The sequence below is a fragment of the Furipterus horrens genome, unplaced genomic scaffold (genome assembly GCF_987537825.1).
Source record: "Furipterus horrens unplaced genomic scaffold, mFurHor1.1.pri manual_scaffold_3, whole genome shotgun sequence".
Classification (NCBI taxonomy): domain Eukaryota; kingdom Metazoa; phylum Chordata; class Mammalia; order Chiroptera; family Furipteridae; genus Furipterus; species Furipterus horrens.
Window position 1 is genome coordinate 55,287,655 of NW_028327173.1, and position 60,948 is coordinate 55,348,602.

The 60,948-nt window shown below is 39.4% G+C and overlaps 1 protein-coding gene and 1 long non-coding RNA gene across 3 annotated transcripts; one reads left to right on the forward strand and one right to left on the reverse strand.

Annotated features, from left to right (window-relative positions):
* The first annotated feature begins 20,647 nt into the window (after positions 1–20,647).
* LHX8 (LIM homeobox 8) lies at positions 20,648–45,620 on the forward strand. 2 transcript variants are annotated; one of them, XM_090271683.1, is made up of 9 exons: positions 20,648–20,871; positions 22,823–22,909; positions 23,321–23,482; positions 27,170–27,291; positions 29,312–29,532; positions 30,058–30,161; positions 34,993–35,088; positions 41,014–41,197; positions 44,959–45,620. In XM_090271683.1, the coding sequence occupies exons 1-9, from the start codon at positions 20,791–20,793 to the stop codon at positions 45,033–45,035; spliced, it is 1,134 nt and encodes a 377-aa protein (XP_090127809.1). In that variant the 5' UTR covers positions 20,648–20,790; the 3' UTR covers positions 45,036–45,620. The 2 variants fall into 2 exon arrangements, with proteins under 2 accessions (XP_090127809.1, XP_090127808.1); XM_090271682.1 differs by lacking the exon at positions 20,648–20,871 and adding an exon at positions 21,099–21,145.
* A 3,022-nt stretch (positions 45,621–48,642) lies between these two features.
* LOC150015111 (uncharacterized) lies at positions 48,643–60,561 on the reverse strand. Its single transcript, XR_016509962.1, has 3 exons — positions 60,447–60,561; positions 60,234–60,325; positions 48,643–48,837 (listed from the first exon to the last, which is right to left on the reverse strand). It is a non-coding gene; the product is annotated as an uncharacterized LOC150015111 (long non-coding RNA).
* Between the last annotated feature and the right edge of the window lie 387 nt (positions 60,562–60,948).

Here is a 60,948-nt window from a genome sequence, read left to right on the forward strand (position 1 = left end):
TTACCTACACCTCCATCTTGACCAGAGGTTCTATTTTTATTTTTTATAAAGATTTTATTTACTTTTATAGAGAAAGGAAGGGAGGGAGAAAGAAAGGGAGAGAAACATTAATGTATGAGGGATACATCAATCATATCAATCAGTTTCCAATGCCACACCCACAACTGGGGACCTGGCCCACAACCTAGGCAGATGCCTTTACTAGGAATTGAACTGGTGACCTTTCAGTTCACAGGTCAGTGCTCAATCCACTAAGCCACACCAGCCAGGGCAAAGGTATTTTTATTTTAGCTTCCCGCCCCAAGTTTCTTAGAAGTCCTTTCCAAAGACAGAATGCTGGTTAAACTATAATACCCTAGGTGGATCTAACAGTACCATTGGCTGAATGTCACTTTACCCATTGCATTTCCATTGACTCTAAAAGATATGAACTAATTAGTTAATTGTGAACAATAAAATGTGTCAAATATAGTATTTAATGTGAACTGCTAGATTTGTAATAAAGCATTTTCCTATATTTAAGTTTTACTAGAAGGAAAAAAGAAAAGATACTAAAGATCTAACCTAAAAAAATTAGCAATGACCATGTTTAACATTGCATGTGCTTTACGTATATTAACAGTTTTCTTTAAAAGCAATCAGTATTCTGAAAAGTCTCTAGAATTACTAACATATATTGTTTTGGTCAGTTACCTATTGCCAGAAACAATGGCTGATCATCACAGAGCCTAAGAGGTTGCCAACTGGTGAGACTTATGTGAGCAAATTGTGAAAAGAAACTGAGCACCCCCCGAGAAAAAGTGCCATGTAAGTCCAGAAAAGCCCTCCACCCTAATTTGTGTGCTGTAGAACTCAGTCCCCATGCCAAAGAAGTACAGACTTTCCCACTTAACCTCACCATTACAAACTTTAAATTTAATGTATTAGGGTGACATTGGTTAATAAAATTATATAGGTTTCAGGGGTACAATTCTACAATACATCATCTATATATTATATTGTGTGTTTACCACCCCAAGCCAAGTCTCCTTCCATAACCATTTATCCCTCTACCCTCTCCTACCACGCCCACCCCCATCCCTTTTCCCTCTGGTAATCACCATACTATCTGTCTCTGAACTTAAAAGCTTTTTAAAACCTGAATGTAAGTCAAAGAGAGGCAAACACTTGAAGACAGACATTTATTGTAAAGTTTTAAAGATGCGCCCTCCCACAATTACCAAAACGGTGAGAAAGGTCTAAATGAATGGAATTTGTGTATATAATAGAAAGTATCAACTAGCAGAGCTAAAGCATGACTTTTCTAAATTTCTGGCTATTAACAATATATATTTACCCTGGATTTCATCATTTTTAAAAGCTCTCAGGTTGAAGTTTTTAATTCCTTCTTGGTTCTAGTTAGGACAGATATACATTTTAAGAAAGAGTAACAAAAATAAGAGATTACTATGCTCTACTTTAAATCACAAATTTCTATAATTTTTCTCTTTATAACATCAAACTTTATTAACAAATCAAAATTTATTTTAATATAGTCTTCAATTCTTAAGAGCCAGAAAAAAGTAATCTATGAGAAATATTTGCCCCATGTAAACCCCACAAATTGGAAAATATAAGTAAAACAAGTGAACAATAACTCAATATAGAGAGAAACGGCAACACTCCAAAGCAAATTTTCAAAAACATGTAGAACACAGTTTAAAGTTTAGCAAAAAAAGAGAGCCTAATGCTTCATACCCTAAATTAATCACTGAATTACCTACCCAATAGCTTTAAAATATTTTGTAAAGCTAAAGGTGGTAAACTGACAATTTGATTGTTACTTACAAGTACAGAATACTTTCCTAAAGTTGGAAGCTTCAGCTACATCATGATGAGCAAAGCAGATTAATTATTTATTTTTCTCTGATCTAAACTACCAGATTAGTTAGTAGCTAGAAATAATTGACAGATGCGGAATACTCTTTGCAAAACACTTTTGTAAACAGCATGTTAGTACTGAAAGTGAAACAGGTAGTTAATACTTAAGGTGAAGCTGTCTGAGATTTACAACTGACTCTGAAGCCAGCAACTTTTAAATAGTGTTTATTTATCTCTGAGGTTTTTAAAAATTCTTCCTGCCCTGTGGACTATCAGGTTTTTTATATTGTTGTTTGTTTCTTAAATTAAAACTATAGTCATCAGCTCCACAGGGTATAGCTTGTAGGAGAAAAGTAAAAATCTCACCCCCCCCCATTTATTTCTACATCGTTCAGAATCTGACCATGAATTTATTCATTTGTGCAACAAATCTTTATGGAGTACCTACTGTGAATGAGATAAATAAGAAAATATTTATGTATGGAAATATTTTTTAATGAACATTTTACCTTTAAAAACTCACTAAGATTTATTTAAATTAAAAAGTTTGTGACCCTGGTCAGGTAGCTCAATTGGTTAAAACATCATCCATTTACACCAAGGTCACAGGTTAGACCCCTGGTCAGGACACATATAAGAAGCAACCAATGAATGCATAAATAAGTGGAACAACAAATTGATGTTTCTCTCTCTTCCTTCCTCTCTCCCTCTAAAACCATTCAATCAGTCAATAATTTGTTAAAAGTTTGCTAGAGTGTTTATAGTTAAATGATCGTAACTTAGTTTTGTTCATAATTCTTTTGCTTTTTTAAAGTTGTATTTTACTTTTTTTTTTTAAGAGAGAGAGGGGAAGGGAGGGAGAAAGAGAGGAAGAGAAATATTGGTTGGTTGCCTTTTGTACATACCCTAGGAAGGGACCAAACCTGCAACCTAGGCATGTGTCCTGACCAGGAATCAAACTGGCAACCTTTTGCTTTTCAGGACAATGCCCAACCAACTGAGCCACAGCAGCCAGGGTTCTTTTGCTGTTTAATAACCTGCTTTATTTACTTCAAGATTTTGAAAAATTCGCATATGTCCACTTTCAGGGTTGAATTTAGTTCTACATCCTTACATATCAAACTTAGTAACCTTGAAGAAAAGAAACAAGGAAATACTTTAAATTTTATTTTTAAAGTAAAAAAATTAGTTTGGAGAGAAAAGATGAAAGAGTTCTATTATTCCACATTAGAGTTAATATTTTATTTCATATAAATATCTATTCCCACCAATGAGAAAAATTATTTGTAGAGTAAGTTTTTTAATGTCTATGTCAGCCACCTGCCTGTAAGAATCAAGAGATCAGGAAAGGCTGTGTCTCTTCTGTCCATCAGTGTGTCCCCAGTGCCTATCACCACACTTGGCACACACAAGGTGCTCAATAAGTACCTCTTGTGTGAAAATCCATAGGGCATCTTTTCCGTTCTCTTGCTGTCAGAATGAAGGGTCCACTGCTGCTCTGTTCATCACTTAGGTTATCTGCATTCTATGTATTAAAAAAAAAAACAAACAGTTCTATCTACTGACTCTCCCTCTTGGGAAAAGAAGAACCTTAGTGCCACAGCTTTTTCCTTCCCCATGGAAGGGTTTCAGACTTTACCTTCCTAAAGACCTGGCATCAAGGGGAGACCAACAGTCAGGACAAATTCAGGGAGAGAAATGTAACATCTGCAGGTATGTAATTCAGTTCAGGCAGTGTCTGTCCCATTTGTTATTCCACCAGGACTTTCCAATATGTTTTCTCTTATGAAGTCTTTTTAGAGCTCATATTGTATACTCTTTAGAAAGTATCAAGCAGTTCTGAATCCCTAGTCAAGTCACTTGACTTTAGATTTGAATTATGATAGAAACCACTATGCGACTTCTTTTTGAGGTCCCTAAGTGCTAATGAGCCCTTATCACTGTGGCTTTTTGTTTGTTTGTTTGTTTAAATATTCATTAGTTTTCATTAAGAATGTTCCCTACAATTTTTGCTTTAGGAATTCATCAGGTTATCTAAGATTCTTTTATTGCTTTACATTTTAAAAGCATCATTGATGCATTATCTCATTTGATCATCATGATGACACTCTAAGTTAATCAAAGAAAGTATTTCCTTCATTTTCTAAATTTTAAAAAAGCAAGCATAAAAGAGTCACAAGGCCAGTAAGTAGCAGTCTTTTAACTTTAAGCTCAAGAAGAAGGCAATGCAGGGATCTCAAACTAGCCAGCTTCCTAAGTCTGTTGACACTCAAGATTTTAAAACCAAAATTAATTTGTGCATAAGTAAGGTATGTCACAAGACTACCACTCCCTATTGTATTTTGTTGGGCCCCTTCCTACATTCATATTACTACCTGGTCACTATAGTGATTTTCATTGAGATCCCATCAAAAAACAACAGCAATCCATGTATTCATTCATCCATTCATTTGTTCATTAAACGCAGTCCGGCCTTTGTTTGAGACACTAGAAATTTCAAGCTCCATAAGAAATGGTCACTCTCCTCAAAAAAGTTTTAAGCTAGTGAGAAAGTCAGATAAGCCCATCAGGACAACAGGGTAGCAGACAGAAGCTGTACAAGTGCCAGCCAAATACTAAGCTCAAGTATTTAAATCAGGATGAGGGATCATAACATGGAGGTAATTATTGTTTGGCTATTATGTCTATATTACCTTTCTCACTTTGGTTTGCAAATGGCATTGCAGAGTGCAGCTTTCAGGATTTAAATTATGAGTTCCTACTGACATTCTATAATATAGAATAAAAACTATAACTGGGCTTCAGGGTAAGCTCAAATTATTACAAATTTGTGTTAAAACTGGTATTCATGATTTGGAGGAGAGCCTAAGGCTACAGTTCTACCACAGATTTAACAATTTTTCAAATAGATCTTCAATATATAATGAAAAAATAGAGAGATACCAATTTCTGATCAATAAAGAAAATTATATCCTGTATTATAACTAGATTCAAGCCACTTCAAATGTTTTATTTAGCACTATGTATACCATACATGATAAATAAACATGCTCTTATCATATCAAATTCAGGGAAGGTAAAAAGCTACATAACCAAAATTTACCTAAAAGGAACATATTTAGTTTTCTACATATTATCTAATACTTACTAAGCCTCTGGGTCTAGAAAAACATAATTATATTTTTAAACTACTTGTTGATTTGTTAAAGGGACTCTGGCTCAATCGAAACATGAAAAGTGTTTAGATGTCACAAATCTTAACCTTTTTACCAAAAACCTTAATTCAGTCGAAGGTTGTCATGTGATAGTTTTGTATTTGAGTCTTTAAATCATTAACTTCAAGAATCAATATGTACAGGAAAAGAGCTAACAAATGTGCAAATTGGTTTTTGTTATACACCTTGACCCATTCTCACAATATAATTTAGGGTGCTCTTGGTTGAATCAAAAAATCTAATTCAAGATATTTTAAACCAAAGAGGTAATGCAGAGGTACAGGTTAACACAGAGGCTGTTTCTCAGCTTCACCCTCCCCCATCCTCCATGTTTTTGTCTCACCCTTGGCATTTTCTTCATGGCCACAAGCTGGATACATTTGCTACATGCTTCCTACGTTATATCTAGAGAAATAGAGACTCTCCAACATTCTGAGGATCAAACAAGATTCCCAAAAGTAATATTAAACAATCTTGCCCCATTCATTTTTTCAACTAATATTTATTGATCACCTACTATATTTCATGTACTATTCTTGGCACTGGAAACAGAGCCATGAACAAAACAGATTTCTCGTATTTGTGGAACTTAAGTTCCTGTAACCATCCCTAAATCAATCACAGTGAGGACTGGTTTACCACCATTAGTTTGCCACTCCTGGGGTAAGAGTTAGGGTCAATCCTAATCAAGCAGCATTGCTACTACACAATGATGTAAGGAACAGAATAGATGTTGATAAGGTAACTGCATTGTTTATCCCTCTCACCAAATAATATCTTGGCAATGGACATTGATAATCAATTAGAGCAATTCATGTGTAATTCTATAGGAGTTGAAAAAACATATATATACAGTATTATTTCATACAGAAATAATCTATACCTTGCAGAGAATAGAAGTAATTCCTTGCAGATGTCAAATGGGCTACAGATCCTAGCCAGACAGGATGACAAAAGTTCTGTTCTGCTCAGCTGCTATTGAGAGGTTGACCACCTAAAAAACAAACAATTAAACATAAAATGCCATGCCAATGTTTTTACCACCATAATTAATGTCAGCAAATATGTTGAATTACTTTTTTAAAAAACATGTATTTATGGAAAGTAAAGTATCATCATCCTCCAGATGAAGCTACAGTCTTAGTTTCCTTTCATCTCTTCCATACCCACAGTCTTCATCCTTGTCATTAGTCCACTGCCCTGCAAATATCCACTAAGGAGGCTTTATTAGAGAGGATGACCATTTCAGTCCAAATTCCTATGACTAGCAGGGGAAAAAATGTCATACTCATGATGGATGACACGTCTTCTTGAACTAAAGTATCCATAAAATATGTTGAGTTTATTAACAAATGACCTATTTGATAATGTTAGCAGTTTCTAGCATTGCCCCATTGGCATCATTAGTAAGGTTTATTTAACACCAAACTCTAAGTCTGAATAATCGAAAATAAGATGCCAGAGCTACAGCATTAGGAGGCTCACTTTCAGGTGTGCCTGCAGTAGGTGCTAACCAGTTGACCTAGCAACTGCCCAACTCAGTGAATATAGTTTCTCAAAGAAAAGAAGAATCACCTCCAGCCTGAATGAAAATGCTCAAGGAAGCCCTGGCTGCTGTGGCTCAGTGGATTGAGCGCCGGCCTGTGAGCCAAGTGTCGCTGGTTCGATTCCCAGTCAGGGCACATTACTAGGTTGCAGTCAGGTCCCCAGTTGTGGGCACAAGTGAGAGGCAGCCACACAGTTTAAAAAAAAAAAAAAAAAAGAAAGAAAGAAAATGCTCAAGGACAAGGCAGCATTTAAGCTAGCTTTAAATGTTGACGGAGGAGAAGTGAAAGAACCAGAAAGCCTATTTGGGAATTTCTCATTTTGTTAGAGTTGGATTCATAATGTGGACTGGAGTCAGAGTTCACTTCTCTTAAGACAATTTTGTCGAGCTTTGGAGAAGGAACTGCTGCTGAATAGAGATCAGAGTTAAGCCTCAACTTGATTTAAGTAAATAAACTATGACATGGAAGTACTCTTAAACACAGATATAACCTAAAGAAAAACCTCCTTTTGAAGGACTGTCACTACTAAGATTTCAAAACTGGTTTGAGAAAAGCTCTTGAAAATCTGTGATCAGTGATTTACCATTTAAAAGCTAGATAGACCTTTAATTATAACTTACTCTAATGGCCTCGATCTCCCCCCACCAAAATGGAGAAACTGGGACTTAAAAAGTTATGTGATTTCCCCAAGAGCACCATGCAGGTAAAAATTAAATGGGCTGAAACTGAAATACAGGTCAACAGACTTCAACCACAAGAACTTTCACTTCAACATTCTGCTTTTCTAAAAAGCAAAGGGTTAAGGAAAATGAAGAATATCAAAACTGAAACGTGTGACAAGAGCCAGTAGGAATCAATTGACCACATAAACTAATCTGTGATTATGCATAATATAGACTTACTTCAAAAACCATAATTAAACAGAAGAAATTAAAATGCAGTGTTTCCTCAAGGGTAAAAGGCATTCAATTAATTCAATCAAATGATTGCTCCTTTTTCTCCTTATATTTTTATCAAGGTATCTAAAAGAAGAAAAGTATACTTTAACCTCTAAAAGTATTAGAAACAATAATTAAATTTAAATGGGCTGTAATTCTTGATAGTGCTAAAGAAACTTTACATCTACTTTTTTTTTCTTTAAATTCCCAACAAAACATTCCATAAACAAAAACATTCAACTTTTTAAAAAGAGTCTGCTAAACAATCCCCAATTTGTTTGTATGAAAAATAAACTCAGCCTTGTAGTTCAGGGATGATTAATTCTGAAAGCTAGCAAATATATTTTGGGAAAACAGCAAGTACTGACTTCATTCATCCATTGTCTTCAATAGACAATAGTCTTTGTAGAATCCTCCTCTTTCTCTATCATCTATAAAAGTTTTCAGTCATAAAAATATAAAATTATTTTGTAGAAGACAGGGAGAAGGCAAAAGAAAAAGATTAGTTTAAGATTTTAGAATTAAATAAACTTTAAAAGTTTTCTAGCTCTACTACAGCAACTCACCACTACTCTTTCAACAAATTCTACAACAGACCAAAGGAATAATTATGATGCAAGACTCAAAATAAGTGAGCAGATGTTTCAGAAACTGCATGTTAATGCTTTCCCCTTCTCACAATTAAAAAAGTACAGAAAGTGTAGTTTACCTCAGAAGTCTTACAGCCTTCTAGGGATAATTTGTTTTTGATCCATACAAATGGCAGCCTTTAAAATTTTTAAAACATATAGAAAGTATTATGATGTGTTTATCTGATAATTTACTAATTCAAAGCCCAGGGAGTAGAACAAAATCATTATAGAATTGCAGTGATCAGCTAGTTGCATTTTTGCCTGTCTCCTTATTGGATTGAGAATTTTCAGAGAGCAAGGACCATCCATATCTTACTCTTCTTTGTATCCTCAGCACCTGGGACACTGCAGGTGCTTCATGAACTGAACTCACAAAGATATGTATATAGTTTTCTTTCAGTTATCACTAACACTCATTTGGAGACCATCTCCCTTTTATATTTATATAAACTAAAAAATGTTTTTTAAGAAAATGCATCTTGTTAATTATTCTTTTAATCCCAGGTTTTACATGAATATAACTATGAACTAAACATGTGTCGGGAAGGGCATTAAACCTTAAAAGGGCACATAGAAAATCAATGCAGAACTCCAGATTGTCTAAATCAGATTTGTTATTTTATCCATTAAATAGTCTAAGCAGATTAATTGGAACCAGATATGAAAAGATTCATAAGGTTTGATTTTTTTGTAACATCAGTTATTAAAAGAGAAATTTATAAGTTATATTTAAGCACATCTAAATTAACAGTTTGAGGAAAATGTAGATCTTGATAAATAATTTTTTAAAGGCATATGTAAGCAGGAATGTTAGGAGGCTAGTTTCCTTTCTATAACCAGATTTATCTCCCAGTAAAAAGGTACTGTACTAAATTCCAATAGTCTTGAGTAAATAATAAATTACCCATATTACCATGCATACATGTTATTTACAAACTTAATATACCAAAACAAAGATTTGTTTCCCTAAAGAAACAAAGAGAAAGAGACTACACACCCCTAAGTAGTTATCTAGTGGGCACACCTTTAATCACAGCATCTACAATAAAAGCAATCTGTCTATATAGGTAATAACAAAAAGAATGTGACAACCTGTTTTTGGCAGAACTCATTTAAAGGAAACTACTTTGACAGTTGAAGAATACTGATTTTCAGAAATGAATGTCAGAAGGTTATTAACCCAAGTGTCAAGGTTTATATTACTGGTCTTATATCTAAAATATTATGCAAAAGTATTATTTTACGGTTTTACACGAGTACACACGTTAGATATAAACAAAATATGTCACTATATCAACAGTGGTGTTGTGCTGTAGAAAAGATATTTTAAAACATACACCCAGTATCCACATTTTCAAGCCAATTCCAGTCTGTGGTCATGCCACTATTAGAAATATATGCTTAGATAACAAATATAGATACTTGAATTTTTTTGAATTGTCATAAATAACTCTACTTCCAAAGAGTTCAGAAGTAGGAAACATTGCCTGAAGTTAGCTTTTGATAATACAGTGGAAAACCTTTATGAATGGCCACAAGGAAAAATATATATATATACCACCCTAGTTAGGTACAATAATTAGTTCATCTGTATGTTTTACATTTTATATATATTTGATAGTTAAGTTATAATGTTATTCTACTTTTTAATTTTTTATAACCAGTTGTTACACCTTTGGGAATAATGTCAAAAATATAACTTCCTAAGTTTAATATATATAATGAAGAAATTCATAAATCATCAGAACTATACATCAACTCCCAATAGCCACATCCAAATGAGGAGGGGCAGGGGAAGGGGGAGTGTTTGTAGCAGTTGTTTATTTGGGTAATTATTTGATTTTAACTTAACAGTTTGGTTTCCAAATATTTTTCTTTTTCAACATCTTTACTATTTTATTATTGTTCTTCCTATCCAGCATTTAGCTAATCTGCTGTTGACCTGGGCAAATGTGTTTCTGCTGTCTGTCAGCAAGTATAAAGGCATAATTTCATTAAAGTGTATTATATATGTTCAGGACTGAGAGAACATTATAAAATGAAGAAGTTTGGCTAAAGTTCAACTGGGCATCAAATAGCACTGGCAAGAATTTTCTTAAACAGATGGTGTAAAATCTCGCTAACACAATAGTGTGTGCTTAACACGGGAACAATATCAGAAGCAGATGTCCTACAAATGACCAAAGTACCAAAAAGAAACACTAAACATGGGATATACATTAAAAATTATGCCCGTGCCACCCGAAGAGAGAGAGAGAGAGAGAGAGAGAGAGAGAGAGAGAGAGAGAGAAGGAAGAAAGAAAAAGACTGAACAAATAGATAACCTTGTCAAATAAATGCTACTGATATTTTTTCAGGCCAAGGTTGGCATCCAAGTTTTTTCCCTGTGGCTTTCTCTTATACATTGGTATTAAAACTTTATCAAGGAGACCAAAATTAAGAATATAATTTTATGCACATTATAAACTACTTATCATATAAAAGGAAAAAAAGTCCTCGATTTAGAAATTTAAGAGATCTAAGGGCTCCTATGCAATATTTGGAACTGAGAGCATTCTCATTAGCCCAGAAAAATATCTCCCCCTGCCTCCGCCTCTCTCTCTCTCTCTCATCTCTCTCTCTCTCTCTCTCTCTCTCTCTCTCTCTCTCTCTCTCTCTCTCTCTCTCTCTCTCTCTCTCTCTCGCCCGCCAGCGCACACACGCACAGACACACACACACACCATGTGCCTCGTCAGTTACAAGCATTTTCCCAAGTATTGAACAAAGTATTATAAGTACCAAGGGCCAAACGACTATTCCTGGCAGAGAAGTTAAAGCCAAGTAGAAGAAACTGGAATCCTTGGAGAGGCCCACGCTGCCCTGCAGAGTAGACGCTGTGCACCGGAAGGGGGCCTCAGTCCGCATGTGTCCCGCGCCAGCCTTCATTCCCGATTCTGGCACCCTGAGCCTGTCCACTTAACTGAACAGGTCAGGCACAAGTTGTTCCTGCACAGTCTTGTTTGTTGTTGGCTTGGGCTTGTGGTTGTTAACGTTGGGACTTTTGAAAGGTTGAACAAGTTTAACCTACCTAGATACGGCTGAGGGAAAGAAGGGCCTGGGCCTTGGGTCTCCTTTAGGCGCTTACTTTCTCTGGAAAGAAAGGTCTTGACAAGCTCTGGAAACAGATCTGATTCCAGAAGGTGAAGGGTTCGCATTTGAAACCCCAGCCTCCTCCGTAGAGTCGCCCACGGAAAAGAGCGTGAGCAGGGCGGTGGTGAAATCCACCTGGGCGACAGCCGGACTGAGAGCCTGGCCTGGGTGTTCGGGCGCTGGGATCGTCTGCCACCCTCCTCCCGCCTTCTCCCCGAGTTTGGATTAGTGATGTGGGGGGTCGCGCAGGGTCTCCCGCCTGCTTTTGGGCTACAGCACGTTTCCGGGGCGTTCGCATTCGTCCCCCCTTTGGTATCCGCGGCGACTTGCAGAAGTGCACGCTGGGGACTCTCCGGGCCTGCGCAGGGGCTGCAGCCGGTGCGACCCGCAGAACAGGGGCACAAGCGCTGCCAGGACCGCCAAAGGCGGGCGCGCTCCGAGCCAGCCCAGGACAATGCCAGACAGGAAGGGTCTCAGCCCCCATAGGAAGCAGCCTGCCCAACTCCGCCTAGGGCTTGGGGGTTACCAAGGAAATGCAACAATATTTATGACCAGTGGGAGATGAGAAAATGTTCGCCCGGCACGCGATCTACCTCCCTCCTCCCGTGCAGCTTCCCATCCTTCTAGCTCATGATCCCCTCGGGCGCCACACGTGCGTCTGCCCCCTACAAAACTGACTGCTCGGTTCGGTCCCTCGAGCCTTCCCTCCCCTTCAACCCATGCCTACTACCCCCACTCAGACCTCCTGAGAGATTTCTCGCCTCTGGGGCTTTTTCAGGAGAAAGGGAGGAGCCACTCATCCAAACCAGGAGGGGTGGGGTGGAGGACAGACGGGACACACACAATTCTCTTCTTACCCTGCAGCAGGGGTTCACAAAATAGCCTTTATATATAACACAATGGTTGAGACCTTGGAATGGGTTTGTATTCAGACTGTCACTAATTTGCTGTGAGAACTTGGGCCTCGTCTGAGAGCTCTACATTCCCCATCTATGAACTGGACAGAATAATATTTAGGTCACAGGTGATTGTGAAAAATATAAGTGACAACATTTAAAATCTGAGTGATGCTAAACAATAAATGGTATTTCTTATTAAAGGGTAAATACATACATACACATATTCATCTCTAAAAATGCAAAAAGCCTTTTTAGAAAAAAAGAAAAATATACCAGCTTTCATGGGGGGCAGTGGAAAGAATCAGGAATTATGGCTCAGTTTACTATTTTTTCCTCCCTGACCTTTAAAAGACAGCTTTGCATGGACTGATTCAAATATATTTTTAATGTCAGAGGTTTTCCCCACAATATAGCTAAAACTAATTATTGAAGTCAGGCAGACATATTCTGAAAGGAGGAGGAGGAAGCAACTTTTAAAAGGCACTGCATGTATTAAAAATTCCACAAGAGACTGCTGCCTATGGTTTCTGGTGACTTTGAAACTTAGAACAATAATAAATGCAAATTATAAAGTGCTCAGCCAAGTCAAGGCATTATTCCTGAAAGGTGATAGAATATGAAGGCACCCTTTTAAAAACCACCCCTGAGTCCCTCCAGAGGAAGGCGAGGCAATTTAATGGAAACTGGTGGTATTGAACGCTTACAATGATTTCTGCCACCTTTGTAAGCCTGTAGCAGCTGAGTTTGCAAACCTTCCTACTGCCTCTGCCAAGAGACCCAAGTCTTCAAGATAAAGCCTAGTGCTTTCCCCCCGTTTAATGTCCAGGTAAATTCAACACTGCAAGGGGTGATACAACTATCCCAGATGGACAGACCTCTTCCAGCCCTTTTCGAGGACCGACCTGAGTCTCAGAGTCCCGCAGCTACTGTTCTTGATTGAGATCTGTTTCTTCGTTAGATGGACTTGGTCTGGGTGGAACCAAGACACCCAGGACACATGATTGTGACCTGACAAAGAGCAAGGGATCTGTCCAGCTGAAGACTTGGTCTACCGTCTGCACATTTCCTCCGTGTTCCTTTACTGTTTTACAGACTGTAAATCATGATATATCTCTTTTCTAGGCCAGGGAGACCTGAGGGTACCAGCATCTACCTCTGAGTGACCTCTGCTCCCATCCTGACTATACTCCCATTCTTGCCCTGGGGCCGGTCGAAACGTATGTCAACTTCTGTCTGGCTGACACACACAGCATTTCCACATGTGTAGTCAGAGTGGGTCCATGGAGGCTTACCCAGATTTCTGGGGTCCAACACCTTTCTACTCGGGTTCCCAGTAGCCTCCCCCTCTATAACTGAAGTCTTTTAGAGTGGGTTTCCAATTTAATTGCAAACACTGAGGTCTGAAGAATTCTCCAGAGAAGGGCTGAAATGAACCATTCTGCCTAAGGATTCATTGGAGGTGACAATTCCCTTGCCCTAGAAGAAAAAAGGAGGCTGGGAATTTCCATGATTTAAATTGTCAGAATCTCTGTGCCCTTCTTGCCTCACTCTTCTAGGGATTAAAAGATATGGTTACTGGGAAGAAGGTGCCAATGTACAGAAGTAAGAAACTAGAAGAAAGAATACACAGAAACATGTGAAACCTTCTGTGTACCCTGAAAGCATATTCTTTCATTCAAAAATTCATCCTTTATTGGCTGAGGCCAGGCACTGAACTAGGCTCCAGAGTTGGAACAGCGGGATGTTCACAGCCTGTAGCTGCAGGAAGATCTGTTGGGGTTGACTTTATTCATCTGCTTGTATTGGATAAACTATTCTAAAGATTTCTCTGTAGTATTAATAGAGGGGGCAGGAAGATAACCTGTGCACAGCCCGAGCTGGGCACCGCAGCTTCTTGGGACTCCAAGCAGTGACCAAACTTCTGTCCAGTCTGAAATGGAAGATCCAGAAGTGAGAGCAGATCTTTGCACCATGAAAGGTGTGGAGAGAGTGGTCACTTGTTCAATCCAAGCTTTGATTCACTCGCTGATGATTAGTCAATGGATTCTGTAATTTTCAAAGAAAAGGAGAGGGAGAAAGATTTTTATTGCCGGTTTAAATGCTTGATTCCTTTTTCCCCTTGGTGGCTGTTTTATTTTACATGCCAAACCATTCTGTGTTCTTTGAAGACTGCATAGCAAGAGTAGAGGTGGGAAGGTGAAGCTCTTTCCCTCTGGATATCAGATGGCTGCAGCTGGCACTGAAGCTGGCACAGGCAAGAGGCTAGCAGTTGGACCCCCTGTGCTTGAGTCTCAACCAGGTCAACTTGACTATGTAAAGAACCATCCTGAGTTGGGGTAACTGAATCTATTAACCGAAAGTGCCCATTTCTGAACTCATTACAAAGAGGCCATCATAACGGAATAGTTAAAAGACAGACATTAAAAAACAAACAAACAAACAAAAAACACGTAGGTCCTGGGCATATTCGGACCCAACTTGGTAAGATGGCCTTAGGGAAGTTACTGAAGTAGGGTTATGCACTTCAGTGCCATAGGGTGGTTCACAAGTAATAAATAAGCAAACAGCTATGATTACTGCCACTTTCACAATATTCGGATGTTTGCACAAACTGACAGAAATCAGGGTACCAAGCATTTAAATATGCTGGATTAACTCCCAAATAAACTAGTGACAAGAGAGGAGAAAAAGTCGTTCATCCCAGGTGCTTGTGCCTGAGATGCCTTGGTAGAGGTGGCTCCTTGCTGCGCTCTCTTCTCCAGGGCTTCTGCAGCCCTGAGAGGCTTCTCTGGCACTGGAGACCAGATCTGGTGAGCTCCTAGAAATGGCCAACTGGAATCACGAGGTAGGTGCTGAGGGGCACCGGCCTATCCTCTTTTGTGATGCCTTTGCATCCTGACCTCTCTAGAGCAACAGGGGAAGCTGAGTAAGATCGCATTCATTGAGAACACATTTGAATGTCATTAGTGCTACAAATGAAATCCGAAATGCTAAATTGTTAAATAAAAAAATCCATTACAGGCTTGACTGACGTCAAATCCTGTAACACCTCTTAGACCCTGAGCTTCTCTGATGGGTGGAAGAAAGGCAAGTAGGGACAGGGGAAGGAAAAAGGGAGAGAAGGGAGAGAGAAAGGAAAAGAAAGGAAGAAGACACTGCCACAGCTATCAGAACCAGACTCCTGTAGCAGAAATCCATATAGAAAGTTACTTAACTTTTACAAAGTTATGTCTCAAGATTATCTCGCAGACAAAAGCATAATTTTACAAGATTCATCGGATAAGCAACAATTGTTGCAGAGGAGAAACCCGGACACGCAGGAGGTTGTGGGTGGGACAACTCAGGCTTTTGTAGGGCGAACTCACGCTAGCTGCCAAGAGGAGCTGCTTGTTCCCGTATCAAAACCGAACTGAAGCCCTGCAAACAGGAGGCCCACACAACTAGCTCAACGCCACCACTACCCCTCACCACTCCACCCGAGAAACATGGTCTGGTGCCCATGTTTTTGCACTCAGATCGAGTTTGGCTTTTCTGGCTGGGTTTTAGTTGACCCTCAGGGATCCCTGGGGAAGAGGGGGCTGGAGGAGGGGAAGAGGGGGCTGGAGGAGGGGAAGAGGGGGCTGGAGGAGGGAAAGCCTTCAGGACTTGGGTTAACGTCCTCTTTCTAGATTAATGAACTCCAAGCTAAATCCACCCGGAGAGCCTAGGACACACAGGAAAACTCCCGGCAGGGGAGAAGAGGGTTGCAGAGCAGCTGGGGTTTTCTTTTTCGTTTTTTGGGTTTTTTTCCCCTCTCGACCTCGTAGTTTGCTTTTTACAGAGTTGCTTGGGCAGAAATCTGTAGAAACCGGTTAGAATCAGGTTTCCGCTGGTCCTGGCGTGTTGCTCATTGTGAACGATAAAATGCCATAAAATCAGCAGCTTCAAACCACAAGCGTGCTTAAGGCGAGATTGTCGGCCTGGAAATGTCACAATGAGTAAATGGTGTAATGGACTTCCGCGCTTTGCGCAGTAGCGTTTAGCTCAGGAGCGTCCCAGACTGCCCCCTGCCTAATTTTGGCCTCCGTACGCCTCCTAATTTTCCCCTATCACTGGTCCTATCGGGCGAGAAACCCTTAGCTCTCTCCTTCATCAGCTGCTTTCTTAGCTGGCCTGGCTAATTTACTCCGGCTCTGGGGCAGACGGGAGGTGGGGACCGCGAGTGCACCAGCTGAAAAGAAACGCCGAGTCCACTCGTAAACCTTCTCTAGTGCAGAACTTGGTTTTCTGTTGTTGGGTCTCCGGAACCGATAGGGACGTTCCCCAGCGGGCGCATCTGACAGCAGTTAGCGAAACAAAGATCGGGAGGCGGAGGGGCAAATAACTGAGTCCGGGTCTGCACGCCACTGAGTTACCCCAGCCCGGTGACCCGCACGCTAGCCTCGCTGGGAAACCTATCCAGCCTAGGCCTTGGTGCACAGTGGGAGAGAGACAGTGGGTCCCAGACGAAGGCCCTAGACTCCTCTGTCTGGGCAACCTCCTCAGGCACAAATAAACGCGCGCCTCCCTTTCCCTTGCAAACTGGGTGACAAGGTATGAGAAGGAGCCTGGGGCCAGTAAGCCCCAAGGTGAACGCGTTTCCCACTCCGTGATCACTGAGGGGTGACGCGGGTTCTGAGCTGCGAAAGCCTGTGCAGTAAAACCCTGGAAGCTATCTCCTTCAGTCACTTTCCTGTCGATATTTAATAATGGTTAGACGGGCGGGCAGAAACTCCCAGGATACTCTCTCCTAACCCTAAACCAAATATGACCGATGCAGTTGAGCCAGACTGCGCTCTGTTCTGAGTTTTTACTTTCATAGGTAAAGAAGTCGCCACAAGAATCAACCAGATTTTCTGCATTATGTTGATCCCCCCCCCCAAAAAAATACTGAGTTTTGCACTTAATGAGAAAGCAAGCCTCTCCATCTCCAAACTCCATCCTCCGACAGTCCTCTGGCCAGCCCCTGGCACAGATACCTCGGGGGGGCGGGAGGGGGGCAGTAAGTGAGTATCTCCAGCCCAAGGAAGCGCAGGGCCCCAAAGGCTGGTGCTGACCCTGTGCCTGCGGGCCGGGGAGTCCTGGACGCGCCTCCTGTGCGGCCCTGTTTTAGTCCAGGCCCCAGCTGCTCCTCACCCAGGTCCGCACAAATCCAACCTAGGCGCGTCCCCGAAGGCCGGTAGAAGGGCTAGGAGCAGGTTAAGAGTCGAGATTTCAGAGGTTGCTTGAGTACCGCGGAAACTCCAGGTTAAGTTCCCTCAAACCTGTGGTTACTCACCGCAAGGAGCTCAGAGGCAAAGGGTTCAATAGTCAAGTTGGTGGCGACTTCCCTTACTTAAAGTAATAATTTGCTAATTCGGATCTATTGCTTTTAAATATCGAGTTTCAGAGACCTCTGTCAATGCCGGCTTAATTTCATCCCACTGATGAAGGATGTTTATAAACGGCTCCTGTGGTGCAAGCCGAGTGTGAAAACATCAGTTTTATGCCTTTTGATAAGAATTACCGAGGTGGAAGGCTTATTAGGCGATTACAAATTTCACAGCTGCTCGCAGCCCAATTAGGCAGCTCTTCGAGGTGAGTGGAAACTGTGGGGGTCAGGGCGGGTTGGTGTTCCCGCTCTCCAGCATCGGACCTCCAATCAAGGCCTCGGCTCAACGGAACCTAGACCCCCTTCCCCGACTTCCTCGGAGACACACCCAACGCCTCCCAACTGACCTGGGAACCACGCAGTCGGGACAGAATGCACTCTTAAGTCTCTCTGGCTTTATTTACCTCTACTTTGCAAAGAGCCCTGCCATCCAGAGGTGCTGGTTGTACCGCCTGAGTGGACTTGCGATCTCAAACTTCCACTTAAGACAGAGGTGGTCATCTTGAAATCTTAAGTTAGTACGTAAGAATCACCCCACAGCGAACGATCCCTCTCTCTCCTGAAAACAAGTTAAGATGATATTTTTGGGGGTGGTTCTCGTTCTACCAAAGTTGTTCTCAGTTGGAATTTGGGCTAAAAACCCTCGCTACAATGTTTACAAAGTCTTTCTGGATTTCAGCACAAGCACCTAACGTAGAAAGGGTACTCTGCCAAGTACTAGTTGAACTTCCCTTTGCCCGAGCCAGCGGAGAAGTAGCGTGGGTACAAGGGCTGACACTGGCTCCAAGAACCCGGGCCACTGGGCAAAAGAAATCCCTCGCTCCTGTGTTGGCCCCTGTCAAGTGGTCAGGAGGTCGCTGGTACCAAGACTCACTGACGCTCAGCCTCAACATTCATAGTAAATAACTGCACCTCCTCCTCCTTCCACCTCCACACAGGAAGGACACCCAGCCGAAAGCTTACACACCGTCCAGGACTCAAAATAGACTCACCACCCAGAGGCCTACAGAGAAAAGCAAGGTGTGCGCAGTTACCCCGCGGGAAAGGTCCACGTCCAGCCGGGAGCCAGGAGTCCGGAGTAAAGTAGTTGCCAGACCAGCTTTTAGGTCTTCTTTTTATGTCTGACGACCATTCTTTCCCAAGCCCAGAAACCTCTAAAAATGAATCATTGCTTCCACTTATGCACTGATAGGAGCTCTTAGATCAAGATTAGTATTTTGAAAACCTGATTGAGAGCCGCCTGATTAGCTGAGGGTGGGTGGAAAGACCGCATAAACACCCGCGCCCCCGCCCCACTTCCCAAAACAGCTCCAGCGGTCTCCGGATCTTCAAATGACCCGCGCGATTAATTCTCCCCAGAGTAGTCAAACAGTACCCCAGATTCATTTCGAAGACCCTAAACAATAGGAACGGTAACTAAGTCTCCTAGCTGGCTTTTTAATTCCTATTTCAGTCCTGCTTGATACTCGGCCTGACAAAGCCAACGTCTGCACGACTCTGCATTCACAGCCATCACGAGATCGACGCTATTTTATGGAAAATGCATTTTACGAATATTCCCCTCAAAATATTGATTTTTGCACTTCATGTAAAAGCAAGCTTCTCTGTTCTGCACGCACAGGTTAGCTTTTCGAGAAGTCGGTCCACCCCAACCTACAATTCTGTGAGGGCACAAATTAAGCATAGCGTTCCCCTCCCCCTCCCCACCAAATCTGAGCAAGACTTCCCAGAGAGGACCCTCAGGGGTGACTAATACTACCAAGTGAGAGCTAAGCAACAAAGAAAACAATGGCGATAGGAAAATGCTCAAAGGACACTCTTTTTTATGAGAGAAAAGTGTAATTGAGGGAAGAGTAGATTTACAGTCTTTGCTTGGTCCCGGACTGTTAGACCGGCTCACTTCGTCACCACACAGTCGACATCTCTCTGCTCACTGCCCCTCCTCTAGCCTGCTGCTTGACTGGTCTGGGAGAGAGCACTTCGATCGTTCTCTTCTAGACAGGTAAGGCAAAGAGATAAGATATGTGTCCATACTGTATATCCGTCCAATTGAAGCAACATCACATGATTCTGTGAAAGGCCTTTAGGAAACAGACTCCAGGTATTCTTATATTATTTATGGTTCAAAAGTTTGCTTTGTTTCTTATGAAGGGAAAACTAGAAATAAAAATTATTGTTAAATAGTCTCATCAAATTCCCCTTCATACACTAAGTGATGAAGTAAAATTTATACCATAAAGAAGCTATTTAAACAAACTCATCCTCCAGTCCTAATCAAAATTAAGGTATTCTGAAGACCGCCCCTTCCCTCCGCAAACCCTCAGCCAAAAACTGAGGCAGACTGACAGCTTTTAGGGCTTAAATTTTGTCCAGGACAAAATGAGAGGGCAATACTTTTTGCCTTTCTTGTCGCCTAGGTTTCAAATCTATTCTCAGTAGTAAGCTTTTGTGCTGCTCAGATGTTCCTTCTTTATCTCAATGAGAAAACTTTGCAGAGAAGCTCCTACCGAACGTTCACGTCCCTCCGATAGACAGGAAAGTTGCGCATTTCAGGGGAAGGACTAAAATGTTCAAGTCACCCAGACCTCGGCTTCCGCTTAGGCTTGCTGCGGAACGAGATGTAACCCGAATCTTTGTTTAGGTTTTGGTTGGGAAGCGAGAATTAAAAAGCCACGGCAAATGCAGAGAGCAGATTTTTTTTTTTTTAAGTCAAGTTAACAGGGCCATTCCCAGCACACACACCTCCCCCTTTAATACTAAATCTGGAGTAAGTTGGCTAGTTCTGATAAAGATCTTAACATGTAGAGAAGGCGGGTTTTCCTGAAGGAGGTGAGACTATTCCTCCAGGAAGACTCCCCACCCCACCCCCCACACACCCTTCCCCCCCTTTATGTAAGGTTCCACCCTCTGGAAAACAAACTTTTTCCCCTTTTCTTTTCCTGGAGGGACAGACCTTAGCGAAGTTGGGGGGGAGGGGGGGCAGAAATCTTAAGAAGAGTCCACCCGCGAACGCTTACGGTCACAGCGGTCTCTTTGGATGAAGAGTTACTTGTAGCATTCTTACTCTTCTCGGTGTCAGCTTTTATTAGAGCATTGGGGAGGGGTTGGGGGAAGATCGGCAGACACGGACAGCCTTTGGCCCTCTGGAGCTGGTATGAGATAAGCAGCCCTAGCAGTGCCATGTATTGGAAAAGCGATCAGATGTTTGTGTGTAAACTAGAAGAAAAGGACGTGCCGGAGCTGGCAGTTTCCCCTGAGAAGGTGAGCGAGTCGACGCCTGGCCAGACCCGCTGAAGCGCAGTTTCCTTTAAACGCAAGCTGTTTGGGCTCCTAAACGAGGTTCAGAAATTACCTGTAACAGCCTCATCTTCAGACCTGACTTTTTTTTTTTTTTTTTTTTTTTTTTTGGTTACGTAGTAGCGTTAGTCAGTAATCATTGCCTCCCCTCCCCACAAGCTCACTTAACCTGAGGCATGGATTTGGAGACTGTAATTTGGGAGACGAAGCCTCGAGCCTAAGGCGCTCTCGGGTACATGTGAGTCGTTGTTTTTGTTCTATTTGCCGAGGTGATCGCGGCGGTCGGGGAGAGAGAGTCGGGAGGTCCGGAAGGCTGTCGGGCGGGACCAAACAGAGGCTCAGCTCCTTTCGCCCCGCGGGCGGCGGACGCTAGCGGGCCCTCGGGCGCGCCTCCGGCTGCAGGGAGAACGCGCTGGCCGGCCTACAGCGAAAACAGAAAGATGCGTGGCTTTCGGAAGGCCTCGGGGCATTCCCTGGCGGCCAAGAGCGCTATTTTACTTAAAATTCCCAAAGGAGCAAACCCCAGGGTACGCGAGTCGAGGAAATGGGGGAAACTGACCAGCGCTCATCTCACTCTGGAGGCAGGACCCATGAGTGTCTCGCATAATAAGTCTGAAAATTCACGGGAGCCTGTCCGAGCACCTCCGCGGGACCCGCCCCCGGCATCGCTGGCTGTCTTTGCCCCGCGGTTGGCAGGGAATACCCGGCGAACGCAGGGCTTTTCTGCCTCAACTCTGCCTGCGAGGACGCGGCCTCTGCGCGGCTGCGCCGGGTCCCGCGTAGGGAGCGCTCCCGAGAGTCGGCTAAGGGCCCGGGGCACCCCGCCTTTAGAGCGTTATCTGTAGCCTCGTGCTGCCAGGGGGAGGGAAGGTGGGAGGCGAAGAGTCAGTGGTGCAGAGGTGTGGGTCGCTGGAGCTCCTACTCCACCACCCCGCCCGGCACCACAGCTAGAGTTTTCGTAGAAGACAGAAACTCCCAGAGAGGATGCGTTTTCGTTTAAGAACAAAACTTCAGCAAAGGCTTGCACACACTTGAGTAATGCGCGTTGTTGCTTTAAAACGTTTTCACCGAGGTTGGGTGAGGTGGTTTTTTTTTTTTTTTTTTTTTTTTTTTTTTAATGGCATAAATTAAATTCAGCTGGATATTTTCCATTATTCGATACGCTTTTTGCGCTGGTTAAAAATAATCCTTTAGTAGCTCAAATGTTGACTTACTGAGCAATAAGTGGCAATTTACACCTTAAAGAAACGAGTGTAAATCACGCGCAGCTCTAATTGCTGCAAGTTTACGAAAGAGCTGCTGGCTCGGTTTAATCTGAAGCATTTTCATTCAAATTGTCATCGGAACAAGCACCAGGCTTCTTAAATCCCGCTGTAATTAGCTTTCAAGTATCCTATTAAAGCTCTTCACCTTTCGGGCTATCCAATTCAAAAAGCCCCTTTAAAAAAAATATGTCTTGCTCTTTTAATTGAGGTTATTAAAGAAATCAAGTTTCTCCCCCCATCCCCTCCTCAATCCTCTTTTCTTCTCTCCCACCCTGCCTCGTCCCCCTCATGCACCCCCTTCAGTTCCGAGATCCGCACCGCCGTGATTGACGTCTAGAAAGAAAATGCTTTGTGTCGGGGATGATTGTTATTAACTTGTTATCCCCGGTAGGGGGGCAGGGAACCGATGTCCTCCGGTGAGAGCTGGGGAGCCGGAGCCCCGAGAGCTCCGCAGCGCGCCGGGTGAGCCCTCGGCTCTCGGGTGGCCGCCTCGGTTCGCGACGCCAGGGCCCGGGGGCTCGGACGGCTGCACGCGCGGCGCGCGCGCCGGGGCCTTCATTAGCCCGCCCCGCGTGCGGAGAATCGGAGGCTTTGGGCCGCGTGTGCAGGCTCTGAACTTCTCGTCTGTTTCTCCCCACTCCACCCCTCAGTGCCTGGGGCTCATGTCGGAAGAGTGCGGGCGGACTGCAGCCCTGGCGGCCGGGAGGACTCGGAAAGGCGCCGGGGAAGAGGGACTGGTGAGTGGGGAGGGACACGGGAGCTGACGAGACTGGCCGTGGAGGGGAGGCGGCCCAGGCAGAGGGGCCGCTGTCCCGCGCTCCCTCCCGGGCCTATCTGGCTCTCAGGGAGCGGGTGGAGAGAGGGGCTGGGGCGGGGCAAGGTGGGAAGCTTAGCCGGCTTGGCAGGGTGGGCAGGACCTAAGGCGCCCCGGCCCTTGAGGTCAGAGGTCGCAGCCCCAGTGGGTGGTGGGTGAAGCTTGAACTCGGGAGTCGAGGTGACGGCGGGAAGTGAGCCCTCACAAACTGGGCGGGAAGTGGGAGCTAGAGAAAGGGAGCGGAGACCGTAGGGGATCCCCCGGAGACCCGTGGGATGAGGAGGGCAGCAGGGATCTCGAACCGCCTGCGACCTCGCCTTTCGGCTTCCTGCAGGTGAGCCCCGAGGGAGCGGGGGACGAGGACTCGTGCTCCTCCTCGGCCCCGCTGTCCCCGTCGTCCTCGCCCCGGTCCATGGCCTCGGGCTCCGTCTGTCCCTCTGGCAAGTGTGTGTGCAACAGCTGCGGCCTGGAGATAGTGGACAAGTACCTTCTCAAGGTAGGGAGGAGCCAAGAGGCCCAAGGGGAGCGGGGTACCCTAGGAGCGCTGGGACAAGAGGAAGGTTTATTTTTCCCCCCTCTTTTCCACTCAAGTTCTCGCCTGAGGTCGTAGGCTTTCAAAGCAGAACAGACCAATCAAGGGCAACGCTTGCGGTGGGAAAGAGTAGGGGAAGAAATCTTAGACTCCCCCGAGTTGTTGCAAAACAGCTTGCGTGTGACTTGCCGTGGTCTAGAAGTGCCGATACCCCGGGTGGATGTACTGAGTCAGCCATAAATCTGTAGAGGAACGGAAATGGAGAAACCCTTTTACTTATTCTGAAACTCAGTCCTGCCTGATTATTTTTACTGAGCCCCGGGTTATGTAGGGGTCTCTCCACCCCCAGTAGCACCCATATGCCGGCCTGCTGCTGAGAATTTCAGGTGGGTATATGTTGACTGACTCCCCTTTGCAGCGTCTCTTCTGGCAAGAACCACTGTAAAGTGCTGTAAAGGCTCTTTTCTGGACTGCTTTTTAACATAGTCTTGTGCTTGTTTACAATTATCTAAGGCTTTCCCAAAGTAAAAGTTCCTAGGAGTATTTAAGTAGAAATAATTTCAGTACCTTGCTCCTCTCATTAAGGTTTAACACTTACAGGTCACCCAATGCTTTTTTTTTTTTTTAACGTTATCCCCGATGCTTGGGGGGAAAATGGAAACTGATGTAAATTTAGGAAGAAAAGAAAGAAACCTGGGATGAAGTGCTTTAAGTGGTGGTTTGAGAGTAGACTGTCTGTCTTAATTTGTTTTACTTCTCTTAAAATATTGTAGGGGAGTTTTGGGGTTTAAGTTCTGGCAGGCCACAGTTATTGATGTCATTGCTTGCAGGATCATAGTCCCATGTGTCTTACTCCTAATGTTATGGGTTTTCAACTTCAATACCTCTTTAAAACCACTCTTTAAATTAATGAGCTCTCCTACACTAAATTAGTAGCAATCCAGTTCACTTTCCATTCTTTCTCCACCAACAGCCCCCCCGCATTCCAGTTTTTCAAAAGAATTAATTATGGAGTGTTTGAGTTCAAAAAGCAAGTTAGTGGGGTTCTTTAAATTTCTACCTCAATGTACAAAGCCGCTTCATCTGTAAAGTGGAAATGACACCCTATAGATACAACCCAGATAAAGCACCGAAAGACATTTTGGTAAAAACATTAAAAAGTGACTGAGTTAATTTTTATTGGTGATTAATTCTTAAAGTTGACAAATTAACATGGCTTTCTCTTCAAATCTGCATTCTAAGATTCTCCTTTCAATCCTTCTAGAGCTGGGCTTTTTTGAATATTTCAAAATCACCTTTTGGATCAACACTAGTTTATTTTCAACAAAGCCTTCTCAATAATTAGCATAATGTTTAAGAATGTTTCTGAAGGGATCTATAAAGGCTTTAATACTTCATAGCAGAGACGATATAGAAAAACTTTTATTATAAAATGCCTCTTAACACATCTTCTGAAATAGTTTCTAGTCTTCATCTTTTATATGTTAAAATTGTTTATATAGTGTTATCTATTTGTATGACATGGAATATCTAAGTTATCTAAGCTTTCCTTAGTCATAGGACTGGAGTCCTCCCAGTAACATCTCCTACATTAGTCTTATTCTACCTTCTTGTACATATTAGTACATTCTCTCTAATGAAAGTTTAATACTATATGATTATATAAAAACTCTGAATTCTTAATGTTTTTTTTTTCCATTTTGAGTCCTTATTCACTAGTTTAAAAAAATTGTTATACCTAGTAGAGTATTTGAGGGTATAATTTATTTAATATAGAAAAACACCATATAGTGAGGCAAGTAAATGGAGTTAGAACAAAAATGCACAAGAGGAGGTAAATGTATCTATTGCTCCACCTAATACTTCAGTGGTTTTCTGGCTTGGTCTTACATACATATACATACGCAGATTGGATCAATACCAGCCATCAGGGAAGGTTTAAATTCTCCAGGATTCTCTCTCTTCACCTTACTTTCCTCCCTGGAAAAGAAATGAAAGATGAAAGAGGGGTGTTTTATTCTATTTTGTTTTGTTTTATTTTGTTTTTAGTAAACCTTGAGGAAAGGTGAAAATATTAGACATTAGATCTGGCTTTCAATAGTTAGAGGGTGGTCATATAACTCTGCCCTGAGCCTGAATCTACCTTTGCTTCCAAAAAAATAAATAAAATAAAAAAAGCTTAGATAAGATGGAAATGCAGAAGAAGGCCCTTAACAGTGGAATATGAAAGGAAGCCCATACTTCTAACCTTTAATTTAATTGGGCTCATTCTAGGAAAGTATAGAAGGAAAGTATGTCTTTCCAGGACAGTACCCACCATTGTTAATGTTTTTATTACTTCTTTGCTATTTTACATGCTTTCTTGTATAGTAAACATGCATGTCTTTTGTAACAAAAGCAAAACTTATAAAATTTTACCAAAAGAGTACATAACCGTAACTGGAAGCCAGTGAAACTTTTTTTTCCCAGCTTCGAAGTACCTTTTATAGTTCATGAACAGTAGTGCTAATCTAATAAAATCTCTGGACAGATAGTCTTTGTTATGAAATAGTGTAGCAAAGGGTGTATTTCACAATTTCTCATTTTTCCAAATCACCTAATTCTTATTTTAAGCATTTAGATCCATTTGTAATGTGTAACTTTTGTTTTTGCATCACTGCTGTTCTTTTACGTGAAATTCAACTGAGCATAAACCTAGTTCTTGTCAGTTTAACAAGAGCAAACTTTAAGAGTCTATGTTACAGACAAGTTCAATCCAATACATGTTTATTTTTTATTTTTGAGGGCTGAGGCTGTGGTGCTTATAGCATTAGTGGTGACCATTTAAGTTGGGGGTAATTATGATTTGTTCCTTGAACTGATAATATTTCATATTCCTACTTAGAAAATATAAAGTGCTGTGATTTATTAAATCACTATTTTATGCCTTACTTCTTGAAGTATAAATGGCAAACAGTGCTTGGGTACCTTTTTAGAACCACTTACAATTAGATTTAATTTTTTCTCTAGTAGCCAAATCATTAAGTAGGGTTAGCAGTACTTTGCCCCTTGAGTCTATTATTTAATGTTAAAAGGGAGCTGTGGCTTCTGCCATATCAACATTTAAATCTACCTTAGCATTTCTATTTTGTAAGCAAAATGGATGCCTGACTTCTTTACAAAGGCAAGTATCTTTAACAACTTCATTTTCACTGACTTTCTCTCTCATTTTAACTGGTGCACAATTTATAATAATTTGGCCAAAAATTAGATTAAGAAAATATGTGGTTTCACTTCTTCAGCTAACATGTTTCAGGGTGGGAAAAACTTGGTAAAAAAATAAAATAAACCAGTATATTGGACTTCAAAGTGTGCAAGAATTTTCCCTGTGTTCACAGAAGTTGCATTAAAAAAAAAAAAAAAAAAAGTCTTCACAGGAGTAACATTTGTTAACACAGAATGTAGAATATATTATTGTGGTTTTTCTGGTTGGGTCTGAGATAATATATCTATACACATATTTGTGTAAACGACATCTTTTAGATGGAAACATTCATAGTGTGTATGAAAATATTAAGGGGCCAGCTTTTTACATTGCCTAATATACAAAACCAATGGATATCCTCATAAGTCGTAGAATAATTTCTCATCCTGCCCCTTTTTCCTTCATAGGTGAATGACCTGTGCTGGCATGTCCGGTGTCTCTCCTGCAGTGTCTGCAGAACCTCCTTAGGAAGGCATACCAGCTGTTATATTAAAGACAAAGACATTTTCTGCAAACTTGATTATTTCAGGTAAACTGACTTTTTTTTTAGTAAGTAAATATTTCAGGAAATTATTACGCAAAGAGAATTTTGTAACTAGGCTTTCTTCCAGTTTTATTCTTATTGAAGCCAAGTTTCTCTTTTATAATAGAATTCAAAATGAGAATGCTTTATATTTTTGAAGTATAATATGTATTAAACCAAATATAATAAGCATATTTATATGTTTTAGGAATTCAGGGTACAAAAGCTAATTATAAATAACTATTCCCACTTTGGAAAATGAAAGTTTTAGGTATTAAAAATGGGGAAACCTTTTCGCTGTGCATAGGTATAAAGTATGAAGTATAAGATGACTTATTGTAACAAAGCCCCTCGTTTGGGGGAAGGGTAAAATGAAATAACTGTGGGGGGAAATCCAGGCTCTGCTTAAGCTTTTACCTGTTTACTGTAGAGTGATCCCTAGTTATACACCTATAAAATGCCTGCAATTTGGAAACTGTGATAAACCAAATTAATCAGAATTGACTATGCCAGTATAAGAAATATACCAAATCTAATTATTCTGCCTAAAAATCCTTTCTTTTCTCTGTTCTTTGATCTTTATTTTGTGAAATTATTTTTGCCTAAGATATTATATGTAACATCTTCTGTGTGCTCTCTTTGTAATTATTTAAATGTGCAGTTTTTTTCTAGTATATAATTCAATTCTTAATGGAGAGCTATCTAGAAATTGAAATTATCCTTAAGCATAACTTAAAAAAATTATCATGCTTTATTTGCATTTCCAAATGAAGAAGAATGTTCATTGTGAAATTGAGAAGTTAATACATATAATGAAATTTGTAATACTAATTATGTTGTTTATACTCAATTTCAAAAACTAATTTCAGAGAGTTTAGTGATTGATTTGAATAAATTGCTAGGTAATTTAAAGCACTTCATGAAATCCAGAGTCCTTGGTTTTATAAAGTCACAGAATTTTATAATTACCAAAAATTTATATTTCTCATCAAGTATACTCTCCATTTTCTCAAAAATAGTAGCAATTTGCCTTGTCTTTCACTTAGGATCTGCTAATCTTAATTTTTTATGGTAATCTAAAGACTTGAGAGATTTTGTTTTAGAGGCTTTTTGAAAGTCTAGTTCTTCAGGACATGTTTATACTTTGTATTTTATTATGTTCTGAAATATATTTTTAGGATTGAGTTTTTCAGATTAATTTTTAAATGGTAATACCATTAAAGAAATATTAACAAATAGATACAGACATATATACTTATCTAGTTTGATGTGGGTATGCCAAGCCATGACTAGATTGTGAAAGGAGACATGACAATGAGTGTCCAGTCACTTGGAAAAGAAATATTTATATCTGGCAATTTTTAAAGATCTGCATTTAATGTTCAGATGTGTCTCTGAAGTTTTAGGTAATATTTCCCCTCTTCTGTGGTTAGCAATGCAATAGTTTATTCACCAAAGGAAATATTTGAGTTTTTCTTGCTTTCATTCTTCCTAGTGTGAACAAGTTCTGTTTTTCTCATTCTCTGATAATATCAATTTCAAATGTTTAAATATTTTAACTTAAAAAAGAAAGATATTTAAAGCATTTTCTAATCATCTCAAGTTGGTTTTAAGAAGGCATGCCATCTTCAGTGGCATGCTTTTGCACTTTCAGGTTTCAATCGGGAGTGTGTGTGTGTGTGTGTTTGTATTGTATCTTTTGTCTCAAGTAATTTGAAATGCACTGATATTGTTACAAGAGAGATATTGAAACATTTTACTTATTTTAAAAGGAAAGAATCCAATATTTCTTTAAAGCAACAATGAGAAGCTTTTGTTTTATAAGTGGGTGTGAATTTTGGCTGTATCTTATCTTGATTATTTACCATACTGACTTTTAGAAAAATAATTGATTCCTGTTTTATTTTCAAAATAGTTAAATACTCAGCTTAATCCAATGAATGGTATAATACATTAGTTTAATCTCAAACTGATGAATATCTCACCAAGCATTCCATTCTTTATCACAACCCTTCTATTTATGCAGAAGGTATGGAACTCGCTGCTCTCGTTGTGGGAGGCACATCCATTCTACTGACTGGGTCCGCAGGGCCAAGGGCAATGTCTATCACTTGGCATGCTTTGCCTGCTTTTCTTGCAAAAGGCAACTTTCCACGGGAGAGGAGTTTGCTTTGGTGGAAGAGAAAGTTCTGTGCAGAGTACATTATGACTGCATGCTGGATAATTTAAAAAGAGAAGTGGAAAATGGTAAATATATACTTAAAATACTTGTAAGTCTTCTGGAACATTGAATACAGGAATAAAAACAATATTTCCTTCAGGTCATTTTAATGCATTATTTTGTGCAGTGTAATTGTGGTAAAGCTCATTAAGCACTTTACTGTTAGTGATGGTGTCCATCTGTTTATCTTCAGGGAAGGCCCTGCTGTGTATATTAGCATTGTGCCATATTTCTTAGTCAACAGTTTTGAGTTTAGGATTCTGGTTTTGCTTTTTCATAAATAGTTGTTTTCCTGTCTTTGCTTTCCTAAGGATGAGCTTTAGATGTATACTTAAAGCTTTTTACACTTGTGACTAAGTATTCAAACCAACAAAGGAAATATTGTTTCTACAGTATTTTCTAGCGTGTTTTAAAACTTAACTCAAGGGATTTGGCAACCTAGAGAATGTATACAATTTCACTCCAAGCCAAGAGATGCAAGAAACCTATTATTGCATGACTAGATGACCCTTCTGAGTTACCAACATGTATGATGTGTTTTTTAAATGTAGGTAATGGGATTAGTGTTGAAGGCGCCCTCCTCACAGAGCAAGATGTTAATCATCCAAAACCAGCAAAAAGGGCTCGGACCAGCTTTACAGCAGATCAGCTCCAGGTAGACGTGACAGTGAATTTATGATTTTTGAAGCCCCTCCCTACCAAAAGCAAGCAAGCAAACAAACCAATCTCTATGCTGTCTAAAATCATTTTTAAGTTTTCAAAAAGGTTAGCCTGTGCTTTTTCTGAAAAGTAACTTGGTGAATGTATGAAATAATATTTTTTTGCCCTAAAATATTGATCAGTACTCCTGGAGTTATGATATATATGAACCAGTCATTCAAGCTTTGTTTTTCTGGGTCCTGTGGGCATTGACATTAAAGTGGAAACAAAGTATTGGTCTGTCCTGAATTCCTGATAAAAATCACATTAATCCAGGCATTGACATTACTGCATATAATTACGATAGAAGACAAAATATTTTGGGACTCAACTGAAAGAGCCATACAATATGTGTGTGGGTCTGTGGGACACTAATGTGTTAATCATTTTAAAAACTGCAGTGAGTCTTTTAAAGGACAAGATTATACATTTTCTGAGATTGATTATGTCCCCTGAAAAGGGAGGGATTATTTTCAGCTTATTTGTCCTAAATATAATTGTCATAGGTTTAACTTATGTAAATGGTCAAGGAAATTATTAAATAATTACTCCTTGCTTTATATTTAAGTATATACATATAATGGTCCTTTCCGGCATTTTTAAAAAAATAATTTATTTGTTTATTTATTTATTTTTAGAGAGAGGGGAAAGGAGAAAGAGAGGGAGAGAAACATCACTGTGTGGTTGCCTCTCACTCGCACCCCCAACTGGGGACCTGACGTGCAACCTAGTCATGTGCCCTGACTGGGAATCGAACCAGCGACACTTGGCTCACAGGCTGACGCTCAATCCACTGAGCTACAGCAGCCAGGGCTCTTTATGGCATTTTTTCAGATTAGAAAAATCATGTTTTCTAAAAGAGTAATGTGGCTGAGGTATTTTATGTTAAGGTAAAATAACATTTATTGAGCACCTACCGTGTACTGCTGGGTACTTTACACATTGTATCCATCTTAGCTCAGACTTTAACAGACATATCTACATTATCAAATGAGTGAAAATAATTTTTGAAAAATCAAATTAATATTCTAAGACCTGAAAATATTTAAGATGAATACAAGTGTTTCAAGAGGAGAATTTTTATTTTGAGAATGATCAAGAAAGAAATCTTGATGTGATACAAATATTCCAAGGCAGCTTAGTGGTATTAGAAGGCAATCTAGAATTAAAATCTAAAGCCATTCTGAAACATTTTCAAGTGATTATTTTAAATTTCTTAACTTTGGCATAGAATAAATGGTCAATAAGCAATAAATGAAAGATAAGGCAATGGAAAGAAATATCTCTGTTTGAGCCTTGCTTTATGTGAAATATAAGATGTGAGTACCTGTGGGAGACCTGGCAGCAAAATGTCCAGTAACTAAAGGATGTGTGAGAATAAATAAAAGTGTGTGTAGAAATAGACTCTTTTAACAAAAAATATATTGACTTTAAAAAATTTTTTAATGATTGCTTTTTAGAGAGAGGTTGTTCCACTTATTGATGCAGTTATTTATTGTTTCTTGGTTGATTCTTGTATGTCCCCTGACTGGAGAGCAAACCCCCAAACTTGGCGTATCGTGATGATGTTCTAATCAACTGAGCTACCCAGTCAGGGTCATTTATTTTTAAAATTGGCCATTCCCATAAGGGCTAGCTATAGTTTTAATTATAAAACTGTTCTGATATAAAAATTTATTATTAAAATTATAATTATGAAAACTTGAAACCACTTTAGGTATAAAGACAATCTCTCATAGGAAAATGAATACTAATTAAATAAAAAGGGAATAATATTTGTGGAGGACTTTGTGTGCCAAGTCCTATGACAGACATCTTCTCTACATGATCTCTTTTAACTCTTACAAAAATTCCTTGATGTAGGTAGCCCCATCCTAGAGGTGCAGGAACAATCCTCAGAGTAGATTGCCAAGGAATGGGAGAAAAAAGATTTGGACCTTCTCCCCAAAACTCTTGCCTTTTCATTTTACTTGGCCTCCAAAGAGACCACGAGACTGTGCCTAACAAAACTCCACTTAATGGTAGCAACAGCTAGAACAAAAGAGTAAGATTCTGAATCTTGTAGGTAGCCTTATAGTTTTAATTGCAAATGCACACAAACTATTTAATCATGCATAATTAAATGAAAATGTGCTGTGAATCATGTTTTTAAAAAAGCTTGGAATCATAAGTTTTGAAAAATGAAAGCAGAAATGTGTTTTCAAAGCATGTTATCACTTATTCAATATTTATTAGTATGAAATAGCTGAACAAATGAGATACAATCCTTGTCCTCAAGTGGTTCTTTATAATTTTGGAATCTGGGATAGCTATAGGTTTTTCAAAAACTTGAATTATTATATTTTGCCAGAACCTCTAATAAATCAGGTGATGTACCTTCATTGTCAAATTGTCCTACCTTCAGTAAAATAATGAAATATGATAGGTGATCAGTAAGTCAAGACTATTCATGAAGTACCTACTTTAAACAGAGTTAAAATGGGAGGAATAAACAAGGTAATTTAAAAAAATTCTTCTTTAGAAAACTATGGAAGAAAAAGTATTTCACACTTACAAAATAAAATACTCTTTGTGTTGGCATAAATATTCAAATATTGTCTCATTTGTAGAAATGATATTTAAGAAGTCTCAGCCAATATTAATGGTTTGCTTATTATAGTTTGATGCATTTCCTCAATGATTATTATGTGCTAAGGTTAGCACCTACTTGAATCTGCTATCAGGTCGAGTTGATCAGGTGCTGCTATGCAGAATCATGATGTTTCTGGCAGAATTTCTGACCTTAAAATGATGAGTGTCCCTAGAGGCTTACCTCTCGACCATTTTAAAACAGCCCAGAGGAGTAGGTTAGGTTTTGACACCATTAGTGACTGAAGAATAATAAAACTGAGTTAAAATTAAAAGGGTTTTTATTGTGTGTGAAACTAAACACTGTTAATTACATCTTACTTTTTTTTCCTTTACATAATCCAATCCTAAACCATCCGTGTTGATTCAAGTTTTGCTTTATTTTTTATAAGAAAATGCTTTATCAAATGTAATTTGGTTTCATTATTGAACTTGTATATTTGAAAGACATTTGTGAAAAGCATGCTGTTTTTGTTCTATAAATTATCAATAGCGACTCTGAAAGCAAATGCCTTTCTTTTTCAAAACTAAAAAACAAGACAATCTGCTCATTTTTTTTCTTTTTGAGATTTCCATGCTCAGGCTTCTATAAATACAACATTATTTGCATATGAAATAACACAATTGAAGTAGGAAAGGAATAAAGTGAACTAAGTGATATTATAAACTTTTAGGCTGATACTACCCATTTTTAAAAACAAAAATATATATGCTGTTTACAGTGAGTGTGTGGACAGGGTTGAACAGGAAGCCAGGAAATACCTTATTCTAGAAGAGTCACTAGTCACAGAGAACTTAACTAAAAAAAAATTATATATATATATATATAAAATTTGTAAACCTCATAAGGCTTCCCAGAACAAATTTGGTCTTTTTCACCACTCTATCTCTATCTTCAGGTTTTCCTCACATTGTCAAGTTCATTCTGTCACAAACTCTTCAGCACAAACACTATAGACAAGAAGGGGGATATGAAGAAGACATTCCCTTTGCCCTCAAGAAACTCACTTTCTGCTAAGGAGAGCAAGACTTGCCAATGAATTATTTAGCTATCCTATGAGAAGTGCAGTGGCAGAAGATAGTATTATAGGAGGATCTAGTAGAGAGTGTAATTAATATTGCCTGCTGCAAATGGTGCCCAGACTAGCCAAGCTTAAGGTCTTTAGTTAGGTTGATTACATCAACCTAACTATAGCTGTGGATATGCAAAATCATCTTAAATACCAAACTCCCTCTCTTAATTATTTATAATATGCTCTTTATATTTTATAATACTTCCCTCAGTTGATTGACTTTTAACTAATCAAACACATATATCCCACTTGATGCCCATGGTTAACCTTTTCTGAAAGAACTGAAAAGTCCTTAGCTTGTGCTTTTATTCTGCACTCCCTCCCTCTCTTCACCCTTCTCTTAAGATTGTTGTTGGTAGTTATTGCCATGTCTGTATCCTTCTCCTGGGAAGTTGAAGTCAGGGACCTTTTTTTCATGTATCACTATCTCACAGCACTTAGCACAGTGGTTCTAATCCAAAGGTTACATCAGAATCACCTGGGGACTTTTTCAATATACAGATGTTTAGATTCCAGGAAACTCTTATTCAGTAAGCTGATTGGTGTCTCTTTTTAAGATCCCAGGTATTCCTTTGCAGAGAGCAAGTGCTCAAAACAGTTAATGAAGGAATGGTTACAATTCTGTGGAGTACATTTATTGCACTGTGTGCTATTTGCAGATTAATAAAAATGTAGGGGCCTTAAATCTGTTTAGCTCAGTAGAGATTAGAGATAATTGTCATATGATTTTTGTATTTTAAAAAGTTTTCTAATGCTAGCACTTAACAGAATGGGAAAAACAGTATATAGACAATACTATTTATGCATTTTATTTAAGAGTTGTGAGAATGGAAGGAAAGAAAAGTTGAGAGACATGTTTTTATGTTGCAACTGATGATTTTTTAAAACATCTCAACATAGCAACTTGTGTGTAAATTTACAAAATATGCATTTTGCATTCTTTTCATTTATATATATTTCCCCATACTTGATTATCAAGTAATAAAATACAAGTATCCTGTTCTCTTGCATGTCTTCTCTCCAGTCATCATAATGCAGAAAACATTATTTTTAGCTACTTATTACTTACATTTTTTTAAACAACAGGTTATGCAAGCACAATTTGCTCAGGACAACAACCCAGATGCACAGACCCTCCAGAAACTGGCAGAAAGGACAGGCTTGAGCAGACGTGTGATACAGGTGATTATTTTAAACACTAATCAAGACATACTAAAATTTTTATTCTAGGTCTTTATGAGTGTCCATTGTTTTGTGAAGACTTGTCAAAGCATTAGCTTCTCATTTCAGCTTTCTTCACACTCTAAATCATTTTTTTTTTTTAACCTGATAATTAGTCTGCTTGGGCTGGGCTCTCATTTGTTAAATTACACATCATACAAGTTACTTCATTCAATGCTCATAGCAACTCAAAGAAACTCAGGCTAAAAAAGACAATTGCTGTTCCAAACTAGATCTGGTTCTGAGGTCAGTCATTTTTCTACTTTTCTATGATTGTATATGTCGGTGACTGTGTATGTGTGTAGGTAATGTTGATGGCCTTTGTTAAAGGTCCAGGTAGAGGGAATAATCTGAACAAAGCTAGAGAAGGATGAGTTAGAGCAAATTTATGTTTGCAAATTGTGGGAGAAGAAATGGTTAGAGCTCAGCTTGGAGGCCTATAACGGTAGACTTCTTTCCTGAGCAGGAGAAAGTCATGATATGTAATTTTAGGAAGAGAAGGTTGGTGAGAGTGCATGGGAAGAATCAGTTGGGAAAGGCGAGGTGAAGTTAGGCAGATTAGTTGGGATGTCCAGGAAAATAGTGATTTTTTTTTAAAGAAACTTAACTGGTGTAGTGATCTAGAATTCAAGAAACATTTTATGACTGCACACTAATGACAGGTTCTGGGTGCTAGAGAGACAAGAAAAGGACCAGACACTGTAATGGGGAAGCAGAGAGAAGTCAAAGATGATTCTTAAATTGAAAATCAAAGTATTCATGAAAATGGTGCTATGAACAGGAATGTTAAGGTCAAAAGAAAACTAGCTTGGTAGCTTGGAGGAAGATGAATTTCCTTTTCTCTCTGCTAATTATGCAATGATGGTACCACTAGGCAAGTAAGCAGGTATTTTCAAGGATGAATAGAACTCAAGCAAAAAGATCTAATGCTGTGAAATTGGGTAAGACCCTTTAGAAGAAGATTATAGACAGTAGGATTTTAGGAAGAGAGGAGGGTGACAGGGGCTGTTTGAGTGCGACATAGTAACAGCTGGCATGAATGAACGAGTCTGGAGTAGGAGCACCACGGAGGTTGAAGGAGTCAGGTGGGCTTGGAATGAAGATGGTCTGCTGTGTCAGGTTCTTCTGGAAAGATCAGGGAAATGGAAAATAATTTTAAATAATATTCAAAGTTTAAAAATTAAAGAATTAATGCAAGCAGAATCAGGCCTCTGCAAGGGACTGCAGGAGAAAATAGGTTTCACTTATGACATAGAACTTTCTCAGTAGGAAAGACTACAAAAATGTCATGGCCTATCAGTGCACGTAGTGAATTCCTGTGCCTGGAAGTGAAGCTTTCTTCATTGAGGTCATTCCAGCACAATAGGCTGAGGCTTCCTTCTTCTTCTTCTTCCTCTTCCTCTTCTTCCTCTTTTTCTCCTCCTCCTCCCCTTCCCCTCCCCCTCCCCCTCTTCCCCCTCCTCCCCTTCCTCCTCCTCCCCCTCCTCCTCCTCCCCCTCCTCCCCCTCCTCCTCCCCCTCCTCCTCCTCCCCCTCCTCTCCCTCTTCCTCCTCTTCTTCTTCTTCCCCTTCCCCTTCCTCTTTCTTCTTTCTTCAGTCTTCTTTCTTCTTTCTTCTTCTTCTTCTTTTCTAAAGATTTTATTTATTTTTAGAAACAGGAGGAGGGAGGGAGAAAGAGAAACATTGATGTGTGAGAGATTCATCAATTGGTTACCTCTTGTATGCCCCCAAGCTGAGTACCTGACCCACAACCCAGGCATGTGTCCTGACTGGGGATTGAACCAGTGACCTTTTGTTTCTCAGGCTGGCACTCAACTCACTGAGCCACACTAACCAGGGTTGAGACTCTGCAGCAGCTGTCAGATTCATGTTTTCTGAGACCTTTTCTAATTACTTGAAGAAGTAAGGACCTCAGAGAGACATCTCATGTAGTATATGTATTTCAGTCACCAGTATTATGAGCAACTTAACTTGATTCCACAGACTATAACTTGGAGAATATATTGTAGGATGGTGGCTTTTAATGTGAGGATTGAGGAGGTGGGGAGGATGTGGAGGAGGGTATAGTGGGGATAACTGGTGATGGAAGGAGACTTGTCTTGGGGTGGTGAACAGGCAATACAGTGTACAGATGATGTGTTGTGGAGTTGTGCACCTGAAACCTGTATAGTTTTGTCAACCAATATCGCCTCAGTAAATTCAATAAAAAGGGGAAAAAATGTGAGGATTGAATTTAAATATTTCTGATAAGATAGCAAAAGAAGTGATAAGAGTATGCAAATATACGTATACAGGGTGGGCAAAAATAGGTTACAGTTTTTCATTTGGAAAATAATAATTAATACATAATACAAGAATAAACTATGTTTTGCATACTCACAACTATAAACCCACATTTTCCTCACCCTGTATATTTTGTGTGTGTGTGTATATATATATATATATATATACACACACACACATGTGTGTATATAAGTTAAATATATAGTCCTTCATAGTATTTTTGAAGATGTAATTACTGTGATCTCAAATAGTAATCATGATCTATTTGCCCAGCCTACTTACTAGCATTGGGCATGCTCTAGAAAAGTTAGTTTTGATTACTAGGCCTTGACTCTAATATGCAAACTAAGTTATATGCAAAGATTAAGTAGAAACAATGGCCTGTTACACAGAGACAATCTCATCTTTACTAGCTAAAGTCTACTTAGACATAAGTAACAGAGCAGATTGTCATTGTACTAAAATCACAGAATAAAAATGGATGATTTTACTTTTAACGCTCTTCATCTAGATAAAATCACTATTCACAGACTCTTTCAGATGGGGGGAATTGTAAGTTGTGTACCCTATAGATAAAGAGTAAAACAGTGCTATTTCTTTCAGTCACTGTTCTGGGAATACCCTTTCCTTTTAAGAGCTATATCATTTTTATTGCTGCACATATTGAGCATAGAATAATTTATTTAGTTTATTTCCAGTTTTTTTTTAATCATATAAATGCTTCAATGAACAACATTGTATACATACCTTGCATGCTTGTTGAATAGTTTTGATAGGATAAATTTATAGAAGTGGGATTGTTGAGTCAAAAGATAAAACATTTTAGGGCTTTAATAACTCAAAAATCATTTTTAGAAAATTTATATCAATTTATTCTTCAAGGAGCTATTTATGATAGTTCCTCTTTCCCAACAATGTGCATCCTGAGTACTGTCATTCTTTAACATCCTTTCCAATTTGTTAGAAAATCTCATTGTTTTTATATTTTTTCATTATCAGTGAACTTTAACAAATTTGCTTATTTTGTCATTTTACAAGTTGTTTTTTTAGCTTTTTACTCGTTTTTTTTTTTTGCCTTTCTCACCATCTTTCTTTTCCTGATTTCTATTTACCATATTCAATTTTTATAGTTTACCAATTTTCATTTAATTTTTTTCCATATAGAACTGTTTATATTTTTATGTATTCAGACTTTCAATATGTTTTCTCATAGCTTTGACCTTTTTCTTAAACATTATGTTTTTGGTTATTTACACCTATACTTTATCTGGAATTGACTTCTGGTTATATGTTAAGTAGTGATTTTTCTATTTCTTTCCTCCCAAACGATTACCTAGCTTTCATATATATGTTTTTTATTTTAAAAAATTTATTGATTTTTTTGTTGTTGTTCCACTTGTTTATACATTCATTGGTTGATTCTTGTATGTGTCCTGTCCAGGGATCCAACCCTCAACCTTGATGATCGGGGAAATGCTCTAAACAACTGAGCTACCCAGCCAGGGCTACCCAGCTTTTTAAAATCAGAATTATGCCATGCTTTCCCAATAATATAAAATTCCATATTTTTCATACACTAAATTTTTATATTTGGCTTTCTGGGCTTTCAAAAAGATTCATTTTATGCATTAGTCTTTTCTTTTGCAGAATGTTTACATGGCCTGCTTTAGCTTATGTAGTTTACAATATAGAACTCAAAAAGACTTAACTATATTGCTTAGAAGAAATTTTAACTCTTGTTAGAGGTTTTGAAGCAGAAGGAAGAAATTTTAAGTCACCAAGAAGAGTCAGAGAACTTGTATTTGAATTCTGAAACTAAGTAACCTTCATGTCAAAAGTTATTTTCTGAAGTCTGGTGTCCTTAGCTATATTTTACTGTGCAAATTACATGACACTTTGTGTATACAAACATCTGTCTGCTGATAACTTGTTGATGATCTTCCCAAGGAGCTATTCGAATCAACATTAAGGTAGTGATTCTGCTCTTTATGTCATGCCTTCTTTATATTTACTTCCAAAGTCTGGGATTTTAAGAAACAACTAGTAGATCCCACCCAAAATATAATCTACTGGAGATATAAGATACTTTGAAGGAGCTCTGGGAACCACAGTGTCATATGTATTAGGTTGTATGCAGTCCTCTGGGTGTATGTCTCCTAGATACTGTCCAGGAAAAGGCAAGTGGCAGCAGTTTTTTTTTTTACCAGCTGAAGAATGTATGAGTGTATCTTCTAGGCTGAGTGGGTGACAGCAGTGGCACTCATTGCTAAGGAGCCTGTGGGGAGGCCTGTGACTGGAGACTTTGGGTGTGGGCTCTACATAGGTATGTAAGAGTCCAATGCTCCAGAAGCTGAGGGAGAAGGCTGTGACGTCTCTATGATACGTGCCTAAGTCTCGTTCCTGAAACACTCCTTGGAGCTCAGGGCTGCACACCCCATTACTTTATTCATTTTTAGTTCTTTAGTTTGAAACTATTCAATTTACACTTTGCCACCCCTCTATTTTTGAATCCCAAGGGTAGGGTGTGTCTTAGAAATGAAGCCAACTTTTTCATATAAATATTTTTGCAGCTTCCTTCATTTCCACATTATTTAGACTTGGTTGCCTTTTGGCAGCCCTGGGCAGAGGTACAAGTCCCTGACCTTTCCCTGGCCTTTGCCCGAAACCCCAATTTTCTTATCTTCGTTTCCTTAAAGTCTTTATTCCTCCACTTCTCTTTCTCCTCATGACAGAATTGTTTGGTGTGATGCCATGTAAATGCTACAATATTTTAATAGTGCAACACCCTATAGTTAAGTTTTATCTTATGGCAAGGAGTTCAAACACAGGCAGGTTTACTGCTGGAAGCACTCTGGGCAGTCTATTCTTACTTTTCTGACCTGGATATAAAACTCTGCTTGCCCTGAATTTGCTTCCTTTATTTCTGTGAAAGGGTGGATGAGAAGGTGGTTAGCTCTCCACATTTTGTGAACTGTTTCACCAGTGTTTGTATTTTATTCTATTTAACTAATACTTGTTTTGTTGTTGTTGTTGTTATAAGCCTAAGCTTAACATGCTTCTTAGGGAATAGACTACATAGAATTTGAAGACAGCAGGTTAAAATGTGCCTTGAATAATGGAATAAAAGGGTTTATAGAAAGCTTGAAGTTCTCAGTAGGGATTTTAGTCATTTGAAAAAAAGATTTGAAATAAGTCCAGCAGGTGTCTAAGAATACATTTAGTAGTGTATTTTTTTTTGAAGTTCTGATTAAACGGCTTTTTATGTTTCTCTTTTTGCCCCAAATGCCAGTAGTAAAACCAAGGAAACTTTTTCTGGAATTCTTGAGTCCCCTGCCTCTTTTTTTAATTTTGAAAGATGCTGATTTAGTATAGAATTGGCTTTTAGTAAAGCTTCAAATAGTTATTATTTGAGTGAAGAAACTGACCGTTGGTGTTTGTGCAACATTATTTCTCTTCTGTCTACAAAACGTTTCAAAAACTTATTTAGAGTTAGGGTATACTGTGCTTGTATGGGAGAGTAACTGAGGTTGCATCCCCTTTAAACTGAGTTGCAATGTGCTCAGAAGCTTACGTGTGACATGGCTACATTGCTTTTCTCCTTCAGGTATGGTTTCAGAATTGTAGAGCGCGCCACAAGAAGCACGTCAGTCCTAACCACTCCTCCTCTGCCCCAGTCACTTCCGTCCCGCCCTCCAGGCTGTCTCCGCCCATGTTAGAAGAAATGGCTTATTCTGCCTACGTGCCCCAAGATGGGACGATGTTAACTGCTCTGCATAGTTATATGGATGGTAGGTATCCTAACATTTAACAGCTGTTTCCCAAGCAGTCAATAACTGGCAACTTCTAGTATTAGATTACTGATGAGATTCACATTTTGAAATATTACCTCAGTTGTAGCTGAAAAACATCGTAGGGGGTTTTAGTAGGGAGCAAAACTACCCAAACATTCCTATTTCTGTGACTGTATTTTAAGTGACAAGTTTAACACTCATTTTACAGCTAAAATACAAATATTGATATTGACTCTCAGTGCTTAATTTCTATTTAGGAAAAAATTTTTTGTTTGGTTTTTCACCTGATGAATATTTAAATAATTTATTTTCCTATGGTCAGAGCAAGTATTCACACTCAGATTTTTAGATTGGAGTTTACTTAGTTTTGTTAAAAAAAAAAAAAACACTTTTTTATTGAATTAAAACATACATATAGCAAAGTGCACACATAATAAATACACAACATGATAAAGTAATAACATGAACATATCCATGTAAGTACCACCCAGATGAAGCAGTAGAACATAACTAATACCCCAAAAGCCTCTCTTATGTCCCCTCCCAATCATTATCCTTTTCATCCAAAGTAACATTGCCTTGACTTCTAAAATCTTGTTTTAGTTTTGCCTTTTTGTGAGCTTTATATAAATTGAACCGTACAGAATGTATTCTTGTGTGTCGTACTTCTTTCAACTACATTGTTGATGAGATTCACTTGTATTGTTGCAAGAATCAGTGATTTGTTTGCTTTCATTGTTATATAAAATTCTACTGTAGTAATATACAACAATTTATCCACTCTGTGGTTGATTAACATTTGTGCTATTTCCAATCTGGGCTTTTACGAATATGCTGCTATGGACTTTATTGTAATTGCCTTTCAGTGCACATTATTCACGCTTTTATTTGGTATGTACCTGGGAGTGGAATATAGGGTCATAGACTACACATCTATTTACATTTTAGCTGATTCTGCCAAACAGTTTCCCACAGCGATTGAAGCAGTTTACACTTGGCCCAACAGCATATGAGAGTTCAAGGTTCTCCACATCCAAACACTTGATATGGTCTGATTTCTTAATTTTAGCCAACTTGATGATTGTGTAATGCTATCTCATTATTGTAATTGGCTTTTCTCTTGGTGACTGATGAGACTGAGCATTTTTCATTGTGCATCTTTATATCTTTGTTTGTAAAGAACCTATTTATATCACTTGCCTATTGATCTGTTGGCTTGTCTTTTTTTCTTCTTGATTTGTTTTTGTTCTCACTATATTCTGCATATAAAGGTTTTTTTTTTTTTTTTTTTTTTTTTTTTTTTTTTTTTTTGATGATTATATATGTTGCAAATGCCTCCCCCTGTTCAGTGGCTTGCCTTTTCTACTCTATTAAGGGAATGTTCTGTTGAGCACCAGCTCCTAATCTTAATGTATTTCATTTCATCAGTTTTTTCCTTCATGAGCAATGCTTTTTGGTGACCTGTTTAAGAAATTGTCCTTACTCAAAGATAATGATGATATTCCTGCAATGTTATCTTCTATAAACTTTATTTTATCTTTGGCATTTAGATTTACAGTCCATCTGGGATTGAATTTTGTATGTGGTGTGAAATAGGGAACAAAGCCTATTCTTATATTGATGAAAATACTAATTTCCCAGTTGCTTTGTAGCACCACATTTGATAAAATCAAGTGTCCATATAATGTATGTGTCAGTTTTGTTGGTGTATTTATTTTTATATTAATACCTAATTGTTTTAATTATGTTAGGCCTATAGTTCTTGATATTCAATAATACAAGTCTTCCTATTTCATTGTTATTCAGGTTTGTGTTGCATGCTCTTGACCCTAAATTTTACCATCTTGTCCATTTCTACCCCCCAAAAAGGAAAACAATTGAGATTTTGCTACAGTTGATTGTAGGAAACTATCATCTTGGTAATATTGTCTTTCATATCACAAATTTTATTTAGGTTACCTTCAAATATTCTCTTAGAGTAACCTTGTATATCTTTTGTTAGATCTATTTCATAAGTATTTGTTTTGATGAACTTCTCTATGTGGAAATCTAGGTTGGCAGTTATCTTTTTTTCATCACTTTGAAGATATGATAACATTTTTTCTGGCTTCCATTGTTTCTGTTGTTTAGAATATGGATAGTTAATTAACCTGATACCCTTTATTGGTAAAGTCAGCTGTTGCTCTTATTCTTGCTTCTTTGAAAATAAATGTCTTTTTTTCCTCAGTATTTGTTTGTGTTTCCTTTTCAGTTTTATTATAATATGCTGCACTAGATATGCTTCTTGAATATCTAGCTCAATGTATTTCTGCCCTTATGAAAATATTTCATATTGTCTAGCCTTCTGACCTTCCTTGCTTTCTTTAGTCTAGATTTCTCCTTCTAACCTATCTTCCAGTTCAGCAATTCACTCTCTAATATGATGTAAAACTCATCCATCAAGTTCTTAATTTTAGTTATTGTAACTTCAGTTTTAGAATTTACATTCCATTCTTTTATACTTTCAACTTCTATGCTGAAATAATCTATTTTGTCATTTTGTTCCTTAATAAAATTATTGTTCTATTAATTATAGTTATAATAATGCCCATGTCTTATAACTCCAATATCTAGATTTTTGTGGGTCTGTTTTTGTTTTTCCTCTTTGCTTTCAGTCAAGCCATATTTTCTTATTTGCCTTATTTTTTTATTGCACTGCAGATGTTGGGTATGAAAACTAGAAATAATTTGAGGCTCTGGGTAATAATCTTCCACCAGAGAAGATTTAGTTTTACCTTTGGCAGGGAGTTAAGCTAGGGGAAGATCAGCTTCATCCAATCAAGCATCAGTCTCAGGAGGGGTGGTGTATTTCTGGGTCGCTACACCTTAGATTTAGCCTTTTAAGATCCAAAAAAAAAGGCCTGTGTTATTTTGTTTCTGTTCCTTTTTACTAGGGAATCTCTTCAGTGGTCCCTGATCTTTTTCCACCACCCAGCCAAAGTCTAACTCCTGAAAACTCTGCTATACAACTCAGCCTATCATACATTTATTTTAAAATTGTCACTAACTTGGGGGAAAGTAACCCCATTTTATTTCTCTCCTTTTCTTGGAGTTGACTGCCTTGGTCTCTTTCATATGCCTTTGGACAGATTTTAAAAAATTTTGTCCAGCTTACCTAGTTGCTCTTAGAGGGAGGTTGTGTTGAAGCAACATAGACCTTGCTGAGGGTGGAATTCATTTTAGGTTTGGTTAAATAAAAAATCAGAACCTGTATCATTGTAATCACTCACTTAATGCTAGCATCAAAATTGGGTGTGCTCACATGAATGACTGTTGTGATGCCTGAGTCAAATGTGTTTTGATCTATGTTTGGGAAAGAGGCAGTTAAGCATTCATAAATGAGAATTTGGGAGTTCAGCCTATCTAGAGACACCTCCATATGAAAGCTAGCAACATATCTGCAGACAAAGCTCATGTGTCTTTCTAGAGGCAGGGTAAAGTGCAGTGAATGGGGTATGGATGGAGGGCATTAAAGTGGCAAAAGCTGTGGCACAAAATAAAGACTTAGGGGTGAACCATTCCTAGATTCTCATTTAATAATATACTCATGATGCTGAATAAATGAATTCTTCAGCTGAGGTCAGTGAAATGAGTGTAGCTTGGTTCCCTTGGCTATAATGAGTAGTGAAAGCACATTGCCTTGGATTGTTTTTGTTTGTTTTTAAATCAGTTTTATTCACCCTACAAAACTGATCCACAAATTTCTTTCTATTTTGTAGCTCATTCACCAACAACTCTTGGACTCCAGCCCTTGTTACCCCATTCAATGACACAACTGCCAATAAGTCATACCTAATTTCTTTTTTTCAGGGATAGAAATGATTAAGGATATAAACTTGTCATTTATTATGTATAAAATGCCATTGAAAAGATTAATGTTAATTTTATTTAACACCCAAAGCATTTCCAACATCACTTTGCTACCCAGGTATGTATCTATAGTTGGCCTGCAAGACACTTTTATTGATTTTTCATTTTTTTGTAAAACTTATGTTTACAAGAAGAAAACAAATCAAAACTTTTTTTTGTATTGTCTGAAAATAGTTCAGTCTAGTGTGTATCTGTTAATTTATTTGTCATCAAAAGAGCACTTTGCCTAAAAGAAAGGACTGACAATTGTGCAAAATGTTTACAATCCTTTGTGAAATCGTAGTTTTTCATTAGTTTGTATCTGTAAGTTATTGTTATAAATATTATCTGTATTTTTTTGTTACATACAACTATACTTTGAGGCTCGTATCTGTGAATTTGCAACTGAAATTTATTTTGCCAGTGTTTTCTGAATGAACTGAATAAAGCTTCTGTTGTAGCATGCCATGCAAACACATTATTGTGTTTGTGGTTGATGAATTATGGCTGTAAATAACACTATAGTTTAAAAGCCCACCATTCTAAGTTTATTAAACATTTTCCATTATTGTGAAAGTTTCAATCAATTTGTCCTTTTGTGTGTGCTTTCTGCAGTAAGTTGACTTTAATGTCTTTCAAATAGAACAACTCCTAATTTAAAAAATTTCATTTTGTTTCGAGCTGTGTTGGGCGTACATTTTAATAGGAAAGTTATTTGTTGATTATTGCACTGAACAGAAGAACACATGAAAACATCTAATTTGGCAGATTATGTCTTTTGGACTCACTAATTAATGTGAAAGAAAAGGCAGAGCACTTTTGAAGATGATCTTTCGGGGTATCTCACATCAGAAATGAAAAATGGGCTATAAGCCTATATTTCTTCAGGGGTGACAAAGGAGGCCAAGAAGTCTTTAGAGTTTCTGAGTAATGTTTCTAGAGCAGAGACTCTACTTTTTCTTCCTGGTGAACACTTTTTAGGGATTGTGACTCAGTGCTGAGATCTAGACTTAAGCACTTGATCCTCAGTTGCAATAGATGCCTGTCCCAGGGTTACAGAAGGAAGTAGTGCCACCCTCACTCATTTTTGCCTTTAAAGAACTTAATCAGCACTCACTTCTTGTCTTTCATATGCCAGTCAGGAAAAGTAAAACAGGAATGAGTGAAAAAAATCTTAAGAATCTTAAGTTTTTAAATCTTTGTTTAACTTAGCAGGTTTACATCTGGCTGAGGACTGGAAGTAGTAGTGGGGTATTTTTAATTCTATTCTGGTAATCATAAATGCAACCAGAAAGCACTCATGTGGATAGAAGTAACTTACTATCTGCCTCAAACCAGAAGCAACAAAACTGTTTCACAAAAAGAGAAAGAGAAAAACAGTGTTTTGTTTTTACCTGCTACTCCAGTTAGAATCCATTTGGCCAAAAACAAAGAGCATAGTCAATAGTCACTCTATCTAATCTTGTGAAATTGATGCTAATCACCTTGGGTTTTAGTCTACCTGTCCCAGGCATGAAGTGGTACGGTCAGCTTTACCTTTACCAGATGTCCAGGAAAGCCCTTGTAGTCTAGCCAAGCTCTGCACTGTTAGCGGCTTATAGCATTTCCCAGCTGGATATAATTGGCATCATTTAGCTCAGGAGGTGCTTGATTGTGAGTGTTCATTCTCCTCTCTCTTTTGTCTTTTTCCTGGACTCACCACCCTCTGACTGTTCAGAAAGTTTTTACAAACCACATCACCACCCTTCTTAGTTTCAAAGATGAATGCCCAAAGTTGAGGTAAATCTTCTATAAAAGAGAGGTTCAAAGCTGTCAAAATGAATGAGATTTATTTATCCTGCATCTAAAGTTGTTAATATTAATAATCAAATGAGATAGATATGAAAGTACTAAAACTTCATGTGATACAAGCATATGACTATGTTTTAATTTCTATTGGTGAAACATAGAGGCCCTAATTTTATAAGTTTAAATTAGGAAAGAATTGGAGTATTTACATATTAGTAATGTAAGCATGCAGGCAACTGTATTTATTTGCTTAAAATTGGGGGTGATCAAGCAATTTTTGTGAGTATTGGAGGTAGAGTTTTGTTGCTAGCAAAGACCTGGGTAACAAGTAATTTTACCTCTTAGGCATTCAGAGATTCAGGAGCTGAAAGAGGGTAACATAACTGTTTTGCTATGCAAATCAATTGAATCACCAATTCAAACATTAACACTGAAGTTATACTAAATCAATGCCTTTAAGTGATTCTTGTTAGTAGGTAGCATAAACATTTAGCAGTAATTTCACATTACGCAAATATCATTCTAATAAGGCCACATTACTTTTTAAAATAAGTACATCTGTTTTGAGTATCTCATAATAAACATTGTTAAAATCGTAGTTTGTGCTTTTAAAAATTATTGCAGGCATTTGAAAGCTGATAGCCATAGTATTCCTTGACTTGGTAAATTATATATGTAATTACTCTAGTAGCATTATGAGACTAGATGGGATCTTGGGACTTTGTTATGGCATGGAGGATTTTACCTGTTAGTTCAGGTAAATCTATTTTATTATTTAGAACAGGAGTCATTTGAATTGCCATATACTATGTACCAAAAGTATGCTAGCTCAGGAAAAATTCTCAATGACCCCCCACCCCAGGAAATAAAGGAACTGAAATTAACTATATGATTTTTGCTCTTTTGAAATACAACTAAGTTTTTGAAAAGAGAAATCGATTTGAATTCAAAACAAGTTCAAGTACACTAAATAATGTCTAACAAACATCTGCTTGAATCCAATCACACAGTAAATAGTATTTTATAGTCTGCTTTTCCCCTTTAATATAAAAGAACATTTTTTTCAAGTCAAATATTTATCTACAACATTTTGAGTTATATATAGCACTACATTGCTGAGATAAAACATTAGATATGTAGCTGGTTTATAATTTTTCATTATAATTAACATTGTGAGCACTTCGGTATGCCTGCTCTTAGGGTCTTACATGTATTTGTTAACTATAATATTTACAGCCACCTTATGAAACGGGTTCTCTTATGATTACCATTAGTTTATAAACACAGAAATTAAAAAGTTATATGTCCAGCATCTCAGTGAGAAGTAACAAAGCCTGTATTTGAATCTCACAGCTCAGTGATTCCAGATACCACCACATTCTTACATACTTTAAGAATTCTCTATTTTAAGTAACATCACCATGAGCATCTTCATAGCTCTTTTTATTCACATCCTATTTCCCATGTACAAATTTTTAGAAGTGGAATGGATTTGCATGCATAGTTTTAGGATTCTTGAAAGTCATTAATTGCCCCAGAATGCTGAACTAATTTATATCTGCACCATCAGTGTTTGAGGTGTTTTCCAAGCACTTGTCTGTCTTGCCTACCGGTGGAATTAATAGAATCTTAATTGTTTTTCCAACCTGATGGTCAAAAGATAACTTTTAAAGCCTTGTATTTCATTTATTACTTGATATGAAATTTTAATTTACATTTCAGAGAAATAGTTTCTTTTTAAAAAAGATTTTATTTACTCGTTTATAGAAAGGGGAAGGGAGGGAGAAAGAGGGAGAGAAGCATCAATGTGTGAGAGAGACATGGTTGCCTTGCCACCAACTGGGGTCCTGGTCCACAGCCCAGACATGTGCCCTGTCTGGGAATCGAACCAGTGACCTTTCAGTTCTCAGACCACCTCTCAATCCACAGAGCCACACCAGCCACAGCCAGAGAAATAGTTCCTTGATAAAAGGGTAAAGAAACACAAGTTACCACACTTTTGCCAAATTTTCTTCCTTCAGTTATTCTGCATACATGGCTAAGTGAACATTCTTTAGGATTTGTTCAGCTAAAGTGTTATTCACTTGATATCAGATATTTTACCTCTGTACCTGGCACTCAATACCATCATGTTTTATTAGCTTTGTTGATGATTATGTTGGCACTTGTATGTATTTACATGGCCCTTCACACATTTCAAACACATTTTTCTACATCATCATATCCCTATGCAACATATGAGGGAACTCAAATTCAAAAAACTTTGATGAACATGATTAAGTCTTTTAGAGAAAGGGAAAGGGAGGGAGAAAGAGAGGGAGAGAAGCATGTAACTTATATACTAACTTATATATTAAGTTTTAATATATAAGAGTTCTCCAGAGCACCAGATGTAAGTACGTAAATGTTTCCCAATTGCTTGGGTTTTATAAGCAACTCAAAAGAAGATAGACTTCCATGGGCTAAGAGGATGTGAAGACTCGTGCAGGAAACACCTTCCCTTTTCTAAATTTAGTCAACATGTGTACTACTTACCAAAAATCGACCAAGGATCTGTAGAGCAGAGTTTATGTGTGGACTGTGTCACATTTCTGAGTGTGTGTGGTGTGTGTGTTGGGTGGGGGTGGGGGGCGGGTATCACAGGAAGAAAGAAGGCTATTAAGAAAGAAGAGAAGAAATAGTCCTGGGAAGAGCTTGCTTTCCATTACATCCCACAGTGTAATGTGGCAAATGCTCTGTTGATTGAATGAGGTTGATAGGAAAATAATCAGAATAAAAATAATGCTCATGCTTGAGCTTCCTAGGATAACTTCAAATTCCAAAAGAGCTCTCCTTAAATGGTCAAAATATTCTTTCTTCCTTCCTTCAGCAAATATCTTTTATATACCTGTGACATTTTGTTTAGCATGAGATTCAGGACACCTGGATTTTTAGCGCATTCTCTGACACCAATGAACTATGTAACAAGGACACTTAGCCTCCCTGAATGCCAGTTTTCTTAACATTAAAAGAAAGATTCTTTTATGAAGCTGAAGTGAGAGGATTGAAGCAAAAGACATGATAAAAACAATTATTAATATAGGAGAATAGAGGCAAGAGATGAGGCAGGCTGAGGCTGGGCTATTGGAGCACCCAAAATCTGCCAGCCCGGCCCAGCCCCACCCAGGCAGCCCAGGGAGGACAGCATTTTGTTCATTTCTTTAAATAAAGTCAGAGGTTAGAGCATCTATGCTGGTAATGAGTTCCGTGTTCTCAAAGGAAGTTCTTTTCTTAACCCAACCACAAAACAAATGGAAAACATATAGTTGATTCTATAAACTCCCTTCTTGATCTTAAACAGTTTTTCAGGCAAGTAGTGGTGTCATCTTCTGTAATTTGGGTGTAGAAGAATCTCTATATAATTTAGCTTGAAGAGGTGACTTGAATGTTTGCAAAAAAAAAAAAATCTTTTTTTAATTCAAAGGATTTTAAAAGAAAACCATTGTTATAAATTTAATTTAAAAATATTTTCTTCCTGGAACCAGGATGAAGTCTCTGGAGAATCAATACTAGTTATTAGCTCATTTCTTTCAGCTGCACTAGAATGAGTCTGCTACTTTGCCAGTATGGTCCTGAACCACAAAATTTCATCTTTGGTTGAAACTTCTCCAGGAAAGACCATGTGCAATTCTCCTGGTTTATTATTCATCTTTTAGAACATGGCCTGGTACAGCTCATGACAATGGTTAAAACATGTCTCAGGCGTCTTGGTGGGTAAAGCTAGCTCCTCAGCAGTGCTCGGGGCTTGCATAAGGTCAGTAATAGAAGGAAGATAGAAGAGAGATCAGGGAAATTCTAACAAAGACATGGGTCCCACCCTCTGACAGGCTTGCACCAATGCTAGGATACAAGAAGAGAGACCAAGGTGTAGTGGTTGTGACTAGAGTCTGCTGGGAATTCTTGGGTTCTGGGGCATGAACTGAGCTCACACAGGGCTGGGGACAAGGTGTCAAGTACCAAAGATGGCAGAGTTGAAGTGGTGCTGAGCTGGCCCAGCAGCAAGCGGGTCAGAGGCAGAGTTGCTACCTCTAAGTGTCATTCATCTACTAGAGCACTAATCTGAGAGCAGACTTCTGGCCTCTGTGAAGTGTGACTTCATTCTGATCTGTCATGGGCACATGTGGAAACTGTGTGTTGGCCCCCAGTGTTACCGAAGCCACATTACAGACAAAACCAAGACAAGGAAAAGCCTTGCAAAGACTTTGAAGTCATATATAGTCTGAAGTCCTGGTTTTACCACACTGCACTGGGGTAACTGTGGGAAAACTATTAAACTGTTCTTGTGCCTCAGTTTTCTTATACACAAAGCAGAATGATAGTAGCACCATTCCCAAACAGTTATTGTGATGATGCAATAAGATAATGTCTAGAAAGCACTTAGTAAGGTTTTTGGTGCGTAGTATAGCCTGCATATTATCTATTAATTACTCTTCTTTGGTAAACTTACCCTTACAACCAGAGGGGAAAAAATGCCATTGGCTTTCACATAGCCTTCCTTCTCCCTTCCTCCTCTCTCGTTTCCGGTCTAAAAACTACTCATCTTCTAGGACGCACCTCAGGCATCGTCTTCCTCCAGGAAGTCTTCCCTGTCTGTTTCCCACTTCTCACCCAATCCCAGTGTGGCTCAGTTGCCACCCTTGTGTCCCCATTATCTCATCAGAGGATATCCCTCTACTTCACACATTTTATTATAATTTATTCTTTCTCAAGTTTGTCCCAAGGCTAGACTTTGAGAAACATCAGAGTAAGCACTGTTCACCTGGGGGGTCACTGACAGAGCAGGCTCTTACTAAGGGTAACTACATCACATTAGCTTGGACACAGACCCCTGGGGGCAGCCATTCCCATGCCGGCTCCTCAGCCTGGGCTCCACTCTGGTTCATGGAGGGTCTCCGACTTGGATAGACCTGTTTCTTATTTTCTTCGACTAAGCAAAACAGACAGTTGGGCCATTATCAAGTAATTCAGGCAAGAGAAGCAGCCAAGGCACATGTTTTTATCTGAGTTACCCAAATTGGCTGACTCCCCAGCCTGTAGTTACTGGGTAATTGCTCAATCTTCCACTTGGCTTTTGTGTGTGTAAATGTGGCCACAGAGTCTTTCATTTCTGTTGAGTGGCTCCTCCCATCGTCTACCTAATACAGCTTAAAACATAAAAGTTACCTCTCACCATGTCTATGGTAGCTTGTCGAGGCTGTCAGCTGACCTGTCTCTGTTAGTAGTCCAAGTGGGCTGAAATATTTGCATAAGGGGATAATTCTCTATTGTTTTCTCTGTTTTTAACCCATGTTCTGATTAATCTGTCAACTTGCTTTTGTGATGAGAGGAGAAGAGGCCACAGACAGATAGGGTCACGCATGCACCTAGTCAATTCAGTCATGGGTTTTACATGGTGCAAACATTCTATCCTTTGGCCTCAGGTTTAGGAAATTGCTTTCCCAGTGATCTGTTACTTTAGCTCATCATAGTTAGAGAATGATCACAGGGTTTTGTCTCAGATAGTAAGACCTTGTCCCAACCCCAGACTAGTCCAGCTTTACTACCTATGTGACCTTGAGCATATTACTTATAATTCACTGCATGCCATTTGTTTTACCCTTGAAATGTCTCTGGAATCCACCTACTTCCCCACATCTTTTCCACTAACATGTCGTGCAAGCCACCATCTCTCATTTGGACTATTAAAATAGCCACACAACTGTTCTCCTGGCTCCCATCCCTTCTCTCCTAAAATATATTCGCACAGCTCTATTTAAAACCTAGGACAGCACTTCTCTGCTCAAAATTCTGAAGGGGCTTCCCTTCACATTCAGAAGAAAATACAACATCCTTCACAACCTTGAAGGGCACTTACTATCAGGTGGCCACCTCTACCCCCACCCCATTTCTTTAACCTCATCTTCCGCTCTTGCCCCCACTCACTCACTCACGCATTTGCTCACTTGCTTCCAACCACACTGGCCTCCTGGTCTACAGGGAAGTGGGGGAAATAAAATAGTGCTTAGAGATTTAGAACAAGACACATTGCATCTGCCACTTCCTGTGGAACCCCAAGAAAATGGCTTAATTTCACGGAGCCTGTTTTTCTATAAGTGAGCACACCACCACCTGCGTTGCAGGGTTATCGTGAGGATTAAATGAGATAGGAAACATAAAGCAGTTAGCCTAGGATCTGGGTTACTGTTGGCCTTAAATCAAGAAGTGGTGGCTGCTGGGACAAGGGGTGAGGCAAGGAGCTGGCGGAAGGGAGCAGGTGGTCTGAGGTGGGAAAGTAACACAGGAGTGTTCCCTAAAACCCTGAAACAGAGTAACACCCTCCCTCACAAGCACGTCTTCAATTTCAAGCCTAATTCCTGCTGAAGTGCAGCCCAAGCCCTTTCTTTTGATGTTCTTAGCAGAAATATTTATAGTCCTAACTATCACTTGGCCATCTAAATGTACCGTAAACCCCCCCTGCACAGCCACCCTCCCCACCACAGCTCGATTGCTCTGGTCTAACAGAGGCCAGTCCCTGAAAGAATTTCTTCTCTGAAGCCCAGTTGCTCTTGATTGCTTCTCATGCCCCCACTCCAAGTTCTCCATATCGCTGCTCAGCAGTGGGTTCCGTTTCATAAAGGCTCCATGAACACCAAGAGCAAGGTGTCATTCTTTGCCAGTGAAATCAGCTCATTTATTTTTCAGGCTTCATGGTATTTCCTTGGTTTCACTGCTGAATGAACACTGGGAGCTTGATGGCTCTGCCAACTCCATCCTTTGTTCTTTTAGTGACACCCCAGGGCTACCTTTTCCTTTGCCAGTGTTTGCTGTTCAGACTCTCATCTTGGGACTAACATGTATCTACACTGGCCTGGGTCTGACACCTGCTAAATATTTTTCTTTATTCAACTGTAAGTTCAAGACTTCAGTGTTCCTGGGGCAAGAGTTCCTTCTGGACTACTGAGTCTCAGAATAAGTAGATTTTAGACCATAATCTTCTAGAGTAGTTGGAATTTTATTAAGCTAAATGAGCAAATGATGTAAAATAATGTTTAATAGCTCAGAGAATTGGGTAAGTGCTACCCACTGGGCCTAAATAATAGCACTCAATTAGTCAGCCAGCAAGTCAAGGAAAAATAAAAAGATAGCTTCCCTGTGAACTCTCTTGACTGGCTTTTTAAACTTCCCTAAACTGACCAGATTGTTTAATCTCTCAGAGGCTCTCTGGACCTCAGGACTCAGAAACTGCAGAGAGCACTTTAAAATCATTGAAACATCTATTTCTTTACAAAGCAATGACTCAAAAAAGTAATGTTTTAATGAGCGCTCTAATTCAGTGGTTCTGTAATTTTATGATATTCAAGAGTCATCCGGAGACTAGGGAGATGTTAGAAATTCTGATTCCTAGAGATCCTCATTTGCCACGTATGGGATGGGGACCAGAAATCTGTCTCTTATAAGCACCCTGAGGGATTCTGCAGCAAATGATTAGAAATTGTACTTTCGAGAAACTCTGGGACAGTGGGAGGAAATTTAAACAGCAGTTTTATGATGAATGATTCCATATCTGCAGGTGCTAATTCACATAATGTTTGCCTTCATTAAGCTACTGTTCATTTATCAAGGGTCTTCTGTGAGCAAGGGGCTTAAAATACATTATGTTTAACCCCTCACAGTAATAACACAGGGTAAGTTATTCTCATTCCCACTTTACAGATGATACAACTGAGGTTCAGGGTGGCAAAATAAAGTTTTCTAATAGCCTGGAATTTGGACCCAAGTCTTAGATTTTTTTTCCCCCTAAACTAGTCTTGAGGGTTCACAATGTTAAAACAAGCATTTGGGTCTATTTTGTTGACACCAAAAATTCCTTTTTGCTGATGTTTATTTTTCATTCCATGACAACTTTTCGCTGAGATGCTGTTGGGCACTGCACAGTTGCTGAAGTGTGAGTCAGTCCTCTGGGCGTCTGCCGCTGGTGCCCTACACCCACATCTTTTCAGATATGCAGACATTTTGGCTAGTCACAGAGACACTGGCAGGAGCCTAGTTTTCTAACTTTTAGGTAGGAAATCTGAGTCACCAAGAGAAAGGAACAATTTTATTTTTTGGATGGGGAAATATATTTTCTCCACCTGGTATTCTAACCCGCATGAATGTAACCACTTTCCAAAAATGATAAGGACCCAATATACTTGGTGATGCCTGAGGTCATTATCATATGAGAATCTCTTTCCCAAAGCAGCTGATTGCTGGCGATAAAGGGAATCAGTGTTAACAGACATGTCCTCTGCGTCTCAAAAAAATTTTGCCCACTGCAGCCATGACATTAATGCTTTGATTTTCTTTTTAAACTTGTGCTGCACTTTTAATATGGTGAAGCTTGGTGTGAGCAAGAAGACAGCTTTAGGGGAGGAGTGCTGTCTCATCTCAGATTTCTGTTGATGTCTTATATAATGTCTCTTCCCTTCTTCTTCCCTGTGAAGAATGTTAAGTAGGGTTACTAAGGCCATCTTAGCAACTGAGTGGCTAAGAAAGAAGGAGTGTGGTGAGTATAAGGCTTTACTGATGGGCCAGTAGAGAGGCTTCAGCTCCTACATTGAATATTGAGCCAACATCTTGGCAGAATGATTAGTTTGTGTAGAACAAGAGATCCTGGATTAGAAACCTTAGGGGCACTTTGGTAGAATAATAGCAGAGATTTATATGGCAGCTGTTTGTCTCATCCTTGGACTTTCCAAAGCTTCCCCCATCTTTCATCTCTTGACGCACAAGAATCCCTCTCTTGTAACAACACTTTAATTCCATTTTGATAACCTTATCCATCAAAGAGAGTTTTACAGTCTAATTTTACGGCTTTATAGCTCACACATACTGCATATTGCAACTATTTGAACTGCTTCATGGAGACATGTGTGGCCACTACATTAGCCCTGAGATTTTCAGACAGTCACACTTGAATTTAATTCATAAATTATTTTACCCTTGTAAGTTTGGGCCTAAGAACCACTGCTCAAACTGGAGATTTCAAAAGAGAATGGGGATAATTTGGTTGTAGCCACCATTGAACTTGTTCATACAGATCCCTTTAAAGCTTCCTCTGACAAAACATAACTTCTAGCCATGGTGAAACGAGGAGAGACTGGTTGGATAGAGAAGCTTATCTCTCTGCCAGGGTAAGATTTTTCCCCAGCCTCATGTACTTATTTTCCATAACTCAGGGTATGAAATGCATCATTTCCCTTTTCAGGGCACTTTGAGGCCCAGCAAGAATTTGGTTAGAACATATTTTCCCAAGCATTTGCCTGAATTCTCCTGCCTTAAATATTTAAAATCTCTCTTCTTTTAGCCATGCTCAGTGCCTTGCAGGATGCTGGAACAGTCTTTAGAGATCATCTCATCCAATACCCTCATTTTACTCTCTGAATCTAAGTTTCCCTCCCTTCTAACTTCTCCTTAGAAATGAAAACAAAAAGAATCCAGTCTGTGCCCCTCACCTGAATCTCTAAGGAGTACTCTGGGTTCTGCCAAATGATTCAGTTGCCAGCACTGAGCTGCTCCCAAGTCTTCATGACGCTACCTGCTTGTACCTTAAAGTAACTCTCAGCTGGAAACCTGAACCTCAGATGCTGAATTCTGGCATTCTATTTCTTTCCAGCTCAGTCTTTTTCTTTTGACAAAAGAGCTCCATCATTAAGACTTGACTGTGAGCATGCTCAGCTTTATTTTTTCAGGGGCGGGGGGTGGATAACCAAGGCAATGGTACTACCTGACATTTAGTGAACACTTATTATGTGCTAGGCATGATGCTGAGTGGTTACATGTGCTAAATTTCTTTAATCCTCCCTACACCCCATGAGTTAGTTATTACTATTCCTATTTCACATTTGAGGAGACTGAATGCAGGTCACAAAGCTTGTAAGTGGCAGAGCCTGGATTTAAATCCAGACACTTTAGCTCCCGAATATACAGGGGTGGGCAAAAGTAGGTTAAATTACTATCCATCATTACCTACAAGATAAATCATAAGAATATGAAATAATAAGAAGACATATAATACAAATAAGTAATATTGTACAATAGTTAATAAATAAATATTACCAGAATAAAATTGTTTCATAGTCACAGTAGTAAACCTACTTTTTATCAATCCCTATATATTCTTTTTACTTTTAATCCTCACCAGAGAACATTTTCTCATTGCTTTTAGAGAGAGAGAAAGGAGAAAAAGAGACATTGATGTGTGAGAAAAACATCAGCTTGGTTGCCTTCTAGTATGCGCCCCAACTGGGTATTGAACCTTCAAACTGGGTATGTGCCCTGACGAGGTATTGAACCTGTGACCTTTTGGTCCATGGGACAATGCTCCAACCAACTGACTCATACCAGCCAGGGCTACCCCTGTATATTCTTAATTGTTATGCTATTCTGTCTCCAAAAAATGAAGGTGTAAATAAGACATCATCTCACATTACAAACTCAGGTAATAAAAACGGACCTTTATAATATATTCCACTGAAATAACTCTGAGACCTTATCCTAAGTACAAGTCTGTCTGTCTTGCTTCCTATCATGCCAGCTTCTAGAATCTCAATTATACTTCCTCAGTCCAGGAAGTCCTTTATTAGTATGGCCCTAAAGAAAGAACACTTGCTGTCTCTTGAAGGTTACCATTCTTTTGGTCACTGTGCCACATGGTTCACTGAAACACTGGCGGATGAGTGAATTGGTCATGAACCCCCACTTAGCAGCCTGGCAGTCCTGGAGCCTGATACAGTCCCTGCCTTCTGAAGAAGGGTGGTTATATCAGGCCCCTCTCCTTTCCTGGGGCAGCTGGGGGTTCTCCACTTTTAGAGGAGAAGACAATGCCTCTCATCTGATCCCCTATTCTGGTTGTACTCAGCTATTGAATCTGCCTACCTCCATAATCCCAAGTTCTCAATCATTTATATGCATGCTTGGTTCTATAGCTTCTCTGTTTTACATAAGCACACACACACATACACACCACAGCCATTTTCCCCAAGAGACTTCTGCAAGGGCCTGGAGTTTAGAACCAGCCCCTTCCCCTAACTCTGCACTCTAGCCCTGAAATCTTAGCCTCAAAATCCATCCTATTTCCTGTTTCAGAATAAATGACATTTCCTCAAAAGAAATCCCCACAATCCCTCCCTAACAACTCCTCGTTCAAGGTAAGACATGATAAAGTGTGACAATGGTAGCAGATGGAACGTGTCTTTATCACTCTTAATTTTTTTCTTTTTTTTTTTTTAGCGTGATAATTTTTTTTTTTCAGATTTAATGTGTTTTATTGATTAAATTATTACATTTGTGCCAATTTCCCTTCCCTCTGCTCCCCTCCACCCGGTGGCCCCCCTCCCTCCAGTTGTCCCCCCCTTTTAGATTATGTCCATTAGTTGTGCATACAGTTCCTCCCAACCTCTCTCCATCTATTCCATTCCCTCCTACCTTGATCCCCAATTCCTATATCATCTCCCTCCCTTTCCCCATTCCCCCTCCCTGTTGACCTCCGCCCAATAAGCTTCCCGTACCCACAGTTCCTCTTCCACTCTCGTTGCCTATTTAGTTTGCCTTTGTTTCATCTCCCTAGCTTCTGTTTTTTTTTTAAACCAGTCCCTTTAACATCTCATATAACAGTGGTTTGGATCTAATGAACTCTTTCAGTTTTATTTTGTCCTGGAAACATTTTCTCTGTCCTTCTATTCTGAATGACAATTTCGCTGGATAGAGTATTCGTGGTTGTAGGTTTTGGATTTTCATTACTTTGAATATTACTTGCCAGTCTCTTCTTGCCTGTAGGGTTTCCCTTGAGAAGTCAGCTGATAGTCTAATTGGGACCCCTTTGTACATAATTCTTTTCTTCTCTCTTGCTGCTTTTAAGATTCTCTCTTTATCTTTAATTTTTGACATTTTGATTATAATGTGTCTTGGAGTGGTTCTCCCTGGGTCCAGTCTCTTGGGAACTCTCCTTGCTTCCTGGACCTGCAGGTCTATTCCCTTCCCCAAGTCTGGGAAGTTCTCCTTTATTATATTTTCACTCAATTTTTCAAGTTCTAGTTCATCTTCCTCATTCTCTGGCAAACCAATGATTCTTATGTTGGGCCTTTTATAGCTGTCCCAGAGGTTTCTGATCCTCTCATTGTTGCTTCCCATTTCCTCTCGCTGCATTGGTTGACTGCTTGTTCCTTCTCCATATTCCAGTTTGTTGAAATGAACTCTGGATTTTATTTCCTTTCCTTCTGTCTCATATGTGGTTTTGTTCCTTTCGTTATGAAAGTTTTTTGCTTCTTTCATATCTTTTTCCTGCTCTTTTGTGAATTCTGTAAGCCACCTGATAACAATGGCCCAGAACTGAGCCTCTGACAGGTTTCTTATCTGTTCATCTGTCAGGTTCTCTATCTGCTGCCTGGTGAGTTGTGTCACCGGGATTTCTGTAGTTGTCTGCCTCATTTTGACAGATGCGTTTTGTTTTCTTGGGCCGGCTGTCGGGGGCAGTGCCTGTGTACGCGTCACAAATTAGCGACCGGCGCCTGCCTGTCCGCGACCTATTTCGCAGCCCTGTGGTGCTTTTTTGGGGGGCGGGGGTCCAAGATGGATTCACACAGTTATTCAGCTAGGAGACCGGGATCCGTCCTCCCGCCCCCCCTGGGCCTCACTGTTCAAGGCGATGCGGTGGCCGCTCTCCCCAGCGCCGGGGTCGTGCACCGCCAGGGGCTTGCGTAGCCGGGACTCCTCGCCGGGGTCGCGCACCGCCAGGGGCTTGCGCAGCCGCGATTCCTCGCCGCCCGCCGCTCCGGGTGCCACCGCAAACAGCACTGCCCTCTTTAACTCTTACCTGCCCAAATGGTACCGCTGGTTTATAACTTCATATGTTGGACTTCCGTGTAGTTTTATTTTCTGGAATTTCTAGTTATCCTTTGTTTTGAAGTAGTTGTATTCCTCTCTAGTTGTAGAGGGAGACCTAGCGTGTCCGTCTAAGCCTCCATCTTGGCCGGAAGTCACTCTTAATTTTCATGGGAGGGAACTTCCTTTAAATACTACCGCAGAGTGCTCCACCATTTACTCTTTCCTACAGAGACAAAGATAGTAGTTGAGTTAAGGCAGGAGCAGTGCTGGAAATGGTTCGCTCCTTACTCCTCTTTCAATTGAGAGCCAGCTGCCCTTAGGGACCAGACGTTCTGCTCTGCTGTTATTAGAGCACTTGGCTTATGTTTGTAGGCTTCCTATTAATAGACCTCAGAATTAGAGACATTGAGCCCTCAGTTACAGGCAACGCTGAAAAGCTTTGGCCCCTCCCCAATGTGGAGCTGCTCCTGCTCACCTACTATATGGAGGCAGCAACAGCTACAGTTGTCGTTCATCAAACGTGTCCCGAAGACCTGTGCATGGTCTCGTCCAAGCCTCAAAATATCCCTGTGAAGAAAATTGGAGTTTAGATTAGTCAAGTGATTTATCAAGGTCACACAGCTAGTGTCTTAGCTCAGGTTTTTTAAAAAAACAGCACTTAGCCATAATTTATGTACCATTACTTAACTAGGATGTGTGTGTATGTGGGTGTGTGCAATTCCAGGGAATCAGAAATGGAGGAAAAGGAGACGTGAGGCAAGGAAGGAAGGAAAGCAAATTCAAAGTGGTGCTTTGCTGTGAGCTTTCCTCCGCAGCTGTGGGCTTGGTGACAAGGAATTCTCTGAAAAGTATGGACAGGCACATGGAATGTTGCATATGAGAACAACCTGTCACAGAGAAAGGGAACACACAGTTCCTCTGCTGGCTTCTTCCTATCTCCTGTCTTTCTTTCTGTAAGAGTCTGTCCCACATGGTGGTAATTTTCCTGTGCTTTCAGCTTGGGGAAACTGTCTCCTCTTGGCAAACATTTTGGGAGGGCAGAGCCTCCTTGGGTGCTATCAGTTGGTGTTAGGTGCTGAAGTCATTGTGACTTCTGCCACAACGGGCTCAATGAGGAGAGAGACCACTGGCGGAGTCACAGTGGAAGACCTGGACTTTTTGTCACTGACTTGCCATGAAGCCTGCAAGGC

Excerpts from the sequence above, each read along its gene's own strand:
- LHX8 (XM_090271683.1), top strand. The coding sequence starts at position 20,791 with ATGTATTGGAAAAGCGATCAGATGTTTGTGTGTAAACTAGAAGAAAAG. Across the intron at positions 27,292-29,311 it reads TGCAAACTTGATTATTTCAG|AAGGTATGGAACTCGCTGCT; the intron begins GTAAACTGACTT and ends CTATTTATGCAG. Across the intron at positions 41,198-44,958 it reads TCTGCATAGTTATATGGATG|CTCATTCACCAACAACTCTT; the intron begins GTAGGTATCCTA and ends TCTATTTTGTAG.